General features: G+C 38.4%; 4 protein-coding genes and 1 pseudogene across 4 annotated transcripts; 1 reads left to right on the top strand and 4 right to left on the bottom strand.

The window, feature by feature from the left end:
- Positions 1–4602: 4602 nt before the first annotated feature.
- LOC110302246 (olfactory receptor 10D3-like) lies at positions 4603–5535 on the top strand. The gene has a single exon (XM_021173083.1). The coding sequence runs from the start codon at positions 4603–4605 to the stop codon at positions 5533–5535; it is 933 nt and encodes a 310-aa protein (XP_021028742.1).
- A 9602-nt stretch (positions 5536–15137) lies between these two features.
- Positions 15138–16070, bottom strand: LOC110302556 (olfactory receptor 8D1-like). Its single transcript, XM_021173363.2, has one exon. The coding sequence runs from the start codon at positions 16068–16070 to the stop codon at positions 15138–15140; it is 933 nt and encodes a 310-aa protein (XP_021029022.1).
- A 23094-nt stretch (positions 16071–39164) lies between these two features.
- LOC110301726 (olfactory receptor 8G3-like) lies at positions 39165–40088 on the bottom strand. Its single transcript, XM_021172346.2, has one exon. The coding sequence runs from the start codon at positions 40086–40088 to the stop codon at positions 39165–39167; it is 924 nt and encodes a 307-aa protein (XP_021028005.1).
- Positions 40089–43951: 3863 nt separating this feature from the next.
- Positions 43952–45715, bottom strand: LOC110299655 (CCR4-NOT transcription complex subunit 7 pseudogene; annotated as a pseudogene).
- Positions 45716–67471: 21756 nt separating this feature from the next.
- On the bottom strand, positions 67472–68416 carry LOC110287770 (olfactory receptor 8G50-like). The gene has a single exon (XM_021154308.2). The coding sequence runs from the start codon at positions 68414–68416 to the stop codon at positions 67472–67474; it is 945 nt and encodes a 314-aa protein (XP_021009967.1).
- Between the last annotated feature and the right edge of the window lie 3673 nt (positions 68417–72089).

The raw sequence follows: 72089 nt of genomic DNA, 5'->3' as shown, positions 1-72089 counted from the left end.
TTAGTAAATGTGTCTTTAGCCTGTCAATCGTGAAAATCAGCAAAGTTAGAAGGGAAATCAATCCATGTATGAGAGACATCAAGGTCAAAAATCCTCAAGAATGTTCTCTACTATCTGACAAGATGCTGTCTTAGTGAGTAAAGTCCAAGGGTGTTGATCTGCTTGTCATGAACTATGATTGGTATAAGAAAATTTGATTTTGCATAATAAAGTACTCAGGGTCTTTCCAGGAGGCAAGAGACACTGATAGATGATCCTGGTGTGCCTAGTCCCCACTCAGAACTCAACATTCTGGACACAAATGTTGGTGTTAAAGAAATCAGTGTAATCCAGAAGACTGACCATGAGAAGGTGGATAGGGCTGCATTCTCCTAAAGTTCATCTCAGAGCCTTAGGCAGGCCAGTGCACTTATGCAAATCAATAAAGGTGGACCATGTGCAAGGGCTACACCATAGAGTGGTTTTGCCATCCAAGGTCTGTCCTTTTCACATTTTTGTTACTGGAAAATTCATGAGTAACAACCAGTTTTCCATCCTCTGACATTCCCTTAAATTCCTTAGATGGACACCTCGTTTACATGCAAATTAAATATTATTTCACCTTTAACTGAAGAAGTTAGCAGTTCCAGTGATTATCGAAAGACAATCATTGTATTGAGATTTGTAAAACTAAAAGAAGTTTATTGATTAAGTAGTCTTAGCATACTTCTCTAACTGCTTCTTTTTCTTGAAATATTTGAAGCCATACCACAGTATTTTGACTATTCAAAGATGATTTTAAAAATTATAATACTTGTGAAAACAAAAAAAGAACAACTGAATAAGAAACAATGTACAGAGCAGTTCATCTGAAATTTGGTAGTGTAAAATGTTGCTCACATTGTACTTACAATATGGTTTCACACACAGTGACAGCAACTAATGGATTTTAGCCCAGAACACAGAGACTGATTCAACCCTAAGACCAGTATGTGCCTGGGGAAGTCTGTAGAGAAGGTTCAGTTGAAAACCCAGGTGTGGATTTACCTATTTCCCTGTTTTAGAAGAGAACTAAAATACAGTCTTAGTGCCCTGAGATAATGCTAGCCCATGCTGGAATTTTTCTGTGACAACACTTTGCTGACAAATTCGTTTGCTGCATCTTTCTCCTCCTAACACAATGTTTACTTGGATGATTGTGTCTTTTGGCGATCAATGGCACCATCTACTGAGATTCTTTCATTATGTGCCATAAAAGGAGACAATCATTACTCTATGTGAACTGGGAGAATAAATTCTTAAACATTGTGGGGTAAAGAATGTTGTAGAGTCAGAAGTTTTCATCATTTGTAACCATGTGCTATTCCTCAAAAGTAATAGAATTATAAGTAATAGACATTAAGACAGGACCAAAATATTCTATTTATTTTTGTAACATTTGAGAGATTATTATTATTATTTACTTGTATGTGAGTAATCTGTCTCACCCAGGAGAGGAAGTCATAATCCTTTACAGATGGTTGTGAGCCACCATATGGCTGCTGGCAATTGAACTCAGGTCTCTGAAAGAGCAACCAGTGCTTTTAACCCAGCAGCTATCTCTTTAGTCTCCAGAACTTATTCTTTTAATATTTAATCAAACAATTTTATGATTAGAATTATCTGGTTGGACTATCATAATTTATCACAGAAACACATAGAATAAGACACATTCATGTGAGAGCCATCTATATGTCTTTCCAGATACCATTTGTTCTTCTAACTACTTTGCATATAGTAAAAATGAGATTTGAATCATGTCTCTCCTGTAGTATCTCTAAATTGCCAATAGCTTCTTATTTAGTTATGGGGTTTTTGGAGCCCCATTTTTATCCATGCTAGAGTTTTAAGTGGTTTGATCTGTGTACAACTCATGTAGGTAATCAAGCTGCTGTGAGTTAATGTGTCCAGCATATATGAAATTTACAGAAGACAGCATTTTACAGTATGCTTTGATACCCACTGGCTATTGCCTGAACTTTAGGAGTTGGGATATATATATAATCAATTATTCTCAATGCTGTGGCCAGTTAAACATCTTTGAATTGACCACTGCCTATTGCAAAACTAAGTTTATGTGACCAGGGCTGAGAATATCATAAATCTCTGGACATCAATATAAATACTCAGAAGGTAGTTTGATCACATTAACAAACAACAACAATGGGTTCCTCCTTATGGCTTAAGTGCTCCCTAACCATCAAATTTTAACTAGATTTAAGATATTGAATGCATTTTTTCTTGTAATGCAGGGCTCATATCCAATCAGAAGGCATCTAGTTACCCCCATAACAGTTATGGCATTATTACATAGTGTGATCAAAGTGTCCATAAAGTCCATTAAAATGATTAAAATATACCCAGGTAAAAGTTAATAGTTGTATTAAAGGCAAATAGAAACCACTTTCAGGTAAGAAATAAGATCTGAACTCAAGCATTAAATAAATAGTTATGGAATATTACATAATTTTTTGTAGATTAAAGTGTAGTGGTCACTTTTCTGATATGGTGATTAAATAACCTGATAAAAAGTAAGTAAAAAAAAAAAGCTTTATTTAAGCTTATAGTTCCAAAGGTATAAAGTCTATAATGACTGAGGATGCATGTAGAAAGAGCAGGAAGCAGACTGATCACATCTCACTCCTAGACTGAAAGAAGCAGAGAGAGAACAGGAAATAGATTGAGCTAAAAACTTCAGTGTTCTCTTTGAAAAGTCCTCAATTAAAGTGAAGTACTTGATCTGGAAAAATTCTATACCTCCCAAAGTTTCCATGACCTCCTCATAAAACACCACGAAGTGGGGACCAAGTATGCAAATGTCTGATCTCATGGGGATATTTTTCGTCAGAAACACAACAAAATGTTACACATGAAGTTGTGTTCTTTTTTTTTTCTTTTCTTTTTGAAATCGGTACAATATTAGGTGCTTCCCACTTTTCTATATGTGGTTTTCTATTCTCTGCTTCTTATCCAATCAGTATCCCCAAAGAATTGAGTAATTGGAAGTGTTTGAACCCTAGGGATGGCACTCCTCCAGGGAATACTGGAGATTTACAATAAAGGAGCTTTACATAAATAACTGGCATTACAACTGCTAGGTGAGTATATTCTACTACTCTAGGGAGTATAGGAAGAAAAGCAGAGATGAGAATGAAGGAAGAAACAAAAATAGAGGTCTTTCCAGATAATTGATCCCTCTGTTCTACACTTTCTAGTCAGGTCATAGGGGAAGAGAGTCTCAAAGGAGACCAACGATATTTATTATTCCTTAGTGGCTAGCTAGCTGCTGCTCTGTCTCTCAGAGTCCTGCTGGGTCACAGATTCTATGCTTCATCATCTTATGCTGAAAAGACCCCCCTCACTCCCTGGCTTCATAGTGAGGCTGTTCTGTTCCATCCCTTCCAATAACAGAAGGTAGATGTGGGCATGAGTTTTTGCCCATTCTACAGTAATCTTCAGTGTGTAAGTGCCTGTTTTCTGGAATACTTTCTTTTCTTAGCATCTTCTCTTCTGGGGTTATGTCTCCATGAAGGAGTAAGAGCCTGTGCTTACTTGTGTCTGTATGAGTTTATATTTTCATGGTAATTTATGTACTTAACATCTGTGTGATGACCTTGCACTTTACAAAGACTCATGTGGATGGCACACAATCATAGTTTGGATCATGACTTTTGAGCATAAACTACTCTGTGTTGAAGGAGTAAATAACACTGTCAACTATAAATGGATTTCCTATATACTGAATTTTTATTTATTTTTTTGGTCCTTTGTTTTCTTATTTGTCCCCCAGCTAGACTTTAGTTTTCAGTTGTACTGACTTTGAAGAAAAGAAAGAAGTTTTATGAGTCACTCACATAAGTAGATCCTAGTGTGTGGTCATGGTCTAGGGTGATGGCCTATTATTCAGAATATTAGAACTTTGTATTTTTAAAAGATGTATGGGAATGAGTTGCATAGATATTTTATGCACATTAGAACATCATACCTGATAAGAAATTTGTTATTTGTGTCCTTCATAGGGAATAAAGTTAAATTCAGAGATGTTTGACAAATTTGCCTGGATTCAGAATGAACAGCTGATGTGACATTTGAACTCAGATATTCATAACTGTGAATATTACTCTATACCGGTGGCTTGCAATCTGTGGGTTGTGACCTCTTTGGGGCTTGAATGACCCTTTCATAGGGGTTTCCCTATCAGATGTCCTACATATTAGATATTTACACTATGATTCATAACAGTAGCAAAATTACAGGAATAGCAATAAAATTAATTTTTGGCTGGGGGTCACCACAACACAAGGAACTATAATAAAGGGTTTCTGCAGGAGGAAGGTTGATAACCACTTTGCTCAAAATTCTAATTTCAAGTTCACCTCTTTAAGTTTTAGGGGACAGTTAAAAATAAACGGATGGACAATTCAATATCAAATATTAACTGGTAACAATATAAGATGAAATCTCATTTTGGAAGTATTTATAATAAATGGGTTTCCAGTGGGTTCTGTAAAAGCTTTGATTTCTTTGGAAACTTCAGCTAAGTGGGTCCATCCTCTCATCTTCTAGGAGTAAGTGAACTTGAAAATGAGCAATTGCACTTCGGTTACTGAATTCATCCTGATGGGAATCCCACATACAGCTGGGCTGGAAAGGATGCTCTTTGTCCTCTTTTTGGCCTTCTACCTGCTCACTCTTCCAGGAAACCTACTCATTCTGCTGGCCATCCTGACTTCCGTCAACCTTCATACACCCATGTATTTCTTCTTGGGAAACCTGTCAGTGCTTGATATCTTTTTCCCTTCTGTGAGTTCCCCAAAGATGATGCTCTCCCTCACTGGACATAGTCACACAATCTCTTACCAGGGCTGTGCCTCCCAGCTCTTCTTCTACCATTTCCTGGGCTGTACTGAGTGCTTCCTGTACACCGTGATGGCCTATGACCGCTTCGCAGCCATCTGTCACCCTTTGAGGTACACAGTCATAATGAGTTCATGGGTGTGTGGCTCCATGGCTGTGGCCACCTGGATGGGGAGCTGTCTGCATGCATCTGTCCTCACATTTCTCATCTTCAAGTTACCCTACTGTGGACCCAATGAAGTAGATAACTTTTTCTGCGACATCCCAGTGGTGCTGCCCCTGGCTTGTGCAGACACCTCTCTGGCACAAGCTGTAAGTTTCATCAATGTAGGTCTTGTTGCACTGGTATGCTTCCTCCTTATCTTCATTTCCTACTCTCGCATTGTCATCTCCATATTGAAAATCCGTTCTTCTGAAGGCAGGCGCAGAGCCTTCTCTACCTGCAGTGCCCATTTGACATCCATTCTGCTCTTCTATGGCCCAGTGGTCCTCATTTACCTCAGACCTGCCTCCAGTCCTTGGCTGGATTCAGTGGTCCAAGTGTTAAATAACATTGTTACTCCTTCCCTTAATCCTTTGATATATTCTTTGAGAAACAAAGAGGTAAAGGTGGCTTTGAGAAAGGCATTGACACAAGGGATGCGTGTTCCTGGGGAGTAAGATATATGTCAAAATCTCTTCTTCACATATTTATCCCTAATACCTAATAGAAGTTGCTCTTATATTCATGTGATTCTAAAAGCATTTGCGGCATACTTGCTATTTGTTTGATTGAAGTAAATATTTGTAATTAAAATTTTTTTAGATTATAATATAATTAAAACATTTCCTCCTTCCCTTTCCTCACCCCCAAACCTCATATATACCCCTTCTTCTCTTATTCTAATTCATGGCCTCATTTTTCACTAATTTTATTGCACAAATATGTGTATCTCTCTCTCTCTCTCTCTCTCTCTATATATATATATATATATATATATATATATATATATATACATATATATATTTGTATATGCATATATTCCTAAATATAGCCTGTTGAGTTTGTATAATGTTAGTTGTATATTTGTTTTTAGACTGACATTTTGTTAATGAACAACTAATTGGCTCATCCTTTATTGAGGAAGATGTTCACTTGAGGTGTCCCCTTCCATTATTATTATTTTTTTATTTTTCATGTTTTTTTTAAATTGGACATTTTGTTTATTTACATTTCAAATGTTATTCCCTTTCCCAGTTTCTCCCCAGAACCCCCTATCCCATACCCCTCCCTCTGCTTCTATGAGGGTACACTCCCACCCACCCACCCACTCCTACCTTCCCTTCCTGGCATTCTCCTACACTGGGACATAGAGCTTTCACAGGACCAAGGTCCTCTCCTCTCACTGATGCCTGACAAGACCATCCTCTGCTACATATGTGGCTAGAGCCATGGGTTCCTCATATGTACTCTTAGGTTGGTGGCTCAGTCCCTGGGAGGGGAGCTCTGGTTGGTTGATATTGTTGTTTTTCCATATGGGGTTGCAAACCCCTTCAGCTCCTTCAGCTCTTTCTCTAACTCCTCCATTGGGGATCAGTCCAATGGTTGGCTGCAAGCATCCACCTCTGTATTTGTCAGGCTCTGGCAAAGCCTCTCTTACTTTCTTTTGTATTCATTTCTCATTTTAAAGGATTTATTAATATTTTCCCCATATATGTGTAATATATATGTAATATGTATATGTTACATTATATAATATAAATATATATATTAATTACAGGTTTGTTTTTAGTATTAGGCTAATTTTGATAGAATGAGTTTAGATACCTTCAATTTGATTTTACAGTTAAGTTTGTAGTCCATTGGGAGTAAACTTGAGTTCTCTTTCCCTTTACTTCTATGGTTCTGATGTGATTGGATTACTTCGTATGCTGTCCAGATTTCTGCTTGTAATTATTGAGAGGGGCAGTCTATATTGAGATTATGTTGTTTATATCACTACAGCAGAATTGTAGTACATCTAGGATATATAATACTAAAACTTTTTAAAAGGGGAAAGTAGTTAGAAAAGATATAGGAGAAATAATACTTAACTGACATTAAAATACAAACAATCCAAAACTTTAGAAAAGGCTATTTCTGAATCAAATATAGTGTGTGCAGTAGAATATAATAGTCTCCAAATAGAATGAAGTCATGTATAACTGAAATATATAAACACTATATAAAATAGCCGAGAAGACATGGTGTCTTTTAATGAAGGAGATTATCAAAGAATAGTATTTTATAAAGAGGAGTAAACAGAATCTATACCTATACCACACAGAAGAATATTCTTTTACACTAAATGTAAAACAGGGACCAAACAAGTTATCAAACAAGAAATGACAAAAAAATCAAGAGGGATGTATAATCTATAACTGGCTGTAGGATGACTTTGATAAAGCCACACTATATTCCGGGACATTAAAATGAAACCTTATAGTCAGGTGTGGTAGTATGTACGATTAGTCCCAGTATTCAAGAGGCAGAGACAGGCAGATCTATATATGTTTGAGGCAAGCCTGGTATACAAAGAGAGTTCCTGGACAGCCAGAGCTACACAGAGAAACCCTGCCTTAAAACAAACAAACAAACAAACAAACAAACAAACAAGAAACCTTATATACATAATTATTAAAATAAAAACAGTAAGAGCTGTGACATAAGCACTCAGTGTAACTGATTCTGCTCTTTGGCGGTCCCTTGGATTATGCTTCTCTTTCTGCTTGCTGGTGTTATCTGTGAAGAGTATTTAAATGCTGTGCCATATAGTCTGTATAGAATTTATATTCAGTAGAAAAAAAGATCTCAGGTATTTAATTGTGCAATAACAAATTAAATAATAAGAGTATACATGACCTTATTAATAATTTGTTGAGAACATAAGTCGATAAAAGTGTACATAGAATAATTCAGCAGTATCTAATAAAATCACCTACAGTTACTTTAAAATTATTATTATTTTTTTTATTACATATTTTCCTCAATTACATTTCCAATGCTATCCCAAAAGTCCCCCATACCGCCCCCCACTTCCCTACCCTCCCATTCCCATTCTTTTGGCCCTGGCATTCCCCTATATTGGGGCATATAAAGTTTGCAAGTCCAATGGGCCTCTCTTTCCAGTTATGGCCGACTAGGCCATCTTTCGATACATATGCAGCTAGAGACAAGAGCTCCGGGGTACTGGTTAGTTCATCATGTTGTTCCAACTATAGGGTTGCAGATCCCTTTAGCTCCTTGGGTACTTTCTCTAGCTTCTCCATTGGGAGCCCTGTGATCCATCCAATAGCTGACTGTGAGCATCCACTCCTGTGTTTGCTAGGCCCCTGCATAGTCTCACAAGAGACAGCTATCTTTGGGTCCTTTCAGCAAAATCTTGCTAGTGTATGCAATGGTGTCAGCGTTTAGAAGCTGATTATGGGATGGATCCCTGGATACGGCAGTCTCTAGATGGTCCATCCTTTCATCACAGCTCCAAACTTTGTCTCTGTAACTCCTTCCATGGGTGTTTTGTTCCCAATTCTAAGAAGGGGCACAGTGTCCACATTTTGGTCTTCATTCTTCTTGAGTTTCATGCATTTAGCAAATTGTATCTTATATCTTGGGTATCCAAAGTTTTGGGCTAATATCCACTTATCAGTGAATACATATTGTGTGAGTTCCTTTGTGATTGTGTTACCTCACTCAAGATGATGCCCTCCAGGTCCATCCATTTGGCTAGGAATTTCATAAATTCATTCTTTTTAATAGCTGAGTAGTACTCCATTGTGTAAATGTACCATAATTTTTGTATCCATTCCTCTGTTGAGGGACATCTGGGTTCTTTCCAGCTTCTGGCTATTATAAATAGGGCTGCTATGAACATAGTGGAGCATGTGTCCTTCTTACCGGTTGGGACATCTTCTGGATATATGCCCAGGAGAGGTATTGCTGGATCCTCCGGTAGTACTATGTCCAATTTTCTGAGGAACCGCCAGACTGATTTCCAGAGTGGTTGTACAAGCTTGCAATCCCACCAACAATGGAGGAGTGTTCCTCTTTCTCCACATCCCCGCCAGCATCTGCTGTCACCTGAATTTTTGATCTTAGCCATTCTGACTGGTGTGAGGTGGAATCTCAGGCTTGTTTTGATTTGCATTTCCCTGTTGATTAAGGATGTTGAACATTTTTTCAGGTGCTTCTCTGCCATTTGGTATTCTTCAGGTGAGAATTCTTTGTTCAATTCTGAGCCCCATTTTTTAATGGGGTTATTTGACTTTCTGGAGTCCACCTTCTTGAGTTCCTTATATATATTGGATATTAGACCATTATCTGATTTAGGATAGGTAAAGATCCTTTCCCAATCTGTTGGTGGTTTTTTTGTCTTATTCATGGTGTCTTTTGCCTTGCAGAAGCTTTGCAGTTTCATGAGGTCCCACTTGTCAATTCTCGATCTTACAGCACAAGCCATTGCTGTTCTATTCAAGAATTTTTCCCCTGTGCCCATATCTTCAAGGCTTTTCCCCACTTTCTCCTCTATAAGTTTCAGTGTCTCTGGTTTTATGTGAAGTTCCTTGATCCACTTAGACTTGACCTTAGTACAAGGAGATAGGAATGGATCGATTCGCATTCTTCTACATGATAACAACCAGTTGTGCCAGCACCATTTGTTGAAAATGCTGTCTTTCTTCCACTGGATGTTTTTCGCTCCCTTGTCGAAGATCAAGTGACCGTAGGTGTGTGGGTTCATTTCTGGGTCTTCAATTCTATTCCATTGGTCTATTTGTCTGTCACTATACCAGTACCATGCAGTTTTTATCACAATTGCTCTGTAGTAAAGCTTTAAGTCTGGCATGGTGATTCCACCAGAGGTTCTTTTATCCTTGAGAAGAGTTTTTGCTATCCTAGGTTTTTTGTTATTCCAGATGAATTTGCAGATTGCACTTTCTAATTCGTTGAAGAATTGAGTTGGAATTTTGATGGGGATTGCATTGAATCTGTAGATTGCTTTTGGCAAGATAGCCATTTTTAAAATGTTGATCCTGCCAATCCATGAGCATGGAAGATCTTTCCATCTTCTGAGATCTTCTAGAATTTCTTTCTTCAGAGACTTGAAGTTCTTATTATACAGATCTTTCACTTCCTTAGTTAGAGTCACGCCAAGATATTTTATATTATTTGTGACTATTGAGAAGGGTGTTGTTTCCCTAATTTCTTTCTCAGCCTGTTTATTCTTTGTGTAGAGAAAGGCCATTGATTTGTTTGAGTTAATTTTATATCCAGCTACTTCACCGAAGCTGTTTATCAGGTTTAGGAGTTCTCTGGTGGAATTTTTAGGGTCACTTATATATACTATCATATCATCTGCAAAAAGTGATATTTTGACTTCATCTTTTCCAATTTGTAGCCCTTTGATCTCCTTTTGTTGTCGAATTGCTCTGGCTAGGACTTCAAGTACTATGTTGAAAAGATATGGAGAAAGTGGACAGCCTTGTCTAGTCCCTGATTTTAGAGGGATTGCTTCAAGCTTTTCACCATTTACTTTGATGTTGGCTACTGGTTTGCTGTATATTGCTTTTATCATGTTTAGGTATGGGCCTTGAATTCCTGATCTTTCCAAGACTTTTATCATGAATGGGTATTTTATATTTACTTATTGTGCGTATGTATGTATGTACGTATGTGTATTTGTGTGTATGGTGTGTGTGTGTGTGTATGTGTGTTGTATGTTTGTATGCCTGAATATGTGTGAAGGTGCAAGGATGCCTTGAACGATCTGGTCCTGTCTTCCCCCCATATGGACTCTGGGTATTGACCTCAGGTTGTTAGTCTTAGAGATAGATGTCCTTGCCTACTGAGCTATCTCTCCAGCTCTGTTGGTTACTTTTTGATGTAGAAGTTCATTGATTAGTCTTATCCAGGAATTATTGCTTAAACAATATGATAATGCACAAACACAACTTCCTTATGTGGGTTTTTGTGTAGTAAAACATTTGAAATGCATATGTATAATGTATAAATGCTTAGATATAAGACAAAAGGGGTCATGGAGAGCAGAAAATTCCTGGAAAAACATACAATGTTTGAATTTCTGAAGAGAGGCCTCATTCTTGAAGGTGAAGCTTCACTTACAGTGGAGACTCAGGGTATGCGAGATCCCAAAGGACACCAGAGACAGTGGCTAGTGTGCAGGTGAGTCAGCAAGAGATAAGCTGTGTGCACCTGTGCTTTATGGAGCCCAGGAGATCATGTGTGAGACCAATACCTAGGCTTTGGGCTACAAGACTTAATTTACATTGCTGGGTTTTGGTTTTGTTGGAATTGATTGCAATGGTGCACTGGTTGTTTTCATTTGCAATAAGATGGTATCAGAGTTGTCTTTGATTTTATAGGAACCCAAGTGTGTGTGTGTGTATGTGTGTGTGCTACCTTTTATTGTTTCTTTGTGAGTTTCACATCATGCACCCGAGTCCCACCCATATCCCCATCATCTTATATTGGCCTTTCACCCTTGCAGTCTCTTTCTCCCCCCCAGTAACACATACACACACAGGCTAACAAACAAACAAACAATAACAACAATAAAAAGCATAGAAAATATCTTATCATGGAAGCTGTAGTATGTCACAGTGTGTCCCGCAGTGTATCTCTCTGTCCATACATCTTCACTTGCAGATGTTCATTCCAATGAACCAGTGGTCTGGTTCAAGACTTCTGTTTTTTGTGACACCATCAATACAGGATTCTCATTGAGACTCCTCCTAGTTATCTGTTGTTGCCCTTTGTTATGAAGAGCCTGCAGCTTTGGAACAGCAGGACTGGCCCATTCTCATGTCCCAATCATTCACAGATAATATAGATTTTGGAGTTCATCAATCCCAGCACTGGATCTGGGCTTGGGTTTTAGCTGAGCTGTTCAGCCTGCCAGCTCTCCCTTATCTGCATCATCCGGGCAAGTGCTCTAGCACTGCTCTGGCTAGGCCACCTAATGCCACCATCGGCAGGAAGCAGTGGCAGCTCTCTGCACTCATACTCTCAGGACCTGCTCACATGCACTCACGCCTCCAGAGCTTGTTCCACTGAGCTGCCCAGTCAAGATTCAGGGCTCACTCTCTCCTTAGGGCTAGCTCACCTACACCTTTGCTATCAGGGTCAGCCACACTCTATTGCATAGGCCAGGATCAGGGCCTACTCTCCCTAGTACTACAGCCAGTGAAGTGACAGGGATAGCTCTCTTGCTCTCATAATTCCAGGGTCAGCTCTCCCAGCTGTTACAGGAGGCAAGGTGGAGGGCATTACTCCCATACCTATGCCACATCACTCCAGACGAGTGGCAGGGCCACTTACCAATGCTCTTACCATTGCTATCATGTCTGTCTTACCTGCAGCCTCTCTACCAGGGACAGATTTACTGTGCTGCTCAGAAGAAATGCACGGCCCAACTTCCCAAGCAGGGGAGGACAGGGTCAGCTCATTTACTCTCATGACCTTAGCACCAGTGATTAGGGGCAAGAGGTAAGGGGCATCACCACCAGCCACCACATCACTTCACAGCAGATGAGTGGCAGAGCCAGTTCTCCAGTGCTCTTACCCTTGGGGCTGGCTCACCAGTGCATGCTATACTAGGGCCAGCCCTAATGTGCTGCCCAGGTGAAGTGCAAGGCCTGCTCTCAGCCATGGAATTGAACATGGTCCTCGGTGCCAGCTCTGGTTAGGACCTCACCATGGCCCCAGGTGTTGGGACTGGCCACTCCAAATAGGATACTCCTCTCTACCCTTGAGTCTCCAGTTCCATCTCTCTCCATAATGCTCAAACTGCTCCACTTCTCTTTCTCTCACATGTGACCACCATATATTTGCATATTCCACTGCAAGTAGGTCACACTGTTGACAGGTCCCTAGATGACATAATCCATTCATACTGCATGGCATGGTATGGTGACAAGTGGGTGTCTATGGCCTGCCTGTGTCATGTGCTAGAGGGCAAGTCTGTGGGTGTCATGGCTATCTACATGTCTCTGTCTGTTTTCCTCCTCTTGTGCTGCACTGCTTGAATTTGACTTGATTTGGCATTAATGAGTCCTAATTATAAGACATCTTTGGCTGTCAAACCAGACATCAAGCTAGAATGAGCAAAGGACTGCCATCTGCTCTGTCCCTGACTGATATAAGAACACTACCACAAACAAGATTTTGTATATATTTAGTAGAACCTTAGACATTTAATGTGTTTTGAAAAATTTAAAAGACTGTGGGTCTAGGGTTAGGAGAAGTAGAGAGGGGAATAGAGTTGTTCTTGGAGGAATGTCTGAGGAAGTGGTGGAGGAAGAATTACGGTCCATATCATCCATGCTTATTGCTGCTCTATCCATGATAGTCAGAAACTGGAAACAATGTAGATGTCCATCAACTTAGGAATGGATAATGGAAACATGGTACATTTATACAGTGAAATATTATTTAGATTGGTAGAGGGAGAAGATATTTTTAGTTTAAAGACTTTGTAGGGTGACATAGTCAATTTGTAGTATTTAATAAGAAGTTATTAATCTTCATGTTACTAATTACTGAGTTACACATTTTCCCTTTTTTCTAGTGTCCTCTTGTTGTTTAGTCTTGTAATAATGTTAAAGAAGCTACAGAAATCCATTTGGGTAATTATAAAAAAAACATTAAAAAAAGAGTCCAAGAAAATTCACTCTCAGAGGGATACAGTATATGTGTCTAAGCATTTGGTTGAAAATACTATTAACTTACATTTTGTTTATATTTTTACGTACAGAAATTCATTTATTTATTCATCTGTCACCTTTTGAGCAGCTTTATATCATTTATTATTCTAGGATGTGTGGGCAAAATGTAGAAGATGCATGCTCATGACTATCAGAGCTCCTACTTTCTAGACTGATAGACAGATATGCCTAACTCTTATCAGAATTAGTGTTAAATTAGCGTTGAAGTGAGTGTCATAAAGGGATATGCTGGGGAACTTCAGTTTCTAAGATCGTATAAACAAGAAGACTTCTTGTACACTGAAAGAAAGGAATAGAAAGGAACTGCATAGAAACTAGTCAGAGTTGATAGGGCTGATTTGAAAAATATTGATGTGGATTTCCAAAATCCCAATATAATAACTCTCTTCTGATAGTTTTAGATATGGAACAAAAACAGGAGACAGCATATTATTTTGACCCCATGTCCTCCTGCTCTTTCCAACTCTATATTTATCCCTTTGATTTTTCTTATTGTTGATTCCAATCTCATTTCAGAGGAAAGACTCTATGTGAAACATGGAACTTATTTAGAGATACTCTTAGTATCCTGATTACAGTTGCTTTCTGTAGTTATTTATATTAATGCTAACTAGCATTTTTTTCTGGAAAAAAATGGTCTTGATAATATGTGCTGCTGTACAAATGCTATCCCCTAAAGGGAAGTTTTTGATGAAGATCTGTCCATGGGTGTTGTTAACTGAATGTTAACTGAATGTGTCCTCACACAGGAAGACTTCTTAATTTCCAGTGTTATTAGAAATGGCCATTCTAACATTCTAGTTGCAAGGTTCAAAACATTGAAGTGGTTTTCCATTGTGATCCTTCTCTTGCAATCAAAGACATGAGTAGATCTATCTTCTTCAGAATATATCCAGAATTCTGTCTCCTCTCATTGCCTTTGAATTCTGTCTCTTCTGTTCATTTTCATATTCGTTTTCCTCAGTCTTCATGTTTATAGATTTGTCAATTAAAATAAGGTGGTAGGCCATTGAGATAGCTTAGAGGGTTAGGAAGCTTGTCCCCAAGCCCAATGACCTTATCTAAAGAGCCCACATGAGAAAAAGGGAGAGCCAACTCTTTCATCTTGTTCTCTGATACTCTGCCATGCCCTCTTCCACAAATTAATAAATGTAATTTTTAAATTTCATAAAATAGACATATCTTTTTTACATAACTCTAAGTTTTTATTTGTCTTATTTTTTCTTAATATTTGGTTAGTACACACACACACACACACACACATTTATTCATATACATTTATATACCAGTGGGTAAGAAAGTAAGCTAGAGAGACTAGGGAAAATTAAAAGAACCACATTGGAAGTAGAAACACTTAAATGTGGAAATGAGATTCACAACAAAATAAATCTCACAGACATTTTATTTTGACATGACCCTTCAACTTGTAATAGTTATTCTTGCACTCAAGACAATTTAAGTGAATGTTTAAATTTGTACCTTCAAGATAAGTTTTTCTACATAGACTAAGAGAACAGCCCACTATTCAGAGCCTTTTTAATGGCTTCTTTGACATCTTTGTTCCTAAGGCTATATATAAGGGGATTAAGCATGGGAATCACTGTGGTGTAAAAGACAGAAGCCACTTTCTCCTGGATTGTGTTACCTGTAGATGGTTTAAAATACATGAAGATAATGGAGCCATAGAAGACTCCAACAGCTGCAAGATGGGAACTGCAGGTACTGAAAGCTTTAGACCTGCCATCAGCTGAGCGTATTCGCAGAATGCTGGCAAGGATGAAGGCGTAAGAGATGAAGATGGAAAACACACTTGCAAAAACATTAAATCCAACAAGTATCATCACCCAAAACTCCTTGGTATAGTCTCTAGAGCAAGCTATATTTATAAGAGGGAGGATGTCACAGAAGTAATGGTGAATGACATTAGTTCCACAGAAGGAACGACTGGATATGTAGCTGGTATGAACTGTGGCCCCAAAGGCTCCCATAGCATACACAGCAGTGGACAGTAGCATGCAGACCCTGTGAGACATAGTGACATTATAGAGCAAGGGGTTGCAGATGGCAACGTAACGATCATATGCCATGGCTGTTAGCATGTAGGAGTCATCAATACCGAAGAAAGAGAACAGAAAGAGCTGGGCCATGCATTCAGGAAAGGCTGTAAAATTCTTTTCTGATACAAAGTTCACCAACATCTTGGGGATTATTACAGAGGAGTAGCAGAGATCTATAAAGGACAAGTTACTGAGGAAATGATACATGGGCGTGTGAAGCTGAGAGCTAATTCTGATTAAAAAGACTAAGCCCAAGTTTCCTGCCATGGAGACCAAATAGATCAACAGAAACAGGGAGAAAAGTGGGATCTGGAGCCCTGGCTGGTCTGTTAACCCCTCAAGGACAAATAAGGATGCTTCAGAGTGATTTCCTGCGCTCATTCTTCTCCCAGATGTGATGAGTTGAGTGGTTCAATGGAGAGAGGCAAATATTATCAGTTGGTAGTATTTAGCAGTTTGAAAATTGGCAAATGACTTAGTTTTCAATAGAGCCAAAATTCAACATACTAATAGTACTGCTTGAACACCAGCTATCATCAAGATTACATTCCATTTGGTTACATGTTGATTACATGCCTTGAGAAGTGAAACTCACTGGGTTTCTGTTTTACTATCCTCTTGTGGCACTGCAATGTGAGATTCATGTTGTCTCTGCAAATGAAGCTCCAGGAACTCTGACTCTTCCTGTAAGAGAAGAACAACTATTATTTAAGCACGTTGCAGGAGCACCTGCCCAGAGAGGTTCTTCCATTTAGTAGCTTCTGTCTGCACCAGCTGTCGTTTCTGATGATTTGGACCTTGAACTTCCCTTGAGTTTCCCCTCTACTTCCATCTCTGAGTCCCTGACACTGATCACAAGAGCTTTGTTTCTGTCTAAGCCTTCTGCCTCCCTCCTGCATTTCTGGTCTTGAATTTGATTTCTCTTGCTGCTACCCATGAGTCACAGAGATGTGAGAAGAATAAAGCCCTTTTGGAAATGGTGGTTAGAAGGTACTGTAAGCGGAGCCCTGTTGTCACGTGCTGAAGGAAAGTGGGAAAGGGAAAAGAAAACTCCCAGAACATAGATGCTCCTGCAGGAGGCAGAGCATTGAAGGTCCATGTATGGGATGAAGGCTGCAGAGCCACACAGGAGAGAGCTGTCTGCTTTACAGTCAAGAAATTAGAGGACATTGGTTCTGCTTAAAGGTAACATTATTTTACCCACTTTACATGTGATTATAGAGATTTTTTTCCAAGTTTCCTAGTGAATGTTAAGGTCAGGTCTGATGTATTTGCCTATTTCATTTAACAACAAAAATATTCCTACCCCACAACAGTTTCCTTCTCAGTCTGACCACAAAATGAATGGTAACTTCTGCATTATCCTCATTATTTCTACTTCTTGAAAATTTCCTCTAAATTTGTTTTTCTTGTGATCTAGGGCAGCATTATAAAAGTCTTTTGGACACTTTACTAATACTAAAAGCACCTTGGTCTCATTTGTTTAAATAAGAGTACATTGATGTTAAATCACCATAAGGTGTGAGGGAGGGAATGGCAGTAGACAACACACACGGACATTTACATGCCGAGGTTAACCTGTGGTGAAAGTCCCTTGTGTTTTACAATAGAAACTTGTTCTAGGACAGTGGCGACCCACCAAAGTATGCAAACATCTTCAGTTTCAGAAAGGTATATGAAATGAAATACTTTCTCTTTGAAATGAATAAGTAAAATCATGAGAAAACAGATCTCTGGTTACAAAGACTGAGATAAAATATAACTGAATTACTAAGACTAGGTTTGGACCAGTGGAATACTGTAGAAATGATGGCCAATGAGAAATAATACTAAGCAATTAGGTGAATAGCCTTATTCCCTAAAACTTCTTAAGTACTGATCTCTGGCAAAGAAAGCTAACTAATGTTTTAGAGATTTTATTTTTCTCTTTTGGAAGTATTCCTATCTTCACATTCTCATGCCCACCCTATTATCACAAAATAGTTTGCATTTCCTCAAGGAACTTAAAAAATTTCAGCCACCAGGTAACTTGTGATTTCAAGAAATTTCTTTTGTTTTGACTCTTCCATAGTTCAAGTCTACCTTGAACAGTATAGAATAGTAATTACTATTCTATACTGTCTTGTGTTACCATATTTTGATGATGTTGCTGGTAATAGACTTAAGATTTAAAGTCACAAGGAAATGGATCCAGTTTCAGTCATGGTCACCTCCCCTCCCTGTAGTGCTGAAGATGTCACTTCTCTTGTGTAAACCTACAGAGAAAATTTATTTGTGCAACTTGTAGCTTTTGCAATGTTCCACTCATTTGTTCACCCAAGACAACTGAGAGGCTTTCTACACTTCAGAATTGCAATATTAAATGAAACACAGCCCTGCTCTCAAAAAAGCAAGCAAATAAAAGTCCTAAATTTTATTCTAGCTGTGCTGAGCTGCTGTGGGGGTAGTTGGCTATGGTAGTGCATTTCACTTTCTGTTACATTTTCACAATGATCTCTTAGGGCTCTGCTTATTCTGTCAAGAGCAGTCATTGTGGCAGCGTCACAGAGAAGTATGTCCAGGGACTCACATGGAGGTATTGTTGTGTAGATACATGTGGCTGGGCACACTACTAATGTAGAGATAGTAAACCAGAAAAAGAGTGAGGTCCATTTGATAAGGATGCTATCTATGGCTTGTGAGCCCTTGAGAAGCCCAACAGGAAGGCGGAGTTAGGAGGTAAGTTTTTTTCTTTGCACCTACCCAGTTTGATGCCAACTACTGGACTGAATGGACATGTTGAGTAGGAAACTATATGAGTTTAGAACTTAGGAATGGTATTTGCCTGGAATGTGGTCTTCTGAGTCATCAGAACAAGTTGAGTGCTAAGATACTGGATAGAGATATTACAACAGTGTTAGGAAGACATTAAACTATGAATAACATTTTGGTAGTGGTTTCCACTGTCATTACCAGGAGTTCTGCTGGACATTAAGCCTGCTTCAAGCCTCTTCTCTCTTTTCTACTAATTGTTTTACATATTACCCTCTTGAATTGCTCCTCATTGCTGTATGTCTAGAGCAATAGTCTGGGCATTTTTTGTAATGTGTGGTATAGCTGAGGAGGATGCCCTGTGCTGATATAGCTGAGGAGGATACCCTGTGATGACATAGCTGAGGAGGATGCCCTGTGCTGACATAGCTGAGGAGGATGCCCTGTGCTGACATAGCTGAGGAGGATGCCCTGTGCTGGCATAGCTGAGGAGGATGCCCTGTGCTGACAGTGATGTGCTCTTTTCCTGCTCTTTGGGCAGGGTCTTTCTATGTATTGACTTCCACACACACCCGGACTAGTCTCACAATATTCAAATAATGTACAAAATACTCTTATATTTTCTTTGTCTTTGCTTTTATTGGTTTAACCATTTTTTTATTTTTATATTTCCTTTCTTGATTTAAAGAGTAAGCATGAATGAATACTATATCCAAAATTTAATGCTTCTGTAAGTATTTAAAATATACTTTCTTGTAGACTGTGCCATGGACACAGATGATTTTAACATTTTCTTCCTGACAGGGTATTAGATACAAAGATCATTTGCATTTTTTAATAAATTTGTAACATTGATAATGGTAATTCTGGGAAATGCAGATGTTTGAAGAAGGAGAGAGGAGGGTCAGGGTAATGGTCAAGGCTTAAAATGCTTTAGTAGTTTTACTTAAAATATCCATGATTTGATATAAGAACTACAATCAAGGGAGAAAGGTAGAGTTAGGAAAACCCTATGGAGTAAACGGGTCTTAGACAATGTCGGGAATGCCATGCTCTTTTGTAAGATCGCTTTTAAGAAATCTGAATTCTTAATTATAAGTAGAGAAGGGTGACCTTTCTGACCTTTAATAATAGTTCAAGTGTGCTAAGAGTTAGTAATATTTGCGTTAGTTTAAAGACTGACTAAGTTCTTCTCTGGAAATATAGAATATGCAAGTTAATGTCAGTTTCTGTTTAGTTAAAGGGATCCACTACCTGACAAAGCCCTGCAGTATGTGTGCTAGTGCACCCCAAGAGCATGCTGTAAACGCCACTGCTGATAATAAATATTAGCACAAATGTGGTTGTAATGGGGAAGAAAGCAAAGGGTTTGAGATTAGGACAGATTCAGAGCCCATGGGAGCAGTGTTCTGTATGCACTCTACTTTCTGCTCTCTGTCTTGAAGCATGTGTGCTGCGTCCTCCACTGGACATAAACAATAGTTTCATCAGGATAGATATCAAGAATGCCTAAGCATCTTTCAAAGCTAAATTTTAACTACAATATCTTATCAAAACTATGACTCACCTGAATATTATCAGCAGGGAAGGGGTAGCTGGTCATATATGATTTTAATTTTAGTTTCATGGAGTGTATGCATGCAAACACACACACAATTATCAAATAACTTGGTGATCAAATACTGGTTCCAATGTCTTCCAGATCCTGAAACACATAGTGGAGTAGATTTGGCATAAAATTTCATGGATTTGGCTTAAGAATAAGAGGACTTAACTAAGTAGAGTGAGAAAAGCGATCTTATAGCATACTGATCTTCTCTTATTGTGAGAAAATCCTATCCAGATCTATTTGGACCAGAGAAGATAACTGTGAACCACTGTTATCCTTAGGGGCTTGTCATGCCAGGAGTTGGACTCTAAAGGGAAAATAATTATTAAATCTATACCTGCTAGCAATATAGAAACAGCCATACTCATAATCCCTCAGGATCCTAAAACAAAGAAACTCCCTTCCCCCCCATGAGTGTTGGGGATATTAATAATGAGCTAATAATAAATACCAAGTGTTTGTCAATATTTAATGATGTATATTCATTGAGCATAATATTGAGTAAAATGTAGCCAATTTCTTTCAAGTATATCATGTATTTTGAACACATTTATTGCCTCCAATATGAATACAAAACTTTTCAAACCTTTTGGATGATCAAGTTGCTTTATCAAAACCAACATTAAGCATCTGTTCTTCGTTTTCTAAGTTTTCTTCATTTCAGCCCACTTTGCTACTTCCAAATTTTGGGAGTGTCTCATTTTATTTTCAGTCAACTTGGTGCTTTGAAATATTATATATGATGAGAAAGAAAATGTGGCGTATTTAATTTCTATGACTAAATGATAGATCCTGGGATTTAAATTTACTCAAATGTATGCCTATGGAAAGAATACATGGACATGTGACTTTCAGTTCAGACCTAACGTGAACTTCTGAGCTGTTCCTTGCCAATCTTCTGAACCATTTTGAGTTTCTTGTTCATTTCTTAATTAAAAGTTTTTCATTTCTTTTCTTTTTAAAAATTTCTTTATTTACATTTCAAATCTTTCCCCCTTTCCAGGTCTCCCCTTCAGAAACACCCTATCCCATGGCTCCTAAACCTGCCTCTATGAGGGTGCTTTCCTACCAACTGACCCACACCCATCTTCACTCCCTGGCATTCCTTTACACTGGGGCATGGGCACCCTCAGGCCCAAGGGCCTCTTCTCCCACTGACGTCCAACAAGGACATCCTCTGCCACATATTCAGCCAGAGCCATGGGTCCGTCAATGTGGGCCAGTTCTTTGGTTGGTGGGCCAGTCCCCAGGAGCTCCAGGTGGTCTCTCTGGTTGACTATTGCTCCGTCCATGGGGCTGAAACCCCCCAAGCTCCTTTAATCCCTTCTCCAACTCCTCCATCCAGGACCTTGTGCTCAGTCCAATGGTTGGCTGTGAGCATCCGCCTCTGCATTTTTCAGGTAGTACTATGTCCAATTTTCTGAGGAACCACCAGACTGATTTCCAGAGTGGTTGTACAAGCTTGCAATCCCACCAACAATGAAGGAGTGTTCCTCTTTCTCCACATCCTCACCAGCATCTGCTGTCACCTGAATTTTTGATCTTAGCCATTCTAACTGGTGTGAGGTGGAATCTCAGGGTTGTTTTGAGTTGCATTTCCCTGATGATTAAGGATGTTGAACATTTTTTTAGGTGCTTCTCTGCCATTCGGTATTCCTCAGGTGAGAATTCTTTGTTCAGTTCTAAGCCCCATTTTTTAATGGGGTTATTCGATTTTCTGGAGTCCACCTTCTTGAGTTCTTTATATATATTGGATATTAGTCCCCTATCTGATTTAGGATAGATAAAGATCCTTTCCCAATCTGTTGGTGGTCTTTTTGTCTTATTGACGGTGTCTTTTGCCTTGCAGAAGCTTTGCAATTTTATGAGGTTCCATTTGTCGATTCTCAATTTTACAGCACAAGCCATTGCTGTTAATCATCAGGTCAATGCAAATCAAATCAACCCTGAGATTCCACCTCACACCAGTCAGAATGGCTAAGATCAAAAATTCAGGTGACAGCAGATGCTGGCGAGGATGTGGAGAAAGAGGAACATTCCTCCATTGTTGGTGGGATTGAAAGCTTGTACAACCACTCTGGAAATCAGTCTGGCAGTTCCTCAGAAAATTGGACATAGTACTACCGGAGGATCCCCCAATACCTCTCCTGGGCATATATCCAGAAGAGGTTCCAACTGGTAAGAAGGACACATGCTCCACTATGTTCATAGCAGCCTCATTTATAATAGCCAGAAGCTGGAAAGAACCCAGATGCCCCTCAACAGAGGAATGGATACAGAAAATGTGGTGCATTTACACAATGGAGTACTACTCAGCTATTAAAAAGAATGAATTTATGAAATTCCTACGCAAATGGATGGACCTGGAGGGCATCATCTTGAGTGAGGTAACCCAATCACAAAAGAAATCACACAAAATGTACTCACTGATAAGTGGATATTAGCCCAGAAACTTAGAATACCCTAGATATAAGATACAATTTGCTAAACACGTGAAACTAAAGAAGAACTAAGACCAAAGTATGGACACTTTGTCCCTTCTCAGAATTGGAAACAAAACACCCATGGAAGGAGTTACAGAGACATAGTTTGGAGCTGAGACAAAAGAATGGATCATCTAGAGACTGCCATATCCGGGGATCCATCCCATAATCAGTCTCCAAACGCTGACACCATTGCATACACTAGCAAGATTTTGCTGAAAGGGCCCAGATATAGCTGTCTCTTGTGAGACTATGCAGGGGCCTCACAAACACAGAATTGGATGCCCACAGTCAGCTATTGGATGGATCACAGGGCCCCCAATGGAGGAGCTAGAGAAAGTAACCAAGGAGCTAAAGGGATCTGCAACGCTATAGGTGGAACAACATGATGAACTACCCAGTACCCCCCTGAGCTCGTGTCTCTAGCTGCATATGTGTCAGAAGATGGCCTACTCGGCCATCAGTGGAAAGAGAGGACCATTGGTCATGCAAACTTTATCTGCCTCAATACAGGGTAATGCCAGGGCCAAGAAGTGGGAGTGGGTGGGTGGGAGAGTGGGTGGGGGACTTTTGGGATAGCATTGGAAATGTAATGAAATAAATACCTAATTAAAAAAAGATGTATATTGGTACTGAACATTCAATTTAATGTTTATAAATATTCAAGGTATTGATATCAACAGAGTAAAAAGGAGAAAATACATAATAGTGTTAAGAAACCTAGTCCAAGTAGTATTCAAACTACCACTTTCATTCATGATCCACACTTTAACTAAATAAAGAATGATTTTTTTCAATTAAAGGAAGGATAAAAATACCAGCTACTGGCATCATACTTAATAAGGAAACATTGGAGTTATTTTATGACTACACCAAAGCAACCATGTATACTTTTCTAATCATATTCAATATGATATTAGGGATTTTTAGATGTAAGGGAAAAACTAAGTATAAATATTATCCTATTTTATAATTGCCATTGTTATTCACATGAAACACTGAAAGTCATCCCCGCAAAATCTGCTAAATTTAATTCATGGATTTAGCAATGGTTGAGCTAAATTCTCAATATGCAACAAAAATGTATTGGAAATACAACTAAGCACAATGCAATAGCATCTGTGAAGTCTAGTGTCACCCACCAACTAGATAGAATCTAGAAATATATGAGAAATGGGTCTTTGGGCATGCTTGTGGGGGTTATCTTGGTTATACCATCTTATCTACCTGGCCCTCTCTCTGAGTTTAGGGTCTTGGCTGTTTACAATGGAGAGATTGAGCTGATAAAAGCATTCATTCCCCTGTTGCTCTGTTTCTGATGAGTAACACTCTGTGATCAGCTCCCTTAGGCTCCTGCCACCTTAATTTGCCTAAAATGATTGTCCCTTTCTTTCTTTCTTTCTTTCTTTCTTTCTTTCTTTCTTTCTTTCTTTCTTTCTTTCTTTCTTTCTTTCTTTCTTTCTTTCTTTCTTTCTTTCTTCCTTCCTTCCTTCCTTCCTTCCTTCCTTCCTTCCTTCCTTCCTTTCTCTCTCTCTCTCTCTTTCTTTCCTTTTTTTTTGGGGGGGGGGCTAATATCCACTTATTAGTGAATACATACCATGCATGTCCATTTGGATCTGAGTTACCTCACATAGGATGATATTTTCTAGTTCCAACCCATACAGAATACACAAGATATAGTCCACAGAATTCAAAAGGCCCAACAAGCTGAAGTGCTCAAGTGAGGATGCCTCAGTCCCACTTGGGAGAGAGAAGAAAGCAATTACAAGTGGTGAGGGAGGGAGGGACTTGGGAGGGAAAGTAGATGGGGTTGGGGGCAGTGGGGCATAGTGGGGAACCTGATCTGGTATTGGGTGAGGAAAAAGAACTGAAGCTCTAAGGGCCAGCAGAAAGAATGTAAACAGGAAATCTCAGGAAATAGGAGGTTGGGGGAACACCCCCCCCCCCCACACACACCCAGAATGCACCAGAAACCTGGGAGGTGAGAGACTACCAGGACTCACAGGGAGGGACCTTATATGAAATGCCTGACAGTAGGGAGAGAGAACCTCTATAAGTGGCAGGAAGCAGGAAGACAGGAAGACAGAACATCAAATGAGGGATGGAGTTGGCATCCCACAGTCTGACCTCTGACCCATAATTGTTCCTGTTTGAAAGAATTACAGAGATGAAAATGGAGAAGAACCTGAGGGGAAAAAAGGTCCAGGGACAGGCCCAAAGTGGGATCCAGGTCAAGGGGAAGTCCCAAGGCCTGACACTATTACTGAGGGTATGGAGCACTCACAGAAAGGGATCTATCATGACTGCCCTCTGAAAGAAACAACCAACAGCTAAAAGAGTCAGATACAGTTATTTGCACCCAACCAAAGGACAGCAGCAGCTAATCCCTGTTGTTGAATTAAGGAAGGCTGAAAGAAGGTGAGGAGAAGGGTGATTTTGTAGGAGGACCAGCAGTCTTAATTAATCTTGACCCCGGAGATCTTTTAAACACTGAACCACCAAACAGACAGCATATACCAGCTGATATGAGACTCCCAACACACATACAGTAGAGGTCTTCCAGGTCTGTGGAACCTCAAGAGACTGGAGGCCCCAGGGAGTTTAGAGGTCAGGTAGGGTGGGGAGTGGAGGCATCCACATGGAGATGGGGTGGAGTGGAGAGGAGGTGTGGGATGTGGAGAAGTTGGAGAGTGGATGTGCAGGGGCAGGGAATGGAATATGGATTGTAAAAAATGAATTACAAATAAAATTAAGTTAAAAAAATTGATCCTTGAACTGTGAAATTGACAAAAATCCTTTCTCCCTTAAATTATTTTGGTTAAATATGTTATCACAGCAAATATGAACAGAAACCAAGATATCATCAAACCCACAGAATACCTAGAAATAAATGTTAAAAATTTTAATTGTTATCCTTCTTCCCAGTGTCCCCTCCATAAATCCCCTCTTCTTCCTTTTTCTCCCTGAAATGAAAGTTTCTCCCCATCAGTTCACCCACTCCTGCCTCACTGCCCTAGCATCTTCTTAGACTGAGGTACCGAGCCTTCCCAGATCAAAGGCTTCCCCTCCCACTGATGCCAGATAAACAATCCTCTGTTACATAAGCAGCTGGAGCCATGGTTCCCTCCATGTGTACTCTGGTTGGTAGTTTAGTCCTTGGGAGCTCTGGGGGGTTTGGTTAGTTGATATTGTTGTTTTTCCTATGGGGTTGCAAACCTCTTCAGCTCTTTATGTCCATGCCCTAACTCCTCCATTATAGAAATACATTTTAACAAATATATAGATAAAACCTTTCCACTGAAAATTCCAGAACATCTAACAAAAATGAAAGGACATATATGAATGGGGAAGTACAACATGTTAATAGTGCGAAATGACACTTCAGTCCTTGGAATGGCTTGGATGGATTTTTGCCTTCAAAAGTTGAACTTGACCCCATTCTCTTATAACTCTCTCTCTCTCTGAAAATGATGTTTGTGCACACACATGTGCTGTCTCTTCTCTCTCTCTCTCTCTCTCTCTCTCTCTCTCTCTCTCTCTCTCTCTCTCTCTCTCCCTCTCAATCAATCAATTACAGAAAATTAGGAGGGAATATTACTGTATCTGGGAAGAAGGCAAATTTTTATTAAGCAGAATACAAGGAAATGATAAGCATGATCTATTAAGATTTAACATTTCTAATCATCAAAAGACATCATCTTTAAAACACAATGTGATATGGCTGAGAAAATAGAATATGCATATATAAACACAGAACAAGCATGTCTGATAAAGGGCTCACGCCATTTATTGCAAGTAATTAATACAATGCACTATAAAAAGACCACAAAATAGTAATAGAATACATTTTAAAATTAAGAGTATACAAACATTAACAAAACAAGCTATTCTCAGCATCAGTATTCATGAAAAGAGACTATTTTTAAACACAAAGAGATACCATTGTGCATTCACAAAGAAAATGCAAAACACAATAGAGAGATCTTGCAGCAGTGGCACCTCTTGAGAATTACACATCAGAGTATAAATGCTTTAGGCCCCACGCAAGTAAATGTACAAACTTGTGTGCTATTATTGCATTTGTAACATAAAATGGAAAAGAAAAAAAGCCTACAATAGATAATAAATGCCTTTGACCTTCTTGTCTGTCAAATGAACCATACACATAAGAGAGTTCTCTGATAATTTGACTGAAAGTATTTTTACTTTTTCATGGCTCAAAGGTAATGTTCATTTACTAGAAATTTTATTTCAAATATTGAATTTTACATCCTCCTCAGCTAATAACATTATAACATTCTTTGTGTTGCTAGGCAACAGCAGTTAGCTGGAGCTCCCAGTCAGCCATGTGATCACAAGTACAAACAGCTCACACTCTGTCAGTATTATGCTTTCTGCTTCACAGGGACATGGAATGCAATCACTTCCTTGATATGTTTAATGTTTTAATATAAAATAATCTTGGTGTTAGATGATTTTCCCTCAAGTACAAATTAATTCAAATTTTCAGAGCATGTTTAAGATAAGCTAGGCTAGCTATTGCCATTTTGTAGTATAGGGATGTTAAATGGATTTTCAACACACAGCATTTTCCACTTTGAAAATCATATTAAGGTTTGGGCTTATCAGAAGAACCATCTGCACATTCAATGTGATGCAACTTATCTCAAGAATGACTCTATAAAAACAGTATTCATACTGTTTTTCTCTTTGGATAAAACACATATACTTAGATAAAACACAGAAAGACTTACAAGGGTGTATATAAGGAATCAGCTGACATTGTTCTATAAAGGACCATATAGAAAAATATTAGTTTGAATAGATCACAAGGTCTCTGTTGTAGTCAGTCAATTGTCAACGATTAAAGACAACAGCTTAAAATGGTATTGTAATGAAGATGTGTGGCTGTATTGGGTAAAATTCTAGTTGTGAACACTGAAATTTGAATTCGATGTTTATTTTATATATTTATATATATATTTTTATCCTTAAAATATTTGAAATTTATAAAGAAATTTTTGCTCACGAATTGTATCAAACTCTCTTTGAGTTAGACTTGGTCCCTGAAGCAAGCTTGCCCCTTTGCTCTGTGATGGATAGGCTGGTTAGGTTCTTAGGCAAATATAGTTATCTAAACTCATTGAACTGTACCATTAGTTCTTTCCCCATTGCTGTTTATAATGTTAATAATGATTACAATATAAAAATTAAATGGCATGGACCATAGTGATCTCAAATAAGAATGATTTTTAAAGAAGATGATTAAAATAATAGCTATGTAAGAATCTATGCAACAACATCCATCATGCATAAAAACAAATATTAGCTGGAAAACAATTGAACCTTATATACATATGAAGAATCCATATTTAGAATTATGAAGACTCACACAAATGAGTAAAGGAAGAGAAATGATGGGAACATCCAACACATACAGGTAATAGAAATTCTAGCAGCCAATAAGCAACCAGAACAGTTTACCTTCCTCTGCATAGTGTCATGCTCAAGACACTATAGGCAGGCTACAGGGCCCTGCTGGAGGAAGTTTGATTTATTATTATTATTATTATTATTATTATTATTATTATTATTATCTTAAGGATTGCTAGCTAAGTGGGAGACAGGGAAGCTTGCCTCCAGACTTATTTACTGACAAATATTAGTCTTCCCTAAACATAAAAGGCCCTTAAACATAGATGGAAAGAAAACTATATAGAAGTTCTCAAATGGTGGGCCCAGCACCGTTCCATATTGGTTTGGGAAATCTTTCTGGAAGGTCCTAGAAGGAGGTAGGGAAGGAGAAAAATATGATAAAATATATTGTATGAAAAAATAATTAATTTAAAAACAAACATGCACACACACAAGAAAACACAAGGCCTGTACAGGTCTAAGACACATGCAGAGGGGAACTAGAATGAATCCCATCCATAACTTAGAATCTGTCTCCAATTGACAAATGCTTTCAAAGGGAAAATTAATTCTCTCCAATGGAGTCTTGCAGATGACAGCCTGCATCTGTAGTTCACCATTCCTATAGTGGTGAAATGGGTTGAAGAGAGAGTATACTTGCCTGGAAGTCCATGAACAGTTAACCTGGAGTATGCAACTCAGGAGTAAAGCATCAAGAGAGAACCTTCCTCCATATAGTCAGAGAGAACTGATTCCTGAAAATGATGTTTGTGCACACACATGTGCTCTCTTTCTCTCTCTCTCTCTCTCTCTCTCTCTCTCACACACACACAGGCACACATACTCATGTATACACACATGCAAGCACAAGTGCATATCAAGAAACAAACAAACAAAAACACTTATTATATATTTTTTGGCTGGTAGGTATGGTAGGCTTAGACCTGTAATTATAGTATTCAGAGGCTGAAGTCCTACTGTCACTAGTTCAAACCACCATGACCTAAACGGTGAGATCCTGTCTTAAAGAAAAGAATAACAGCAGAAAGAAAGAAACAAAAAGTAATGGTAAAAGCAGTGATTTTATACAGAATATTGCATGCGTACTAGAAAGCAGAATATAAAGTGAGCATTTCCAAAGCTGCAGGAAGACTCACCTATGGTCTCTCCTCTGCATGCTCAGCTTCTGTTTGAGTTACTTTAGTGAAAAGTCAGAAACAAAGTCTGTAGGACCTGGGTTTGAAGGGCTTGCATTGGATATCACTTCACTATAGACAGTGCAGCCTTTCTTTCTCCCAGCTCCATCAGGGTAATTTTGGAGTAATACTATACCATAGCTAGGTTAGTCCTTTTTAGGAGAGGCATAGGAGACTATTACAAAGGCTGTAAGCATGAGTTCAAGACCCTGTTAGTGACAGGCTAGGCTCTGATCCCATCCTACAGCTTTAGAGTTCTCATTCTGTCTGCTCACCGACAGGAACTTTTTCTCTTGGGAACAGACTTGACAGCAGCTCAGCCTATTAAGCTGATTCACAGGAACAGAATGCTATTTTTTTAAAATGACAACATTCTTAGGACACTAAAAGATGATATCCATCAGTTGAGCCAGCCGAGCTCTATGGGAAACAGGTCTATAGCCGGAAGGCCAATGCACTGATTAAATAAACCACTTGGCTACAGGATCTTGTATAATTCTGTCAGCATGATTCATAATTGTCCAGTAGAGAGATTATGAGGCTTAATAATTATAAATAGGCTAAAAAATGAAATAAAATAAAAAAATCAATTTTACAATAATCAATATAAAGAGAATGTTTTATGTGGAACCAATGTTAGGAAGATTACAGTCACTTTGAACAGTCTAGATTTTTTCATTTTGAGGACACCCACACATTCCATGTGATCCTAATTCATAATTTAGGAAAATTTAAGTTTTTGTAAATTAAACTTTACATGTAACAAAAGGTATAACTCTTTGATGAAGAAAATATTTATAGATTGATAGTCACAGTAAAAAAAAAATTCTGTTTCTATAGAAGTTTATTCCATGTGCCGCAGACCCTCTGGGCCCCTGTGTCTGCGTGGAATGGGTTCTCTCGAGCAGATGGGCAAAGTGTAGGAATTGACAAACAGACACACACAAGAGAGGTGTTGAATCTGAATGTAATGTCTGGTCGAGCATTAGACTATTATATAATACAGCGAATTATCAGGAACTACAAATCACAACAAGACAAGGTACACTGAAATTTACCAGATACAAGAGAATGAAGTTTGCAGAAACTAGATAAATGTTTACAATAGAGATTAGCAGCCCTGCCTAGGATCAGCCTAGTGCCAGGCAAGAACTTCACACTTTAGTGTTAATAGCACCAGGGGGTTTTAACTCTTGACAGGCCTCAAGAATAATGTAGTGTCACGGACCCCTAAAATTCCTAGGCCTTGTAAAATCTTATCTTGTCTGGAGAATCCCCATTTATCAGGATAATATATCAACTTGCTCTTGGCATGGAATGTAGCCTGTAGTAAAGATTTCTATCTCAGTGAGATTCCCAGGCTCTTTCTGCAGACCAATTGAGTTAATGGCTCTGCTTTATTGTAGTGCTTAATTAGTTACTGAATAGGTTAAACTCCTTGCTGTAATCTGGGATCTTGGAACACTGGGAGAGGCTTTAGCTATGTCAGAATTCAATCTTAAAAGGTAATACTAAATAGGTAATAATAAGGTAATACTAAATAGAGAGCACGTGGATTCATACACTAGACTAACGCGGGAGTGGAACATTAATTTATGGTTTAGATAAATTAGAGAGAGTGCCAGACTCCAGAAAAAGAGCTTCCTTGAAACTCTTTTTGCTTCATGAAACAGCTTCCAAGCTTTTGCTTTGTCAAACTGACTCTACCAGAATATGTGGCACCCATGTCCATTTCTTCTCCAGAAGTCTGATTTATTTTTCATGCTGGAAAATGAGGTCAAGTTCTGGAACATATTAAGAAACTGTTTAATCTCTGAGATCTATCCCCTGACACATTGATTGACATTATATCAGTTTTACTTCATAAAAAATTTCTTCTACTTTCATTATAAGCCCATTATAATTTGCCACTCCCTCCGCCCCTCTGAGAAGAGTTTCTCTGTGTAACATCCCTGGTTTCCTGTAACTCACATTTTAGACTACGCTCACCTTGAACTCTTAGAGATCTGCCCACCTCTACCTGCCAAGCTCACTGAGATTTCTGTGACATTTATTTACATGACTGTATGCAACTATGCTCAATTTTCAGCTTTAATGTACCATGTCTGGTACTCATAATATTTAAATTTTTTAATTATTTATTTATGATGTATAGGAAGGTATTTTATTTTTTGTTGTGAAAATTGAACACAACAGTATATCACTTATTTGACTATATAGAAACTGAAGTTAGAATGGTGTTTATCAGAGGTAAAGGTATGTGGCTAGATTGGAAGAGGTTAGCAAATAGATACTGAGTTACAGTTAGGAGCAAGGATTTTGGTGTTCAGTTTTAGAGTAGGATGATTACAGATAACAAACAATGACTGATCTACAAGAAAATATTTAAATCTTTTTGTAGATATATTTAACTTTATTTAAACATTGTAGAGTATATACATGTATAATGTCAAGTTGGTGGGAGAAATTTGTACTGAGCACCAATCCAACCTAATTAAGATTCATAACAACAGGAAGCTAAAGAAATGGGTAGGCCTCTGCAAAATCAATTGAGAGGAGAAACAATACAAAGTGGTGGGTAGAGTTGTATAGTGATTGGACATTATAGCAAAACAAACAATCAAATGAACAAAACCAACAACACAAACCAACATGGTCATGGAAAAGTATTTGAAATCCAAGAAATGAACTATTAAAAATTGTGATATATATATATATATATATATATATATATATATATATATATATGAGTCAGGAAATGTTATATTTTGTCTCCCTTACCGAATATTTTCTAAGAATATATTATGCTAGAAGTTAAGAATTCTCATTTATCTGTGTAGCCCTGGATGTTCAGGAACTTGATTTGTAGACCAAACTGGGCTCAAACTCACAAATTTGCTTGCCTGTGCCTCCTAAGCTCTGGTATAAACCCTGTTGTAGAAGAGTGAAAAGATTCTACAAGTTAGAGGGGATAGAAGACACCAGGAGAACATGACCCACTGAATCAATAAAATAGGGCTCATGTGAACTCATAGAGCCTGAAGTGGCAAGTATGGGCCCTGCGTGGGTCTTCATCACATGCTCTGAATATATGTTATGGCTGTTAGCTTAGTGTTAGCTTAAAATTTTCTCATCCCTAATTTTAATAACTGTTCTTAAATGCTCTAATCTCACTTCTAGCCCATCACCCACTAGAGGTAGTGGAAAAGAAATGGACCTGCTTAGAAATAATTTGGAGCAAATTTCATCTGCATAGTTAGGAAATCAGCAGTGCACAGAAGCCAGCAGAAGCTGCTTGATGTACTCACAAACACTTCACGAATATAACTGTAGTCCAGTTCAGTAGTGTTGTGATAGCAAGCATGAATCAGCTGTGGGGGCATGACCTAGCAGAAATAGCCCAACTGTCATAAGTCAGCAGGAGCCAGTAAGCCAGAAGTTCTTTGCCATGCCTCTCTCAAAGAAGTGAAGAGCAGCTAGAATGTGAGACCAAGAAGTGTTGCAAAGCTAGCTATGCAAGCTGCACCCCCCCCATCATTCTCCTTTGAGTCCTATTTATACTCACTCCAAACATCAGGTGTCCTCCATGGGTCTTGCCTCAGCATGTGTCTTTCTTCAGCGTGTGAGTCTGTATCTGCTGAAATCACTCTGTCAATTGGTCCAAGTCCTTGGAAGTGGCCAGAAGCCACCAGAGCACCACTAGCAGTTTTTTGGTTTCTCTCTATGGAGTCATAACAAACAGCTCAGCTATGCAATGTAAGATGAATCAATACATGAGTGCCATTATCAAAGAATCCTTCATCACATGTCCTCTCACATGCTTGCTTCAGCAAAATATCCTTTCATCTTCGTCAACTTCAGTGAAACATTCCTTCATGTGTCTGCTTTAACAAAACATCCTTTCACCTGTGTCAGCTTCAGAAAAACACTCCTTCACATGTCTGCCTCAGCAAAACACCATCCAATGACACAACTGACATTCCAAAGAAACCATAAGTTTCCACTTAAGCTTAGTGTTTTTGTGGAACTTCTAATAGTGGGAGTGGGTGATCTCTGCTGCTCTTTGGTCTCTTTTCCTCCTGTTTCATTGTCTTGTACAGTCTGAATATGAGATTTTTTAGAATTGTTGTTTTGTTTTCTTGTTTTGTTCCACTTGGCTGTCATCTTTGGGAGGTCAGCTGGATTTTGGAAGAGGAAGTGAAGGAAGAATGGATCTAGGGGACAGGGAAGGCAGGAAGGTCCAACTGGGAGGAATAGAGGAAGGGAAACTATGGATGGAATATATTAAATGGGAGAAGAAGTAATCTTCATATTTCATTTTTTGTTAATTTATTTATTTATATTATCCCCATCACTGTCTTCTTTCCTCCCAATCCCACCCTTACAAATCCTTCTTCCCCATTATCCTCTCCCATTCTCCTCTGAAAAGTGGAAAAGCCTCTTGGGTACAACCTTTCCATGAGACATCAAGTCTCAGCAAGACTAAGTGAATCTTCTCCCACTGGGGCCTAACCAGGCAGTGCAGTTAGGAGAAGAGGATCCAATGGCAGCCAACAGAGATAGCTCATGCTCCAATTGGTAGAGGGTTAACATACAGAAAAAGCTGTACATCTGCTACAAATATGTAGTTGGCTTACACTCAGCCCATGCATGCTCATTGGTTGGTAGTTTGGTTTCTGTGAGCCCCCGTGGACCCAGGTTATTTGACTCCGTAGGTCTTGTGTTGTTCTTGACTCCTCCTGCTCACACAATCCTATTTCCCACTTGTCCATAAGACTCCTTAAGCTCTGTTATTTGACTGTGGGTCTCTGAATCTGTTTCCATCTTTTGCTGGATGAAGCCTCTCAGGTAAAAGTTATGCTAGGTTCATGTCTGCAAGCATAGGAGAGTATTATTAATAGTGTTGGGGTTGGTTCTCTTACATGGGATGAGTTTTAAGTTGGGCCAGTCATTGGTTGGCTGTTCTCTCAATCCCTCCCTCCTCTTTATCCCAATGCATCTTGTAGGCAGAACAAATTTTTGGTCAAAGATTTTGTGGGTAGGTTTACCCCTCCAACACACTGGAAGTCCCACCTCCCTACAGGAGGCAACCACTTTAGTCTCCATATCTCTTGCTACTAGGAGTCTCAGCTAGGGTCATCCTTGTAGACTCCTTGAAGCCTCTCCTGTCCCAGATCTTCAGCTACACCAAGAAATGTCCTCCCCAACTGATTTCCATTCTCACTCCCAGCCCTATTCTACCCTACTTCCCCTATACCTGATCCTCATCTGGGTTCTCCTCCTCACCCCTCCCCCACCCAGTTCCCTTCATCCATTCATCTCTGATGTCACTATACCACAAGGGGACTTGTTCAACTATGTTCATAGCTTTATTTGTAATTGCCAGAAACCGGATACAACCTAGATACTCCTCAATTGAAGAGTGAGTAAAGAAAATGTAGCACATCTACGCAATGCAATACTATCCAGGCATTAAAAACAAAGACTTCATGAGGTTTGTAGGCAAGTGGAGGTAACAAGAAAATATCATTCTGCGTGAGGTAACCCAGACCCAGAAAGACACACATGGTATATACTCACTTATGAGTAGACATTACCCACAAGGTATAGGATAACCACTTTACAATCCACAGACACAAAAAAGTAACTAAGTAGTAAGGAAGGTTCAAGCGAGGATGCATGACTCTCACTCAGAAGGGGAAATAAAATAGTTTTCAATAATATAAAAAATATCATCTAATGAGTTAAAAAGTTAAATAGATGTTTCAAGGGCCAGAGAAATGGCTCAATGATTAAAAGAATCCACTATTTTTTTCAGAGGAACTGGGTTCAGTTTCCAGAATCTACATGGCAGCTGTAGCCATCAGTAACTTTACTAATAGGGAATTCTGATTTTCACAGGTACCAGATATGATCGTCATGGAACACATATGGCCAGCCCCCAAAATAAATAAATATAATGACAGTTAAATTTGCTATTTTGTGAATGCCTAGAAAATATCATCCTAAGGGAGGTAACTCAGACCCAAAAGGACATGCATAGTATGTACTCACTAATATGTGGATATTAATCAAATAATAATAATAATACAGAATACACAGTCCACGCAGAACTCAAAAAGCTTAACAAGCTGAAGTAGTGCCCAAGTGAGGATGCCTCAGTCCCACTTGGGAGAGAAGAAAATAATCACAAGTGGGGAGGGAGGGAAGGATCTGGGAGGGAAAGTGGATGGGGTGGGGACAGTAGGCGAGGGGAAGGGGAAACCTGATCTGTTATTGGGTGAGGGAAAAGGACTGTAGCCCTGAGGGCCAGCAGAAAGAAAGGAAACAGGCAACCTCAGGAAATAGAAGGTTGGGGGCACCCCCTAGAATGCACCAGAGACCTGGGAGGTGAGAGACTACCAGGACTCAAATGGAGTGACCTTAGATGAAATGCCTCTAAGTAGGGAGAGGGAATTTATAGAGCCCACCTCCAGCAGGAAGACAGGACATCAAGTGGGGATGGGGTTGGCATGCCACAGTTACAACTCTGACCCATAATTGTCCCTGTCTGAAAGAATTACAGGGATGCAGTGGGAGCAGAGGAATGAACTTTTGTGGAGGAAACCTCTCTCACGATATTTTAAAAGTATTGGGGCTGCATATTCCCAGAATAGTTGATCATGCAGTTTGAAACCATATAATCCAAGTCATAAGGATTGAGTGAAAAGTGATGACGCCGGTGGGTCTTGATATGTCTGCTGGGAAATAACCCTGTCCCTTGGGTTTGGGGACAGAAAAGGAAAATGTAATGGCTTTTCTTGCTAACATAGACCCATTTTCTGAACCCTCAGAATGTGTGGTTGTGTCAGCTGTAACCCTGAGAAGTGTTTTACATGGATTACTGCCTAGCTGAGCCAAAGTGTTTGCTTGTACCTGTAAGACTACTACAGCAAACCCTGCTGACAGGGCATTTGTATTTCTGTAGTACCGGTTTTTTGCTTTTCCCCTTCAGACACAAAAATTTGCAAGTCGATCACTGTTGTTCCTATGGTATTGTAATAAGGGAGAGGGCAAAAAAGAGAAAACAAAAACAAAAAAGAAAAAAAATAGAAAAGAAAACCAGCCAATCATTGTATGTAGAGGTAATTAATAGAGCCTGTTTGAAAAAAGCAAAGCAAAACAAAACAAAACAAAAAAACCCACAGCTGTTGCCCATTTTTTTTTAAAAAAGAATTACAGGGATGGAAATAGAGAGGAGCCTGAGGAAAAGAAGGTCCAGTGACAGGCCCAAAGTGGGATCCAGCTTAAGGGAGATCCCAAGGCCTGACACTATTACTGAGGCTGTGGAATGCTCACAAAAATGGATATATCATGACTGCCCTCCAAAAGACCCAGGAAGCAACTGAAAGAGTCAGATGCAGATATTTGCATCCAACCAATGGACAGAAGCAGCTGACCCCTGTTGTTAAATTAGGGAAGACTGAGGAGAAGGGTGACCCTGTAGGAGTAACAACAGTCTTAATTAATCTGGACCACTGAGATCTTTCAAATACTGGACCACCAAACAGACAACATACACCAACTGATGAAGGCCCTAACACACATACAGTAGAGGACTTCTGGGTCTATGTTCATTCAGAGATGATGCACCTAGCCCTCAAGAGACTGGAGGCCCCAGGGAGTTTAGAGGTGAAGTGGGGTGGGAAATGGGGGCATCTATGTGGTGATGGGGTTGGGTGGGGAGGAGATGTGGAATGTGGAGCAGTTGGAGGGTGGGTGGATGGGGGCGGGGAATGTGATATGGAGTGTAAAAATGAATTAAAAATAAAATAAAATTTAAAAAAGTAACTTCATCTGGAGAGTTCATTAATGATAGTGACTGCTCATGGGTTCAAATTGATAACTTAGAAGTAGCAATAGAGTCACAAGATTTCACGATGCATTTGAATAAGATTCAGAGTCCGAGTGAAAATAACAGTGACCTTTATAATATGAAAAGAATCTTTTCAAGTCATATTATATATACTGAACAGCTTGTATTTATACAATGAAGATAATTTGAGAGCTTCCAGAGGCAGTCTTGTATAGCTAAGGGCAGCCAGTTTTTATGTTGAGAAGGCTGCGAATAAACATACAGATAGTGTAGGTTGTACTATCTGACAAATAGTCAATGTAATTGTACTAACTTGCTATGGTTAGGTTTTTCAACTTGACTGCATAAGAGAGGTCTAGGAATATCAGGCATGCCTCTGGGTGTGCACATGGGGCACTTCAACAGTGGATTTGCATGAGGGTCAGTAACTGAAGGGAGAGAACAGACACTTTGTGAAAATGGGAGGCACCATCCAAAGGTGCTGGTCCGGATGAAAAGGCAATTGAGAGGAAGGCAGCATGAAACTGTTATGCTTCTTTTTGATTATGACTTTTGCTGCTACTATCATTGGAGCATTTCAAATTTCAGCTCATTAAAACTTTTGCTATAGAGCCAGTGACTCTCCAGGGAGCTTCCAGGCTCTCTGTGAGTACTATTTTTTGTTTGTTTGGGTTTGCTTTTCTAGCACACAGATGGCATTTGTTGGACTATGAGGCCAACCTAGTAAATCTCCTTATCATATGTACTAAATTCAACCCTCAATAAAGTGTTAAGGACTAGCCTACTCTGTCTCAGCAGAATCAAGCTGTCCTAACCTGTAATTGTGTGCTTTCTATTATATATTATTTTCTTCATCCCTACAATATATGAATGAAAATATTTAAAAAAATGTCTCTGGGTCTTCTTGGTTGTTGATAGAGGAATATTAAGATCTTGTTACCTATTTATTAGGAATTATTGCAGAAGGACTCAGGCTTAAGCCTTTAATATTTTTGTACATAATCAGTAAGACTGGGCCTCGTTATCTTGCAGAAGATCCTTGAGGAATTTTCCAAAGTTATACTTTATAGAGTTTAACCACACATACACACACATAAAATTATAGAGTTTTTAGGCATTCATCTTAAAAGATAATATACAAATTTCTAGAAGTGGAAATAATATTTGACTTAAAATGGCAGGTAGCAGTTTTTGTCCTAGAGGCATACGTGGAATTATGTGGCTGGACAGAGCCAACATGCATCAATTAACTTTCAGTGCAGCTAGATGATAAACAGAAGCTACAGCATGGAAAATCAAAGGGCAAAGCAGAGGATATGCTGACTCATACAATCACATCATATAATTACATTTCTAGCTCATAGCTTAAAGTTCTGATTAAGATGCCTCAGTAGTTTCAAACTAGAAATTAAAGCTATTATTCACCCTGATTTGTACAATCTTCGACTGCATATAATAAAGGAGTTTAGTATTTATACTTGGATAATGGAATTTTCATTATGGTTGAGAATTCACTAAAATTTATTTCAGTTGGTAGAAAAAGACAGGCAACATAAATGGATTTGGGATTATCTATCTTTTGTAATTTTAGTATTTATTCCAATACATGTCTCAATGATACAGATAACACCAAGTTCGACTTAGCAAATGACATGAATGTTCATAGGAAAACAAGACAATGGAAATGAGGGACAATGTTGACATGCACACCAATACACAGTAGATTACTAAAACAATATAAAAATCATTAACTGGTTTGCAAGATCATCTCCTTTTCTTAAACATATTTTTTTAAAACAATATCATTTCTAGGCAACACTGATGCAGTTATTTTTAATACTATAGGCCAGGTAATTCAGCTGAACACAAAGATAGACTAAAATGTGGACAACATATTCCCTTGGTTCCTGAAACTGACATTTGACAGTCTTACATACATGAATGCTACAAGATAAAGAGATCATAATCACCATCATATGTGTGATGCATTTGCTGAGGCATTAACTCAGTGAAGTGAATATGCATGGTTCTGATTATGATCGCACTGTAAGAATTTAGGTTTACCAGAGTGTAGGTAAGCAAAGTCGGGCTAACAAAAATCATACACAGGCAAAATAAGTATATGCTTCTAATATGACAACATCTCCATTCATGAGCCTTTCATGTTCATCTGTTAAGAATTTTCTTTACAGCAGATTTGACATCCTTATTTCTCAGGCTGTAGATCAATGGGTTCAGCATGGGAACAACAGTAGTATAAAACACAGAGGACACTTTCCCTTGGTCCATTGAACTCACTGATGATGGCTGTAAGTACATGAATGCAGCAGAACCATAGAAGATGGCAACAGCAGAGATGTGGGAACTGCAGGTGCTGAAGGCTTTGGACCTGCCCTCAGTGGAGCGAATACGGAGGATGCTGACAATGATGAAGATGTAGGACATAAGGATGGTCAATGCAGGTGTTAGGATATTCAATGCACTCAAGAAAAGAACCAAGAGTTCATTGATGTATATACTAGAGCATGATAGCTCCAAGAGTGGAAAAAGATCACAAAAATAATGGTTAATCACATTAATCTTGCAAAAATGTAATTTTAACATAAAGCCTGTGTGAACTGATGATCCAACAATACCCAAACTGTAAACTCCCATGGTGAGCCAGAAGCAGAGATGATGAGACATGACAACATTGTAAAGTAAAGGGTTACAGATGGCAACATAGCGGTCATATGCCATCACAGCCAACATGTGACATTCTGCAATTGCAAAAACAAGGAAGCAGTAGAGCTGAGTCATGCACTCAGGGTAGGAGATGATGTTCTTCTCTGTGACAAAGTTTACCAGCATTTTGGGGGTAATGACTGTGGAATGGCAGAGGTCAATGAAGGACAGACTGCTGAGAAAGAAGTACATGGGGGTGTGCAGGTTCGAGCTGAGTAGAATCAGGATGATCATGCCCAGGTTCCCCAGTACTGTGAGAAGGTAGATTCCAAGGAAGAGGAGAAAGAGGGGCAGCTGCAGCTCTGGTTTGGTTGAGAAACCAGCCAAGATAAATTCAGCTACCATTGAATGGTTTCCAGTCCCCATTGTCTTCTCATTATATTGTCAGAAGCTTCTAAGTTTAAAATAAAAAAGTGATTATACTTTTCTGCATATCTGTATTCTCTCTCTCACTCTTTGTTCTCTCTCTCATCCTCTCTCTCTCTCTCTCTCTCTCTCTCTCTCTCTCTGTGTGTGTGTGTGTGTGTGCATGCATGTGTGTGTTTAGGAGAGAGAGACAGAGAGCTGGAGCAAGACAGAGACTTAAAGGATTCTGTGGAGACCATTGTCCCTCATCCAAGCAGACTATTTCTCCTGTTTCCTTGGGACAACAGATGACTGCATGATCAGAGGGGGGAAAACTGACATCTAGGACCTTGACATTAATACTGATCAGAACATTTTAGGATGAGTGCAAGGTTTGTCCTTTAAATTTAGCTTAAAAACAAAGGGTTATCAGTTTTATTTTGATGTTTTTTCTTTGCCTCTCAAAATCTTTGTAATGTATGTTGTCACACATGTTACTGTTTATAATGCATAATAATTACATTTTATCAGACCTAAAATCAATAAGAATTACAAACATTTCCCTTTGTTTCTGTTTGTAGCTAGATTCATAATATTTCCTTACGGTAGTTCTGACTCTAACCAACTGACTTAAACAGTTGTTTCCCTATTGAAACAGATACACTGTGAATCTCATATACTGCATATAATCCTGCCACCCTACAAGGCAGAGCTTAATTTCCCACAGATGTCGTACTTATAGCTTGACAGCAGAGGAGTTGTGTTTTCTTGTTCTAATTTGAATAGTTCCTGGGAAGAAATACAATAGCATGATTTATTTATATACTTCATCACAGTGGTAAAGAAACAATGAACCCTGATGACCCCTGCTAACTGGATTTCTTTATTGAACTAGTAGAGCTCAGAATACTTCTCATATGAGAATATTTTTTGAAGACCAACACAAGATGCACGTTTTCCTGGTCATATTCTGTGATCATGGAGTTGATATGTACCTTCTAACATGTTACTGATGGTGGCTTGTGGATTACCAGAGCATTTGCACAATACCGTGAATTTTTTCAAGCTGCAAAGGCTAATGATATGATGTAGTTTTTCAAAATGACCATTACCCATTTACCTTAAATTTGAAAAGTAAAAAAATGTAGATTCTAAAATACAGAAAAAAATCATAGTCTTAACTTTCAAGCAACATCTGTTCTACAACTTTCAAACCAGCATGGGGTACTTTGAAAGAACATGGAAACCAGATAATTTCAGAAAACAAATCAATGACTATTGTTAGTTGAAGAATGTCAAAGATAATAGAGAGTAATTTGTCAACATAGGAAAAATCCACACATCACATGACATTGATATCTAAATATACAACTTACTGGTTGAGTATTAGTCTCACTCTATTGTCCTTCAAAGGCTTAAGGTAACATTAATGACCTGAAGGAAAGGAGAGAATACGTTGCTCTGAATCAAAAGGAGCATCCCGAGCGTCAGATGCCCTTTAATTTCCATAACGTTTGCAATGGCAGAGTGTTTTCGTTTTGTGTAACCATTTTCTTTTTTTTATATTTGTCAAGGATTCAGTGCTAGGTGTATTAAGTCACCTTTAATATCTCTTTCAACTCCATTATATTGTGACTTAATAATGCTAATATCATTAGATTATTTAGTCTAAGTTCAAATATTTTCTCAAAATCCTACTTGCTCTATCATACCAGGGAAAGTTATTAGATTCTTCAATCCATCAAGAAAGTAGAAATTCAAATACATGACATGTCAAGAATTAAATTAATGGGCACGTAGTTTCTGGATCACAGTGTGAGCTTAATTGATGTTAATCCATGTTGTTTACATTGAAATGTGTTGAGTTTCTCTCTGGGATTTTCTGCATGAGTTAGTCAGCAGCTTTTCTATTGCTCCACATTATATTTCAGAATAGTAATTGGCATATTGCCTTGGATATAGCATGTGTCAAAAATGTGTTCAATAAAATTGTTCACAGAAACTAAATACAGAGTTAAAACAAATCTTTAAGAATGGGATGACAAGTTTACACTGATAGAATTAAAAATGGCTGAACAATAACAAATCTGGCATGAGTCTGTACTGCTGAGAACATGGGAGAGGAGTATGTTTACCAGAATGAGCATGGATACAGATGGATAAACAGCAATGCACATTTGTGTGCACCAAGAGAGATACTGCAGCAGAAGACTTTAAAGTTTTAAGGGACAATGGTGGCAATTTATACTTACCCCCTTTTTTCCTCAGCAAGTTCAGTGTTAGAGGTTTTTATTCTCAGTTTCACTGGATAGAAAATTGTGTTTGATAATATGAGAGGGAGATAGCTTCTGTGAACTTTGAAACTCTGCTCTTGATGTCTGATTAAGCTCTTGCCTCAGTCATTTGTTCCTCTGTAATTGTTGATTGGTGTGACACTTCCATATGTTACAGATAATCACAGTCACATTCAAAACAAAAATAATAATGACCTCTCAGAAGAATCCTATCCCATAGGTATTAACTGTGATGAAAACTGTCAACAATTAGAAATCCCCTTTTCCCTACCGAGTGTTAAGTATTTAATATTGTCTGAGGTTATTTGCTTTTCTTGTTAAATTCTGAATTAAAAAAAAAAAAAGGATGTGCACACTCTCACTGTTAGGGTTCTAGGCGTTTTAAGGGAGGGCATTTAAAATTTTAAAATGTCAGGAAAAATTGTAAAATATATATTTAAAGAATTATTTCATATGATGCCAAACATGAATACAAGGAAAGCAGAAAACTAGAGAAGCCATATGTTTTCATTTATCTCTGATGACTTCACTAACTTAACTGTATTTAAATATTATCATATATTCATAAATGACAATTTAGAATATTTTAAATTGTGGCGTGAATACAAGCATATTTCATTTTGCATCCACATTAAAATATTCAGGCGTTATTAAAGGCATACAAGGAGTTTGTAACAAGACTAATGGAGATTAGGATAGTTTCTTTCTAAATTTAAACATTAATATGATGGACACCATGAATATTATGTTACAGACTCTATTTTCATACTAAATTAGTTGTTAAAGTAAAGTTACATTTAATATTCTATTCACAACTCACTAACATACAGTTTTGGCAATACATTTTTGTAATTGAACTTACTTTGTAATTCTTAAATTATTACATGTAAAATTTTCATATGCTTTATATGGATATTTCTTCAATCTTTTTTTTTTTAGGAAAACATTTTTTAAGCCTTTATTTACAAAAGCTTTAAAAACAAATAATACCCTCTGTTTTGCAAATAATGTTTAGTTTAAAAAGGACTGCCCAGGTACAGCATTTTCATATCATGTTTACAGAATGTACAAGGGAAACGAACTATGTTGCTAACAGTTGGAGACTTGCTAATGTTGATTGAAGTGTAGATAACACACATTACAGCTTGTAGTCCATCACTTCAGGGTAGAGTTAATGTTCACCAAAATCTTCCAACACATACTCTGGTCTGGTCACATATTCTTCATGGCTAAATATTTCACAGTCTCTTGTCAATATATATAAAATAGATTGCAAAGATATACACAAAAAAATAAACAAGCATTACACTCCTCAGGTAATTTTATTAGCTATATATGTATATATATATATATTGCATTTTGTTGTTTTGCACCAAATCTCTCCATTATTTATTTTTGTAGCATTTATGAAATCACATTTTTTTTTGTATTTTTAATGATATAAAATATACCTTAAGACTTGTTATCTTTGGACTTTAATGAAATTGATTTGTGTAGTCAACAAATCAAAAACATCATAAATATGTTTATAAAATAAAACAGTAAGGGTAAAAGTGATGGAGTAAAAGGAAGCTGATCAAGGGAGGCGGTGCTGTCATAAAACTGGAGCTCCAACATCTTAAAGGCCAGCCTTCTGGCAGAGAGGACATAGCCAATCACAGGGCTTCTTCCTGAAGGGTGTAAAGCTGGTTTGAAATTCTTCAGTCACATAGCAGCCTATGCATGCCAATTAGAAACCAACAGACATGAGATGTGCTTGGAAGGCTAAACACTACACACAGAAACAGTAGTTACTAGGCTCTTCAGTAGTTCCTTGTCTTTTTCTGTTATTCCTGTTGAACAATTTACACAATGCACGTGCTGTACTCTGAATGTCAAAAACAAGCAAATACTGTAAAAAGGTGGTAGATGGTTATTTTTCTAGCTAAGAGCAAGAAAAATCACAATTTCTGATAAAATAGAGGATTGAAATCACTCTCTAAAGTGCAAACTTGATGGTCCACAATCTTAAATACCTATAAGTACTGCAGAATAGAAGGAGAGGCATGGAAGAGGGAAATAAATTACACTCAATGCTAGTTAATTTAGGAAAAGGGAAAAACAAAACCAAGCTCAAGTAGGCAAAGTTTATCAAATTATTCAGTAATGTAGCTTTGTCACACAAGCTTGATAAGAAGTGTATTAAATTAAGGCCAGATTTAACCTGAATGTACTTTAATTTATTAAGATCATAGCTAAGAAAGGCCATACTTATTACTGAAAGCAGAGAAGGTCTACAAAAGGAGGGGGAGGTATTGCCTATTATTTAAGGGATGATAAAACCTATATACAAGCATGTGTGTAACTCGTATAAAATAAAAATAAGAAGACTATTTCCTGTCATGACTGTTTGCTGGCTTCCTCTTCATATGCATTTCCTGTGCCGTTCTGTACATAGGATGAGCCAGAACCAAGGCCATATAAGTGACCACAGTATTTGGCATCATCAATGTGATCTTCAAAGAACATTTCTCTCATTTTGAAAAAGGCCATTCCTGTAAGCAGTGAGTGAGATCCTGCCTGGTGTTGAGGTTCTATCCGCTCCAGCTCTAACTGCTCAGCAACTTCCTGTAATCCACCTTTGAGATTTTTGCAGAGGTACTTCACATCATAAATGACAGGAAAAAATAATCGAAGGATCTCAAAGAAATCAAGTTCTTCTTCAGGCAAGTTAGAGTTGGTCAGAATTTTGATTAAATAGCCAAAATCATAACCACTATGAAATGATAGCCATTTGACCCCTTCACAAAGAACCACTCCTGAAGTCATAAGAAGTTCTGCAAAATATTGGGTCTCAATTCCTTCCTCCTCATGTTTTTTAAACTGGATACCAGATGTTGTTAGTAGCTCTATAGAGTCCTGAGCATACATGTCCTCCGTCAAATTAAACTTAAAATTAAACTGCCAAGTTGATGTTCCTGGAGGGTATTCTCCTTGTTTATTCATAAATGTCAGTCTGAGCTGGATTATCTTTAACAAGTCTACATTACACCGCAACGGTTGGTATTGATAGTCAGCATTGCTTCTGAATTCTCCAATGTGTCTTGCAACAACGCCTGGAAACTCGGTGTCCATAGCAACATAATTATATTTTCGGATAACTTGACAGATTTTCTTCATCTCTTCATCCAGGTTACAAGCCCAAACTTCACAAATTCTTTGGCTATGATCTACGGTTGCTGCTGGCATAGTGACAGCACAAGGAGTCTAGATGCGGAGCATCAAAATGTTATACTTGATTGTAGATTTGTGTCATAAAAATACTTTACCCTTTACTTATGCACTTGGGTCTCTGAGCTCGCGCTCCTCCTCCTCTTCCTCCTCCTCGCCATAGAGCTAGCACCCAGCAGCGGTGGCGGGGGTGGCGGTACTTTCGGCGGCAGTGGGAGCCCCATAGACACTACTCACCTTGCAAAGGGGGGAAAGGGGAGCTGGAGCAGTGCTCGGCCCAGCGCGGCGACATCTCTCCTCGCACGTCCCCTTCTTCAATCTTTAAAAAAATCTATCACTTAACTTTTAAATAGGGTTGGTAAAAATAATACCCTATTAGCAGTTGAAAACTGGCAAAGAAAAAATGGAGTATGACCAGGTGTATCAACCACACTCCAGGGCATGGCTGATGCCCAGGAATAACTGGCCAGCCCAAACAAACTCAATTTTGATCTTTGTTTTTCATGGATATTTTTTGCTTCATTTTGTTTTCTTTCAGTATATTTGTTTTAGTGAGGTCTGTTTTTGGAGAGAGAGAGAGAGAGAGAGAGAGAGAGAGAGAGAGAGAGAGAGAGAGAGAGAGAGAGAGAATATATATATATATAGTTTTGTGGGTAGGGAGCTGGGAAATTAATTCTTTTACCATTTGGGAGGAATTCAAATTTGAGAAATAGATGATCAAAATATACTGTATAAAATATTTAAATTAAAATAAACTAATTAAAAATATAAAACAGAAGCTCAGACTGCAGGGGACTTGTGACAGCCCTACTATATGGGGTCTTGTGCTGACTGACACAGGCTGATAACCCCCTTCTCTGTTTCAGTGTTGTTGAAGTGTTGGAAGTGTCCTTGATAGCCAGGAAAGAAAAGGGATCCAGCTATACCAGATATATCATGAGCAGGATCTTTCGCTGGTATCCTTACTTGGAATAGTTTTTAAAAGAAAGGAAGAAAAATGTTGCTATGCAAACAACAATACAATGTAAGACATATTATACAATATCCACTACATACAGACACAACATCATTTCTATAGCATGTATGATGGATACTACAGCAGGGTGTCTGGTTAAAACTTGGAGGGGTATAAAATGCAAGGGAAGCAACCACTTGTATTTGTCAATGAGAGGTTTATAAATGCCAGAAAAGTATGGAATCATCTGGGAGGGAAGCATCATGAATAAAGACAAAGATAAAGGCTGAGTCTAACATGACATGGGCCTTTCTAAAGATGTTTTAATAGTTATTAAAATCCTGTATATTTTATTAGGACTTTATGGATCATATTTTAGTCACATTTGACAGTATTATTTTTCTTAGATGCAGTGTTAAATCCAAATGTTAAATTCTTAGTTACAACATTGGAGAAATTTAGCATGTAGTTTTAAAAAAATCATTCATGCTAAACTGGCTATACACCAGCACCGGCTGTCATGCTAACCTCCATGGGGAGCCCCAACACTGATCTTGTTCTGGTTCTTCTGGCCAGCTGCTGCCAAGCCACTCTGACTTCCCAGGCTAACCACCCCCTGTGGTTAGCCTGCAGAAAGCCAGTTTTCCTCATCTGTCTCCTGCTCCCCCCCCGCCCCCCCGGGTTGTCTCATACATACCAGGTGGAAAGGAGCTATAGCTTACTTGAACTCAGTATGAAGTTACAAAACTACATTCTTTCCTTAAGTGGCAATATCCTGGGAACCATTCCATGAGCAGCACAGACTTTTCACTCCACTGCAATTTGAGTTGTGCTGTGGAAGCTTTCCATCAGGAAAGTGCCTACTGAGCTCTATGAGTGGAGCACAGGCAAGCTTGGAAATTGTGAACTGGTGAGTACAGGGTCTCTTCCCACATAGGGGAGGAGGATATGGCCACTAGTCAAACTTGACCTGGAGTGGTGAGACCTCCAAAGGGCTGGCTGGGCACTCAGACATGTAGGCTATTGGAAGACAGGCACAAGTGTAACTGAAAGACAAATCTCTGTAGATCATGCCCATCCCAAGACTAGAATCCCTGGGCTGGATATTCTGTGAAATTATATATATATAATATATAATATAATATATATATATTCTGTGAAATTATATATATATAGTATATATAATATATATATAAATTATATATATAGTATATCTAATATATATATATATATTAGATATTATATCTATCTTATAACTTATAGCACCAACCCTCATATCTTATATATAGATATATGGGTTGGTGCTATAAGTTATAAGATGTAGAGAAATGATTTGTATATATAATCTTCCAATTTTAAAAGAAGGGGATAGTCTCTCTACTACAAAGAGTTTTGTCCTCTGAGAGCTCCACCCTGTAGCCAATGGAAACAGATGCACAAGCCCACAGCCAAACATTAGATGTTGCTCAGGGAGTCTTGCGGAAGAGTTGGGGGAAAGAATTGAGGGACACGAAGTGGGTAGGAATTCCCTAAGAAACAGTGCAGGGGAACGCCAGGGCCAAAACGTGGGAGTGGGTGGGTAGGGGAGTGGGGGGGAGGGTATGGGGGACTTTTGGGATAGCATTGGAAATGTAAATGAGGAAAATACCTAATAAAAAATATTTTAAAAAACGAGCCCAATACAAGAGAATTTCTAAAAAGCATTGGAGAATTTCCAACAGCATCAAGAATATTAATAAACATGATTGCATTAAAAAAAAAAGAAACCAACAAAGTCAAATAATCTGAACTATTGGGGGCTCCCAAAGACTGAACCACCAACTAAAGAGTATACATATCTAACAGATGTGTGCTGTAGATTTGGTCCTCAAAATTGCACGAAAATCCACACGTTGGCATGTAAGATGCTTAGGGCCTGTGCCCCTAGTTGGTTTTGATTGGTAAATAAAGTTGTATGCTGCCAATGGTTGAGTAGGGAGACAGAGGCAGGATTTTAGGATTCCAAGGGAAAAGACTGAGGATGGAGAGCAGAAAGGGCAAGCTGCCATGAAGGGAAAGGAGTACAGGCCAAACCTGAGAGGTGCTGGACAGAGAACATAGCCTTCATGTCTGTGCTGGGGGAATTCAGTTCAAGAGGGCTGCAGTTCTGGGTCGGGGCACCCAAGATGGAATATGGGTTTTAGTATGTAATTACTCAGGAATATTAGAGGGGAGTTCGTATGCCAGTAGGTTTGAAAATGGCCCAGCCATTGAGCTATTTAAGGCATATTAAAATACAATAAGACTGAGTGTGTATCTTTCACTTGAAAACACAAAACATTGGGGCAGGTAGCAAGGACCACCACTGCCCCTACAGCTGCCCCTGCCGCTGCCGCCTCTGCTGCAGCTTCTGCCTCCTCTGCTGCAGCCGCTGCCTCCTCTGCTGCAGCCGCTGCCTCCTCTGCTGCAGCCGCTGCCGCCTCCACCACCACCACCACCACCACCACCACCACCACCACCACCACCACCACCACCTTTATGATTTGAGTAAGAATATTTGGATTCAGCAACAGATGTGCAGCTTAGTCTTCATGCGGGTTCCCTAACAATTGGAGGTGGGGCTGTCCCTGAATCTGTTGCCTGCCTATGGATCCTATTCCTCTAACTGTGCTGCCTTGTCTGGCCTCACTGGGACAGGATGCTCCTAGTCCTGAAGTGACTTGATGTGCCAGGGTGGTGTGATACCCAGGTGGGCCCTCCTCCTCCTGGTCAGAGGAGAAGGGGAATGGGGGTCAGGAGAGGGCCTGTGTGAGGAGGAGACTGGAAGGAGAGAGGCTGCAATTATTATGTAAAATGAATAAATTAGTTAACGAAACAAAAGAGCTTTGTCCATATACAGAGTGAGAAATTGACACGACAGAAATGTTTCCATCACATACTTGAATCCAGGTGAAGAAAAGGTAGCATAGCTTTAAGCTTGCTAGAGGAGAGAGCTGGATTACAGCTTCAAGGTGAACAGGTTGAAACGCTAGTTTTTCATAAGGAGGAATAAAGAGCCCAGTGCTATGCCTCTGGACACAGAATAACACAGAGGCAGGGAAAGCATGCTTGTCTCCGTCATGAAATGATTTCCAAATATACCTTAGAAAGAAGGTAATCCCTCAACAAACCTAAAAGAAGACAGCCACAGAACAGAATGCTAACTTTAACAACAAAAATGATAGGAATCAACAATTACTTTTCCTTAATATCTCTTAATATCAATGGACTCAATTCCCCTATAAAAAGACATAGACTAACAGACTGGCTACACAAACAGGACCAAACATTTTTCTGCTTACAGGAAACACATCTCAGGGAAAAAGACAGACACTACCTGAGAATGAAAGGCTGGAAAACAATTTTCCAAGCAAATGGTCTGAAGAAACAAGCTGGAGTAGCCATCCTAATATCGAATAAAATCGACTTCCAACCCACATTCATCAAAAAAGACAAGGAGGGGCACTTCATACTCATCAAAGGTAAAATCCTCCAAGAGGAACTCTCAGTTCTGAATATCTATGCTCCAAATACAAGGGCAGCCACATTCATTAAAGAAACTTTAGTAAAGTTCAAAGGACACATTGCACCTCACACAAAAATAGTGGCAGACTTCAACACACCACTTTCACCAATGGACAGATCATGGGAACAGAAACTAAACAGGGACAGAGTGAAACTAACAGAGGTAATGAAACAAATGGATCTGACAGATATCTACAGAACATTTTATCCTAAAACAAAAGGATATGCCTTCTTCTCAGCACCTCATGGTACCTTCTCCAAAATTGACCACATAATTGGTCACAAAACAAGTCTCAACAGATACAAAAATATTGAAATTGTCCCATGCATCCTATCAGACCACCATGGACTAAGGCTGATCTTCAATAACAAAAAAAAATAATAGAAAGCCAACATTCACGTGGAAACTGAACAACACTCTTCTCAATGATATCTTGGTCAGGGAAGGAATAAAGAAAGAAATTAAGGACTTTTTGGAGTTTAAAATTTTCATTAGCAACAATTGTAGCAAGGAGATTGAAATTATTAATGCTGGAAACAATTTAAAATTAAAATAAGTTATTTTATATTTTTTAAAACAATTTTTAAATTTAAATATATTTCATCATAGTATTCCCTTCCCTCAAATCCTTCTTGATCCCCTCTTCCTTCCCAACCACACAACTTTAAGATCTTTCTAAATAACAAAACAAAACAAAACACCAAACTGTTACCAAATAAAAGCACAAAACAAAACAAAGCATAAAAACAGAAACAAAAATAAAAAACAAAATCAGTGGAATCTATTATATGTTGTTCAACTACTTCTGAACATTGGAAGTTTCTATGTTATTAGGTTCATATACTACCTCTCAAATACTCCTGACCTTAAGCTGTTTCTCCCTATATTCCCTAGGTCAACACCATCTTTGTTCATCCTTCCCACTTGATCCTCCATTTCAGCTGCCAACATTCATCTATATCTGTGTTTCATTTCCTATCCCAATGAGATCCATCTTGTCTCTCTAGTTCATTACTCTACACCTATCCTTTGTGGTTCTATGAATTGTAGCTTCTTTATCATTGACTTTATAGCTAATGTCCATATATAACTGAATGCATACTTGTCTTTCTGGGTGTGGGTTTACATACTCAGGATATTTTTTTCTAGTTTTATTTATTCTACTGAAAATTTCATGATGGCATTTTTTTCTTAAATGTCTGAATAACAGTCCATTGTATAAAAGTGCCACATTTTTTTTAACTCATTCTTCTGTTGAGTGACATCTAGGTTGTTTCCAATTTCCCTATTATCCATCAGTATACAATAGTGTAGTACAGAGAGATAGGGCTGCATCGTATTCCCCCTCATGGCTCTGTTTCATGATTCATGGTTGATCCTTTTACATATAATTTTATTGATTCTTTGTGAGTTTCACATCATGCACCCTAGTAGTACTCATTTCAAGGTACCATCACATCCATCCCTGCCCTTGCAACCTAACCTCCACTACAAAAAAACAAAAACAAAAACAAACAAAAAAACAACAAAAAATCCCCAAATGAACAAACAAAATTAAAACAAACCAAATTAAAAGCATAGAAAACATCTCCTTGTGGATATTGTGTCATATTGTGTTCCACAGTATACTCCTCTGTCTACACATTGTCACTTGAGTAGGTTCAGCATCTGTGGTTTCTGTGACACCATTAATATTGGCTCCTCACCAGGACTCTTGTAGTTGACTGTTGATAGCCCCAGTCTTATATAGGCCCATGAAGGCAGTCACAGGTCCTATGAGGTCACAAAATTATTATCTGAGCCATACTCAGGAGAAGGAACTGTATAGTCCTTCTCCATTTCTCTTGCCTCTTACATGCATACTACTACCCCATTTACTGCAGGCTCAGAGGGCTTTGCTAAACATGTCTTATCTAGGGCTGAAGGCTCAAACCATACTTAGTATTGTCACCTTGAACAATCATATGTTGTTGTTTTCAATGTTGTCTATTACAAAGAAAACTTTTTTGATTTAGACTAAGAATAACATTCGACTTTGAATACAAATGTAAATATTTCAAAAGCTGCTTTGGGCATGAGAACTTAGCTAAACAGTAGTCAGTTTGCCTTTCAGGTCTAGGAACTCTTCACTTAAACACTTAAACTGGGCTAACAGTATGAGCCATGATAATGCCCTTGGGAAATAAAACTCAAATCTCTCTAGAAAGTAGTTAACTGTCCCCATAAGAGTTGTGCCACTATTCACCAGTGGGGATATCCTGTCTGGGTCTTTGTTATTGTAGAATCTAGTGTTCACAGTTGGGTAAGGTTGCTCTTGCTCCCTAACCCCAAACCCAAGCCAAACAGCCTTCATATTATTTTCTGGCATTTTTAAAGCTAGCCACCATGAAAGAAGCATCCAGATCAGTACCATACTGACCTTTTTCATCTTACAACCTACATATGTGCTGTCTTTAATAATCAGTTGTTATTAACTAATTGTTTGGCAAGAAGAATGATAAGAGTCTGTGTTATTTTGGGATCAACTGGGGCCTCCATGAAAAAAAAAAAAACCTCAAATTCATAAAGGAAAATTTCATATCTTCCATTAGTTTTTTTAAATAGATATTTTCTTTATTTACATTTCAAGTGTTATCCCCTTTCCTAGATTCTTCTCTGAAAACCCCCTATCCTATCCCCATCCCCCTGCTCCCCAACCCACCTACTCCTGATTCCTGGCCTAGGCATTCCCCTATACTGGGGTGTAGAAATTTCACAGGACCAAGGACCTCTACTTCCATTGACCAACTAGGCCCTCCTCTGCTACATATGCAGCTAGAGCCATGAGTCCCTTTTTGTGTTTTCTTTGACTGGTGGTTTAGTCCCAGGGAGCTCTGGGGATACTGGTTAGTTCATATTGTTGTTCCTCCTATGGGGCTGCAAACCCCTTCAGCTCATTCACTGGGGAACCTGTGCTCCATCTAATGGATGACTATGAGCATCCACTTGTGTATTAATCAGGCACTGGCAGATCCTCTCAGGAAACAGCTATATCAGGCTCCTTTCAGCAAGCTCTAGTTGGCATCTACAATAGTGTCTGGGTTTGGTGGTTGTTTATGGAATGGATCCCCAAGTGGTAGTTTCTGGATGGTCATTACTTCAGTCTCTGCTCCGAATTTTGTTTCTGTGACTCCTTCTATGGGTATTTTGTTCCCCCTTCTAAGTAGGATCGAAGTGTCCACACTTTGGTCTTCCTTCTTTGTTTTTTTTATTATTAGATATTTCTTCATTTACATTTCAAATGCTATCCCCAAAGTCCCCTATATCCACCCCATACCCTGCTCCTCAACCCACCCACTTCCGCTTCTTGGCCCTGGCATTCCCCTGTACTGGGGCATATGATCTTCGCAAGACCAAGGGCCTCTCCTCCCATTGATGGCCAACTAGGCCATACTCTGCTACATATGCAACTAGAGACACAGCTCTGGGGGGTACTGCTTAGTTTATATTGTTGCTCCTCCAATAGGGTTGCAGACCCCTTTAGCTCATTGGGTACTTTCTCTAACTCCATCATGAAGGGTCCTGTGTTCCATCCAATAGATGACTGTGAGCATCCACTTCTGTATTTGGCCAGGCACTGGCATAGCCTCACAAGAGATAGCTATATCAGGGTCCTTTCAGCAAAATCTTGCTGGAATATGCAATAGTGTCTGTGTTTGGTGGTTGTATATGGGATGGATCCCTGGGTGGGGCAGTCTCTGAATAGTCCTTCCTTCCTTCTTTCTCAGCTCTGAACTTTGTCTCTGTAACTCCTTTCATGGGTATTTTCTTCCCCATTCTAAGAAGAAACAAAGTATTCACACTTTGGTTTTTTTCTTGAGTTTCCTGTGTTTTACAAATTGTATCTTGAGTATTCTAAGTTTCTGGGCTAATATCTGCTTATCAGTGAGTGCATAACGTGTTTGTTCTTTTGTGACTGGGTTACTTCACTCAGGATGATATTCTCCAATCCATCCATTTGCCTAAGAATTTCATGAATTCATTGTTTTTAATTGCTGAGTAGTACTCCATTGTGTAACTGTACCACATTTTCTGTATCCATTCCTCTTTTGAGGCACATCTGTTTCTTCCCAGCTTCTGGCTATTATAAATAAGGTTGCTATGAACATAGTGGAACATATGTCCTTATTAGAAGTTGGAGTATCTTCTGGGTATATGCCCATGAGTGGTATTTCTGGATCTTCCTGTAGAACTATGTCCAGTTTACTGAGAAACCACCAAACTGATTTCCAGAGTCATTGTGCAAATTTGCAGTACCATCAACAATGGAAGAGTGTTCTTCTTTCTCCACATCCTCGGCAGCATGTGCTGTCACCTGAGTTTTTGATGTTAGCCATTCTGACTAATGTGAATGGAATCTCAGGGTTGTTTAGATTTGCATTTCCCTGATGACTAAGGATGTTGAACTTTTTTTTTAGGTGCTTCTCAGCCATTCGGTATTCCACAGTTGAGAATTCCTTGTTTAGTTCTGTACCCAATTTTTAAATAGGGTTATTTGGTTTTCTGTAGTCCAACTTCTTGATTTTTATCAATCCTATTCGATTTAGGATTGATAAAGATCTTTTCCCAATCTGTTGGTTACCATTTTGTCTTATTGACAGTGTCTTTTGCCTTACAGAATCTTTGCAGTTTTATGAGGTCCTATTTGTAGATATTTGATCTTACAGCACAAGCCACTGGTATTCTGTTCAGGAAAATTTCTGGGTCTTGAATTGTATTCCGAAGATCTACCTGTTGGTCACTGTACCAGTATCATGCAGTTTTTATCACAATTGCTCAAGTACAGCTTGAGGTCTGGGATGCTGATTCCAATAGACGTTTTTTATTGTTGAGAATAGTTTCTGCCACCCTAGTTTTTTTGTTATTTCATATGAATTTGCAAATTGCCCTTTCTAACTCTGTGAAGCATGGAGTTGGAATTTTGATGGGGATTTCATTCAATCTGTAGACTGATTTTGGCAAGATAGCCATTTTGACTATATTAATCCTGTCAATCCATGAGCATGGGAGATCTTTTCATCTTCTGAGATCTTCTTTGATTTCTTTCTTCAGAGACTTGAAGTTCTTATCATACAGACCTTTCACTTGCTTGGTTAGACTCACACCAAGGTACTTTTTATTATTTGTGACTCTTTTGAAGGGTGTTGTTTCCCTAATTTCTTTCTCAGCCTGTTTATCCTTTGTGTAGACAAAGGCCACTGATTTGTGTGAGTTAATTCCATATCCAGCTACTTCCCTGAAGTTGTTTATCAGGTTTTGGAGTTCTGTGGAGAATTTTTTGGGATATATATATAAAAAATTGCATATATATATATATATATATATATATATATATATATATATATATGCAATCATATCATCTGCAAATAGTGATATTTTGATATCTTCCTTTCCAATTTGTATTCCTTTGATCTCCTTTTGTTGTCTAATTGCTCTATATAGAACTTCAAGCACTATATTGAAGAGATAGGGAGAGAGAGGATAGCCTTGTTTATTCCATGATTTTAGTGGGATTGTGTCAAGTTTCTCTCCATTTAGTTTGATGTTGTCTAGTGGTTTGCTGTATATTGCTTTTTCTATGTTTTGATATGGGCCTTGAATTCCTGATATTTCCAAGACTTTTTTTTTTAATCATGAAAGGGTGTTGGATTTTGTCAAATGCTTTCTCAGCCTCTAATGAGATGATCATGTGGTTTTTATCTTTGAGTTTGTTTATATTGTGGATTATGTTGATGGATTTTTCAATGAACCATCCCTGTGTCCCTGGGATGAAGCCTACTTGATCATGGTGGATGATCATTTTGATTTGTTCTTGAATTAAGTCTGCAAAAATTTTATTCAGTACTTTTGCATTGATATTCATAAGGGAAATTGGTCTGAAGTTATTTTTCTTTGTTGGGTCTTTGTGTGGTTTATATAGCAGAGTAATGGTGGCTTCATAGAACAAATTGGGTAGAGTACCTTTTGTTTCTATTTTGTGAAATAGTTTGAGGAGTATTGGAATTAGGTCTTCTTTGAAGATCTGATAGAATTCTGCACAAAACACATGAGGTCCTGGGCTTTTTATTGTTGGAAGATTATTAATGACTGGTTCTATTTCTTTAGAGGATTTGGGACTGTTTAGATCATTAATCTGATCCTGATTTAACTTTGGTACCAGGCATCTGTCTAGAAGATTGTCTATTTCATCTAGGTTTTCCAGTCATGCTAAGTATAGCCTTTTGTAGTAGGATCTGATGATTTTTTTTTTTTTTTGATTTCCTCAGATTTTGTTGTTATGTCTCTGTTTTCATTTCTGATTTTGTTAATCAGGATACTGTCCATGTGCCCTTTGGTGAGTCTGGCTAAGGGTTTATCTATCTTGTTGATTTTCTCAAAAACCATCTCTTGATTTGGTTGATTTTTTTTTTTTTTTGTATAGTTCTTTATGTTTCTATTTGTTCGATTTCAGTCCTGAGTTTGATTATTTCCTGCAATCTATACCTCTTGGCTAAATTTGTTTTCATTTGTTTTCTGTGTACTGTCAAGCTGCTAGTTTATCCTCTCTCCAGAACGTTTTTGGAAGCACTCAGAGCTATTAGTTTTCCTCTTAGAACTGCTTTCATTGTGTTCCATAAATTTGGATAAGTTGTGGCTTCATTTTCATTAAACTCTAAAAAGTCCTTAATTTCATTTTTTATTTCTTCCTTGACCAAGGTATCGTTGAGGAGAGTGTTGTTTAGCTTTCACATGTATGTGGGGTTTCCATTATTTATGTTGTTATTGAAGATCAGCCTTATTTTATGGTGATCTGATATGGGATTATTTCAGTATTTTTGTGTCTGTTGAGGCTTGTTTTGGGACCAATCATATGGTCAATTTTGGAGAAGGTACCATGAAGTGCTGAGAAAAAGGTATATTCTTTTGTTTTAGGGTAAAATGTTCTATAGATATCAGTTAAATTTATTTGTTTCATTAAGTCTGTTAGTTTTCCTATGTTTCTATTTAGTTTCTGTGTTCAGAATCTATCCATTGATGAGAGTGGGGTATTGAAGTCTCCCACTATTTTATTGTGTGCAGTGCAATGTGTCTTTTGAGCTTTAATAAAGTTTCTTTAATGAATGTGGATGCCCTTGTATTTGGAGCATAGATTTTCAGAATCGGGAGTTCATCTTGGTAAATTTTACCTTTGATGAATATGAAGCATCCCTCTTTATCATTTTAGATAACTTTAGGTTGAAAGTTGATTTTATTTGATATTAGAATGGCTACTCCATCTTCTTTCTTGGGAACATTTGTTTGGAAAATTGTTTTTCAGCCTTTTACTCTGAGGTGGTGTCTGTCTTTTTCCCTGAGGTGGGTTTCCTGTAAGCAGCAAAAGTTGTGTCCTGTTTATGCAAGCATCTGTTAGTCTATCTTTTTATTGGGCAATCGAGTCCATTGATATTAAGAGATATTAAGGAAAAATAATTGTTACTTCCTGTTATTTTTGTTGTTAGAGTTAGAATTTTGTTCTGTGGTTATCTTCTTTTAGGTTTCTTGCTTTTTCTAGCACGTAATTTCCCTCTTTGTGTTGAAGTTTTCCCTGTATTATCCTTTGAAGGGCTAGATTTGTGGAAAGATGTGTAAATTTGGTTTTGTAATGGAATACTTTGGTTTCCCCATCTATGCTAATTGAGAGTTTTGCTGACTATAGTAGGCTAGGCTGGCATTTGTGCTCTCTTAGGGTCTGTATGACATCTGCCCAGGATCTTCTGGATTTCATAGTTTCTTGGGAGAAGTCAGGTGTAATTCTGATAGGTCTGCCTTCATATGTTACTTGACTTTTTCTCTTACTGCTTTTAATATTCTTTCTTTGTTTTGTGAATTTTGTGTTTTGATTATTATGTGATAAGAGGAATTTCTTTTCTGGTCCAAACTAATTGAAGTTCTGTAGGCTTCATGTATATTTATGGACATCTCTTTCTTTATCTTGGGGAAGTTTTCTTCTACAATTTTGTTGAAGATATTTACTGGCCCTTTAATTTGGAAATCTTCCTTCTTGTCTATATCTGTTATCCTTAGGTTTGGTATTCTCATTGTGTCCTGGATTTTCTGGAGTTTTTGGGTTAGTATCTTTTTGCATTTCACATTTTCTTTGATTGTTGTGTCAATGTTTTCTATGGTATTTTCTGTACCTGAGATTCTCTCTTCTATCTCTTGTATTCTGTTTTTTATGCTTTCATTTTTGGCTCCTGACTTCTTTTTTAGGTTTTCTATTTCCAGAGTTGTCTCCTTTTGTGATTTCTTTATTGTTTCTATTTCCATTTTTAGATCCTGGATGGTTTTGTTCAATTCTTTCACCTGTTTGGATGTGTTCTCCTGTATTTCTTTAAGAGAGTTATTTATGTCCTTCTTATAGCCCTCCATCATTATCATGCGAAGTATCTTTAAATCGATATGTTGCTTTTCTGGTGTGATGGTGTATTCAAGACATGGCTATGGAGGGAGAGTTCAGTTATTGTGATGCCAAGTAATCTTGGTTTCTGTTGCTTCTGTTCATAAGCTTACTTCCCTCCATCTGACTATCTCACGTGCTCCCTGCCCTTGATATATTTGATTGGAGTCTGTTCTTCCTGTAATTTCAGTTGAGTCAGAACTTCTCAGAGTCCAGCTTTCTATGTGATTTTGTGATTCTGGGATCATGTGATGCTGAGATTCTGGGTGTGTCAGAGTTCTTGGCAGTCAAGCTTCCTCTGAGACCATGAGACCCTGGTGTGACCCAGTTCCTGTGATTCTGTGATCCTGGGATCCTAAGATTCTGTGTGTGTTAGAGTTCCTGGAAGTGGTACCTCCTCTGGGGACCAAGTGGCTCTTCGCTCAATTCAAAACCAATGTAAATCAGTGCCACCCAGAAGGAATCTGAGTCACTGGACAGGTAGGGTTCCTGAGTCAGTGCTCCTCCTGGCCCTAGGCACTCTCAGTTCTGTTAGAGCAAATGTTGTGTTCCACTCACCAGTGATCCAAAGATCCTGGGTGTGCTAGGCGTGCTAGGGGTCCTGTGGGTTGGAGAGTCTTCTGGAGACCTTGGAACTGTCCACTGAGTTCGGGCCCTCAGTTAACCCTAGTTTTCTGACAAGTAAGTTCTGATTTCAGGTGCATTAATATCCAGACAAGCAAAAAGTCTCTCTTCTAGTTCTCCCCTTTTAAACACACATACACACACACACACACACACACACACACACACACACACACACACACACTAATTAGCTTTAAAAGTAGTGAATTATTTCTATGGTGTTTTGACTGAAAAATATTTCCCATTTGTATTTGTATCTAAATACTTGGTCGTCATTCCCTGGCACTATTTGTACAGAGTTTGGAACCCTTAGGAAGTGGATTCTTGCCAAAAGAAGGAATTATATAGATATTAGTTGGATTTTAGAGCTTATAGCCGTGCTCCAGTTACAGTTCACTTTGTGCTTCATGTTTGTAGTTAAAGATGTGAGTGTTTAGAATCTTGACATTCTCATGGTGCTTTTGTTGCTACCCTGCTTCCTGAGATGATGGATTCTTGTTACTCTGGAACTCCAAGCCAACCAATGGAAACACGTTCTTTCTTCTAAAAGTTGCTTTTTGAGTGGTATTTTTTGTTTATTTATTTATTACACATAAACAGAATGTAATCAATATAAAACCTGTGGCCTCCCTTCCCCCAGCCTGGAACCTGCTTGCTCAAGGGTGGAGCTACCTGCTCATTCGTCCTGCCACGCCTACTGCTGGAACCTGCCTTTGCTGCCTGGAGGCACACACTTGTTCGTCCTGCTACTGGACCCTGAGTTACTTGGCGGGAAGCTGGGTTCCCTCCCCCTTCCTTTATAACTGAGTGTCTGAAAATAGTAAAATTGAGCCTTGATCAGAATGTTTGTTGTCTTGGCTCCATTCTTTCTTCTGCCCCGTCTAGATTCCTCTCTTTTCAGTTCGAACTGCCATTCTCAGTTGAACCGTTCGTGTTGTGGACTGCGGGCAGGCTGCAACAGTTGGCCCCAGAACTGGGACCTGAAGAATGGCAGAGGGATGCTAAGAGAATCGACTGCTGTGTGGAGCTCCACAAGAAAGGAAAGGATCTTCGTATCGGAGGAGCATCGGAGCAACGGACAGGTACACATGCTAGCGCTAGCCTAAAATTTCAGTTTTGTAAAGTGTTGCTGAGGATGCAGTAGGATACGAATCAAGTTTGAATCAGTGCTGACCCAACACTGTTTCTGCTTGGGGTCAGTAGTTCGTTAATCGGAACTAGATACGGAGACAGGCGGTGTGCCACAGCTTTTTAGAAAGCTGCTTAGGTGGAAGAAGGAAGGGTTTAAAGTCATGGATCAGGCGGTTGTTTTTAGTTTTCAGGAGTTGCTTCAGGCCAGAGGAGTAAGGCTTGAAGTACAATTAGTAAGAAATTTTTAAGATAAGATAGATAGCTGTTGTCCATGGTTCAAAGAAGAAGAAACGATAGATTGTGGAACCTGGGAAAAAGTTGGTGAGGCCCTGAATATCGCTCAGACAGATAATTTTACCCTAGGTCTCTGGGCGCTTGTAAATGATGCTATAAAAGATGCAACTTTTCCAGGGCTAAATTGCCCTCAGGTGGAGCTTGTGGTATCTCAGGAGGAGTGCCTATCAGAGAAGGCCTCCTCAGAAAAAGATCTTCTTAACTCAAAAATTGATAAATGTGGAAACTCTGATGATGGACTGAATTTTAACAAAAATCACTCAGATAGAGGAATTGCCCATTACCTTAATGAGAATTGGTCCTCTTACGAATCTCCCGCTTCACCTATAGTCACCACTTCGGGAGGTGCTACTCATAGGGACACACAGCTAAGCAAGTTAGAGTTTGAGATTAAGCTTCAGAGGCTGAGTCTCTTAAGATATTTCTAGTTTAGATAATGATTAATGTGGTTCCTATCCTAAATAGTAAAATTTAAGATAAGATATAAAGCAATGCCTCTTTATTAAAGCGTTAAAGCTTGCTTTAATAGGTATTCATAGGTATTAATTGATATCCAAACTTCGTAATATGATAGTAATGCTTCTAATATTGATTTTAACAGTGATAAATTGTTTTAAACATAGGTTTTGCTTTCCCAAAGTTGTAGATATTATCCTAACCTTGCACAAAAACTTAAAAATTATGGTTAAAATTGCCATTGTTCCATTGACTGCAGCTTGCAGTTTGATTGCAAATTTAAGATTAATGCTCAGATTAAAAAGTATTTTACCTTTGAGTCAATACAGGGCTCTGGGCAGCCCCAGAGCGGCTTGTGGCCCTTTCTTTTGTTTTGCAAACAATGCCTAAAAAAGTTTTTCCCTGTGTTCAAGAAAATTTCTTTTTAACAGTGTTACAGATCTATTCAGATGTTTAAAATAATGCTTAAATTCAAAGATTTTTGCTTCTAGTAAACTGGTAATCACTAGAAAATTTTGCCTCTACGTATGGCTAATATAGCTTTACATTATGTAAGAAAAATGTTTATTATTTCTGCTTCTTTACAAGAAGCCAAAAGTTTTAATCTTTCAGTATATATTGTTTCCTAAGTGGAAAGTATTTTATTAACTAATGCTTCTCAAGGGAAGTTTACCTTAAATCCTTGCTTGCCATTTTTCCAGTTTAGACTAGCTTCTAACCTTTTAACTTTATGGCAATAGTACATCAGAGACTGTATATTCAGACTTAGTAAAATTAGTCATTTAATAGAGTCATAATGATTTTTCACTCTTCTTCAGTGTGACCAGCCATTCTAACTCAATCTTAGACTGGTCTAATATTCAGTTCAATTATTAGAGATTCCTATATTCTAAATTACCTAGCAAAGTTAATTCAGAGCATTTCCCCCAAGGTCACCAAAGGCTCATCTTGCCTTCACCTTATTTGTCCTAAACTTTTTGCAAACTGACATTAAAGGTCAGTCTGCAGCGGAACGCCACTGGCACCCAGTTACTTCTAATTCTTATGCATTGGTAAAATGGAAGGACGCCCTGACTAATAAATGGAAGGTTCCGGATCCAGTTCTAATCTGGGGAAGAGGCTCGGTTTGTGTTTTTTCACGAGATGAAGATGAAGCACGGTGGCTACCAGAGAGATTAATTCGTCAGGTAAACACAGATTCTGTCTCTTTTCGTAAGTATCATTCTAAAGACTAAAATTCCTCTTGTGCTTAGAATTCAGCTGGGAGTGGAAGCTCCCAAAAAACTGTTTTCCTCTGAGCCAATTCCCCTACAGGAGGCCGGAGATTAGCTTTAGTTTTACAATTTGCATCTAAATAAAGTACCTTGACTTCTCCAAACAGAAAATTTACAGTGCTACTCTCTCATTGTTTAGATTTCTTCCTTTTCTCAAGCAGGTCAATCTATATTCTCCCTTTCTCCGCCCCTAAGAGCAAACAGGTGGTACTGCTAATCTCCCTTCCAAGGACATCCCAGCATGTGGCTTTCAGTCTAAGAGAAGATTTAGATTTACCAGGAGAGCTAGGGAAGTAAAAATTTCATATATTCACAGAGATTAGTTCTTATTTTGATAGAGATGGGCTTAGTCCCTTAGCTGGCCTCTGGCTTTTCACCCTTGCTGTTACTGCAAGGTGTCCTTAGTTCCTCAGGCTATTGGGAATAACAGAGATGAAGAGGAAAGACTTTCAGCTCCTATTTTAACCAAAATTAATGGTGTTAATACGGACATAATTCTTGTCTAGGCCTTGCTAAATCTGAGGTTGACAAGTCTCATATAGAGACCGCGCATAACTCAGAATTGTGCTACTGATTCATAATCATATGAATACAGTATGGGTACCGCTTGGCGCAGGAGATTACTGCGGAGGGAAGGTCCAGCTTGACCGTTTCTGAGTTCCCTGTGTGACACACCTGATTTGAAAGAGGTTGGTATCTGACTCCAGCTAAAAACCAAAAATACTTAAGGCTCTGCCTCCCCTCCCCAAAAGATACCAAGAGCCACAGATGAGAGTTGTTATAACACTCACGGGAGGAATCAGGTCAATGTCCACCCAAGTCAAGGTTAAAGGCCCACTCATCTATGGATGAAAAAAAAATCATTTGATCACCTCTGTTAAGCATTGCCTATTTAAACTTAATTAATAGGGGGGAGAGAGGTTGGAGACCTTACTGTTGTAAGGGCAAGCCCTTCACTGCCTCCCACCCAAATAAAAAAGCCAACTGGCCTTGTACTAAAGAGCTGGTCTTACCCCCTTCTCCCTGTTTCCCCTGCCTGTCACCCAAAATTGCGGAGGATTATCAGCTCAGTGTTATTCTAAATTTGTTTAGTTAAACTCAGCCAGGGTTCCAACGCCCTACTTAAAATGCAAACAGGTAGCTACCTATTCAGCACTAATTAGCATTATAAAGTCAGAGCCTATTCTGTTGTTAGTGGTTTACTAGGATAATAAAGACAGTCTTAGCCAAATACAGTTTACCATTAGAAAAGTTAGGGAATCCCACGGAAACAGGTTTTTTCTTTGGCCCTAGGAACTCAGGCAGAACTATTGAACATAGATAATTTTTCTGCCTCAGGCCAGCCCTTTTTTTATTTTTGTTTGTTTTGTTATCTAATGGGAGGAGATGTGGCCTCCCTTCCCCCAGCCTGGAACCTGCTTGCTCAAGGGTGGAGCTACCTGCTCATTTGTCCTGCCACGCCTACTGCTGGAACCTGCCTTTGCTGCCTGGAGGCACACACTTGTTCGTCCTGCTACTGGACCCTGAGTTACTTGGCGGGAAGCTGGGTTCCCTCCCCCTTCCTTTATAACTGAGTGTCTGAAAATAGTAAAATTGAGCCTTGATCAGAATGTTTGTTGTCTTGGCTCCATTCTTTCTTCCGCCCCATCTAGATTCCTCTCTTTTCAGTTCGAACTGCCATTCTCAGTTGAACCGTTCGTGTTGTGGACTTCGGGCAGGCCGCAACAAAAACCTATTTCCTTTTCATAATCCTTAGTTTTCACTAACCCTCCCTAGCTACCTCTTACCTCCTCCATCTTCCTGCTCAACAATTTCACTCCCAAGTCCCCTCTTTATTTTCATATCACCTATGTTGTAATATTTTTCATTGTTTAATCCATGTCTTACCAAATGGCCTTTTCCTAGTTTATTTATTTATTGAGTTTTTCCTGGTTATTATTTGAAGGTGGCATGTACATATGAGAAAAAATATGATCCTTATCTTATGAACCTGGGTGATCTTGCTCTATATCTTACACTTTCATTCATTTATCCAACATTTTAATTTGACTGTTGAGAGAATGCCATTTTATATATTTATACCACATTTCCACTATCAGTTAATCAGGTGATAAGCATCCAAGTTGATTTCATTTTTTATTTGAATACCATGAGTGAGCATGGTTTAAAACGTTTTTGAAGTAGGACAAAGAATAGTCTGGGTGTATATCCTGGTGATCTTATGAAAGAAACTATAAAATCAGTGAAACCCCAGTAAAAAGTTTGGGGTCATTCTTAGCAGACATAGAAGAAAACAGTCTTAAAATTTATATGGAATCACAAATGGTCAAGAATAGGTTAAATAATATTCATAAAAATATAACTGTGGTTTAAGTGCCACAGCATTAATTTCAAGTTATTCTATACAGCCATAGCAATGTATATACAGAGTGTGCTACTTGAAAAAAAATACCCAACCAAAAAATGGACATGTAAAACAATTATAGAATCCAGATATATGTCCAAAGCAGAAAATCCACCTGAATTTTGCCAACAATATCAAAAATACAAATTAGAGAAAAGACAGCATTTTCAATTAATGGTCCCAGAAAAAAAATGGATATTAACATAAGGAAGAATGAAACTATATCCATCTCCATCTCCCGATTTAAAACTTTACTCTACATTAATCAAAGCTATATACTTGGAAAGTACTAATGGAAAAAGTAGGGAAGAACATTTCAAAATATAGGTGCAATTAAAGATTTCTGAATTAGTAGTATAAAAATAGAAACAGTAATTGACAGATAGGATCCCATGAAATTAGAAAGCTTCTGTACATCATAGGAAACTGTAATTGCATTAAGCTCCTATCAACAGAATGGGAAAGACATCTATTTTGACTGTACTTATGAAAGAGAATTATAATCTCAATTATATAAAGAACTAAAATAAAAATCAGCCTGAAGGGAAATAAACAAATTAAAATAGTGTATAGAACTGAACCAAGAGATATCAAGAGAGAAAATTAGTGTTCAACACACAAAGTCATCAGGAAAATGGTGATTAAAAATTACTGAGAGATTTCATGTTTCCCCTGGCAAAAATCCACAAGGTTTAGGAGAAAAATTCACAACAAAATCTGACTAAGAGGAACGGAAAGAAGATTTTTTTTTTTTTTTTGTATACTGGTGCTGGGACTGCAGATTATTTCAACCACTATATAAATCAGTGTGGAGGGTCTTTAAGAAGTATTGTATTGACCCAACACGTGACCCAGCTACATCATTCCTAGGCTCATGCACAATCTGTATCCTAGGAAAGGTAGAACTAATTTGCTTTTGAGGTGCTGCCTCTGGTAGGTTTATCTTGTTCTAATGGATGGCTCCATTCTCATCCATATATATATGTACAGCACAAATGTAGCTCAATGGTTAAAAGAAAAATTAAAAAAGAGCCATAATGATGGGGGTAGAGGTTATATCCTGGAGGATGTAAGAGAAGGAGAACGAATATCATCAAAATATATTGTTTGCATTTACAAATTTTTCAAAGACTTAAAGAGAATTTTTCATTAAAATGAAATGATAATCCATGCCATTGAAGATATAAAGAAAGAGAAACACTTATTCACTATTGGTTGGCAACTAATGTAGTTGAACTACTATGGAAATCAATGTGAAAGACATTATAAAGGTAGTAATAGACATTGCATTGGATTCACCTAAGTCTGGGTAGGAATTGTTGACATATATATGTTGGATTTTTACAGTTTACTATTTTAAATATTTAACATTATACATGTATGCAATACATCCTGATAACTTTTATTCCTACTTCCTTTTCTTTTTTTAAACACCTATTAACTCTACCTTCCTGTACTTCCTGAAAGTCACCTTTCCTTGATCATACAATTTTGTTTTGTTTTGTGACCAACTAATTTTGACCAAAGTCATCTAGTGGATCCTGGGTGGGAACTATCCTTAATGAAACTTCTCAAATCTCTGAAATTTTCAGGAATCAGAAACAACACAATTATCATGTGTGACCTAGAAGTAGCTCTAGATAATAAGAAAATGACTTCTTTGGAGATGTTTTAAGAGCATAGAGGAAACATTCTACAGATGTTACTACCATCAGTAGGGACTTTATGAATTTTTGTATTTTTGGAGACCACTTAGAGCTACTGATGACCTGATATGAAGAGTGACCTTCCAGAATCATAATCTCAGTTTTATGATTGCAGATTCAAGGGAAGCAATGGAAATTTAACTGGGTAAGGGAAATAGTGGGAATTTATTTTTGTAAGACTCCTTATCTGTCCCTAATTTATTCAGGATAGATAATCATTTTAAAATATGAAGGTATTTAGTATTTCTGACTAACATGTGATTATTCAGAAAATAATTTTTACCAGTTTTGCTTTCTAGATCTGAATTTATATCATATATTCATATAGTAGTAAGATAATGCACTTCTGAATCTGCCATAGTTGGTTATGTGCTGGAGGTATACCATCAAATATTAGAAATATTTGAACATAAGAATTCTTGTTCTTGCTTTCAGTTTGCTTTAGAGGCTTGTGTACACTGAATTAATTCCTGTTTAGCAGAGTGTGTCTCATTCTCTCTAGTTCTTTTTTGGGGGGGTGGGGATGGGGTAGGAGTTATTTTACCACTCAAGATATCACACTATGTCCTTTAAGATAGTTCTATAGACTTAGAAAAAAAAGTCATATTTTGCATAGTTTACTTTTTCATAAAATTATTGGTTTGGATATCACAATGTCTGAAATCCTTAGAAATATATTTCATTAAAAAGAGTAATTATATAGAATATGGAGATAATCAAGAATGCTGGGAAAAATCTATTTATCCTCCGCTATAAGATAACTATGTCTTACATAAAAGGAAAATTTTTCTACATACATAGAACAGATTCACTCATAAGAAGGCTTTGATAGTTTGACAAACTGACTAGTGGGTGCATGCTATGAGAAGCTGATGGTTCTCTATATCCCATATAGATGTTGTCCTTCCTATGTTCCATTGGCTAAAACTTGTCCTGCCCTTAGAAATTTTAAAAATAAACAGGAGTAAGTAGTCATAATCTCATATCATGTGGTGGCCATACTTAGCCAGCTGAACTGTTTGTCAGCCCTCTAAACAAGAATCTTAGTAAAGAAAAATCAGTTTTGTTTACAAGAAAAAATTCTTTCAAGGAACTTATTTAGTGCAACTTTGACATCCTTATTCCTCAGGCTGTAGATCAAAGGATTAAGCATGGGCACAACAATGGTATAAAATACAGAGGACACTTTCCCTTGGTCCATAGATCTGACTGATGACGGCTGCAGGTACATGAATGCAAGGGAACCAAAGAAGATAGCAACTGCTGATATGTGTGAGCTGCAGGTGCTGAAGGCTTTGGACCTGCCTTCAGTGGATTTAATCCGGAGGATGCTGGCAATGATGAAGATGTAAGAGCTTAGAATTGTCAGAGTTGGAATAAAGATATTGAAAACACTTAGGGACAAAACTAATACTTCATTAATAAAAGTATCAGAACAAGAGAGTTTCAAGAGTGGGGAAAGATCACAGAAGTAATGATTTATTACATTGGCCTTACAGAAATCTACTCTTAACATGAAGACTATTTGAGTTGTGGCACCAATCAAAGCCATACTGTATACTGCAAACATCATCCAGGAACACACTTGAAAGGACATTACAGCATTGTAAAGCAAGGGCTTACAAATGGCAACATAGCGGTCATATGCCATTACAGCCAACATCTGACACTCTGCAATAGCAAAAGTAGCAAAAAAGCATAACTGTGTCATGCATTCAGGGTAGGAGATGATGTTCTTCACTGTCACAAAGTTCACCAACATTTTGGGAATAATGACATTGGACTGGCAGAGGTCAATGAAGGACAGACTGCTGAGGAAACAATACATGGGTGTATGTAGTTGAGAACTGAATAGTATCAGGGTGATCATGCTGAGATTCCCCACCACTGTTACCACATAGATTCCTAGGAACAGGAGAAAGAGGGGCAGCTGCAGCCCCGGTTTGTCTGTTAAACCAGCAAGATTGAACTCAGTTACTCCAGAAAGATTTCCTTGGAGCATTTTCTTCTGGGAGTTCTATATAGAAAGAGATAGGAAAAAATGAGATCAGTATTTGTAGTTTTATATACTTTAAGTTTTAAATAGAACTCTGAAGGCTTAGATTTTTCTAAACCCACTTTATTTAGGGTTCTTGAACAGTTCAAATTCCCTTCTAGCTTACCATCCAGAGGTAGTGAAGAAAGAAGGTTACTAGGTTTTCCTTTTTTCTGGACCTGTTTAAAAGTAATTCTTTGTGATGATTCCACTCTTCATTATCAGTATACCTGCAATCAAGTCAAATAGCAAATATCAAACCTGAATCAGTAGCAGGGTTTGATTCAACAGAAATTTCAAGTTCTGCTAAATCTACGTGTGTCAGTAGTATGAACTAGCCAGAATCAGCCACAATACCACAAGAAGTTCCTTTCTCTCTACAAAATGAAGACCATCGAAGACCAGTGAAGCTTTGCACTGCCAGCACAGACTAGCAAAGTGTTTGTTGGCCAGCGAAGACCAGCCAAGCATTGCATGGTGTAGCAACACAAGATCACCCTTTCAAGGTCTGTGGGGTCCTATTAACAGTCTTTCTAAACATCACACACACTTTCATGTATCTGTTTTCAATAAAACATTACATGCTTGCTCACAAGACAGCTTGTAGAAAAATATCATATGACACTCTGAGTTTTTAAAGAAACCAGAAATTTTCACTTTAGAACTCAAGCTTGTATTTTGCAAGGCATCTTCTATTTTAATTACCTAAGATATTAGGCCTATCAACACATGGAACTGTAGCCTCCCTCAGCCCTGAAGTAGGCTGATCCAGACTTTGACCTTGCTGCCACTAAGAAGGAGATTACCTAGGGTGGAGCCTTCTGACCTAGATGGCTCTTTTGTTCTGTCACCTGCCACTGCTCTCTCCAAGACACTGCTACCTGCTGAGAAGCCCCTGAGATATTCTGGAGGATATTCTGCACATCTACAGACTGGCTCCAGACACCAAGAATGGCCTGGTGTGGGATTGGCCTTCCCCCTTATAAGCACACTCTCTTAGTAAACTTGTGAACCTTGAACAGAATCATGTCTTGGTCTCCATTAATCTCTCACCATCTAAGTCTCTTTCAGCCCCAGCCTGCCTTCCAGGTGTACCCTGTTCAAATAGGCCACAGGCTGGCATACAACATGGAACTTATAGTTAAATATAAGTTAAATCTGTCCCTGAATATAATTTTTGCTATGAGAATATTAGTACTCAGTCTTCTAAGGACTCCTCATGACTTATTTGACATTCCCTGAATCATGGTACCAAAAATTTTTTTTTCTATGTTATAGTAAGAGCAGCATCGACCCACATGCACAACCTTTGCAATACTTAATGTTCATAACCTATAGCCTTTCTCCATAGGCAATCAATAGTATAAGCTGTCCTTTAATTAACATTATAGTAGAGATTTAAATTAGGGCAATAAGGTGAGAACATAAAATCAAAAGCCAAAGTACGGCATGAGAAGTCAGGAATTGTTAATCTATAAAAATATTACATATATAAATCATTGAACTTATGTGTTTCCTAACAATTCAGTGTAAGAAGAATATTTTTCCAACAAATGGGCAATTAGATGAAGTTATATATTAATACTTGATATCCAACTTTCCATACAATGAGAAAATTAATGAAAAATGGATACTATAATATTTAGTATAATATCTAAAAATAACATTTGAAGAAATACCTAGGTAGAATTTCATGCCCGTGAACTTGGTGTGGATAAGACATCACAATCAAATGTTATGGAAAAAAATTGAACATAATTAAAATTAATAGTAATTTGTTCCTTAAAAGACACCATAATGTGACCAGCACTAGGGTAGCTAGGGCGCAGGGTCGGCTGACACTCGCCAGCTACCCACAACACCCGCCACAAGATCTTAAGACTTCTGGTGAGTGGAACACAGCTTCTGCTCCAATCCAATTGCACGCAGGACCTGAGACTGCATTAGTTAGGGAAGCAGAAATCCGGCCTGAGTAGGGCCACAAGCCTCTTCTGTTCTGAACAGCACCTGGGTAGCTAGAGCGCAGGGTCGGCTGACACCCGCCAGCTACCCACGACACCCGGCACAGGATTTTGAGACTTCTGGTGAATGGAACACAGTTTCTGCTCCAGTCCAATCGCTCGGGACCTGAGACTGCTTTGGTTGGGGAGGCAGAAATCTGGCCTGAGTAGGGCCACAAGCCTCTTCTGGTCTGGACAGCACCAGGGTAGCTAGAGCGCAGGGTCTGCTGACACCCGCCACAGGATTTTGAGACTTCTGGTGAGTGGAACACAGAGTCTGCTCCAATCTTTAAACAGTGACAACAATAACAACTAATCCCAGAGATTACCAGATGGCGAAAGGTAAATGTAAGAATCTTACTAACAGAAACCAAGACCACTCACCATCATCAGAACCCAGCACTCCAACTTCGCCCAGTCCAGGGCACCCCAACACACAGGAAAAGCTAGACCCGGTTCTAAAAGCATATCTCATGATGATGGTAGAGGACATCAAGAAGGACTTTAATAACACACTTAAAGAAATGCAGGAGAACAATGCTAAACAGGTAGAAGACATTAAAGAGGAAGCACAAAAATCCCTTAAAGAATTGCAGGAGAACACTGCTAAACAATTAGAAGACATTAAAGAGGAAGTACAAAAATCCCTTAAAGAAATGCAGGAGAACACTGCTAAACAGGTAGAAGACATTAAAGAGGAAGTACAAAAATCCCTTAAAGAATTGCAGGAGAATACTGCTAAACATGTAGAAGACATTAAAGAGGAAACACAAAAATCCATTAAAGAATTGAAGGAAAAGCAGACCAAACAGGTGATGGAATTGAATTAAACCATCCAAGACCTAAAAAGGGAAGTAGAAACAATGAAGAAAACTCAAATTGAGGCAACACTGGAGATAGAAACACTAGGAAAGAAATCTGGAACCATAGATACGAGCATCAGCAACAGAATACAAGAGATGGAAGAGAGAATCTCAGGTGCAGAAGACTCCATAGATAACATCAGCACGACAATCAAAGAAAATACAAAATCCAAAAAGATCCTAACTCAAAATATCCAGGAAATCCAGGACAAAATGAGAAGACCAAACCTACGGATAATAGGAGTAGATGAGAATGAAGATTTTCAACTCAAAGGACCAGCAAATATCTTCAACAAAATTATAGAAGGAAACTTCCCAAACCTAAAGAAAGAGATACCCATGAACATACAAGAAGCTTACAGAACTCCAAATAGACTGTAACAGAAAAGAAATTCCTTCCAACACATAATAATCAGAACAACAAATGCACTAAATAAAGATAGAATACTAAAAGCAGTAAGGGAAAAAGGTCAAGTAACATATAAAGGCAAGCCTATCAGAATTACACTGGATTTTTCACCAGAGACTATGAAAGCCAGAAGGGCCTGGACAGATGTTATACAGAAATTAAGAGAACACAATTTCCAGCCCAGGCTACTATACCCAGCCAAACTCTCAATTAACATAGGTGGAGAAACCAAAGTATTCCACGATAAAACCAAATTCACACATTATCTTTCCACGAATCCAGCACTTCAAAGGATAATAACAGAAAAAAACCAATACAAGGACGGAAACCACGTCATAGAAAAAGCAAGAAGGTAATCCCTCAACAAA

Source organism: Mus caroli, unplaced genomic scaffold (genome assembly GCF_978045245.1).
Source record: "Mus caroli unplaced genomic scaffold, Mus_caroli_1 scaffold_11, whole genome shotgun sequence".
NCBI lineage: Eukaryota > Metazoa > Chordata > Mammalia > Rodentia > Muridae > Mus > Mus caroli.
The sequence above is the reverse complement of the archived record's forward strand: the minus strand, read 5'-3'. Positions and strand labels throughout refer to the sequence as shown.

Bases quoted from the DNA above. Each gene is read 5' to 3' on its own strand.
- LOC110302246 (XM_021173083.1), top strand. From the start codon at position 4,603: ATGAGCAATTGCACTTCGGTTACTGAATTCATCCTGATGGGAATCCCA.
- LOC110302556 (XM_021173363.2), bottom strand. From the start codon at position 16,070: ATGAGCGCAGGAAATCACTCTGAAGCATCCTTATTTGTCCTTGAGGGG.
- LOC110301726 (XM_021172346.2), bottom strand. From the start codon at position 40,088: ATGGGGACTGGAAACCATTCAATGGTAGCTGAATTTATCTTGGCTGGT.
- LOC110287770 (XM_021154308.2), bottom strand. From the start codon at position 68,416: ATGCTCCAAGGAAATCTTTCTGGAGTAACTGAGTTCAATCTTGCTGGT.